At 43.9% G+C, this 60,948-nt stretch overlaps 2 protein-coding genes across 2 annotated transcripts in view; both read right to left on the reverse strand.

Moving 5' to 3' along the window:
- The window catches only part of LOC142574079 (nose resistant to fluoxetine protein 6-like), a 21,048-nt gene extending 858 nt beyond the window's left edge, over nt 1–20,190 (reverse strand). The window contains exons 1-8 of the mRNA XM_075683249.1: nt 20,107–20,190; nt 12,630–12,795; nt 8,469–8,551; nt 5,427–5,549; nt 2,600–2,720; nt 1,212–1,401; nt 939–1,081; nt 1–178 (exon numbers count right to left, since the gene is read on the reverse strand). The exon at nt 1–178 is cut by the window's left edge and continues 858 nt beyond it. Coding sequence (XP_075539364.1) covers nt 1–178; nt 939–1,081; nt 1,212–1,401; nt 2,600–2,720; nt 5,427–5,549; nt 8,469–8,551; nt 12,630–12,767 — 976 coding nt within the window. The 5' untranslated portion in view covers nt 12,768–12,795; nt 20,107–20,190. The remainder of the gene's footprint in view (nt 179–938; nt 1,082–1,211; nt 1,402–2,599; nt 2,721–5,426; nt 5,550–8,468; nt 8,552–12,629; nt 12,796–20,106) is intronic.
- A 2,707-nt stretch (nt 20,191–22,897) lies between these two features.
- Nucleotides 22,898–56,969, reverse strand: LOC142574664 (nose resistant to fluoxetine protein 6-like). The gene is made up of 8 exons (XM_075683701.1): nt 56,718–56,969; nt 48,934–49,145; nt 42,161–42,272; nt 41,107–41,191; nt 33,254–33,345; nt 30,595–30,774; nt 30,152–30,245; nt 22,898–23,000 (listed from the first exon to the last, which is right to left on the reverse strand). The coding sequence occupies exons 1-8, from the start codon at nt 56,911–56,913 to the stop codon at nt 22,898–22,900; spliced, it is 1,074 nt and encodes a 357-aa protein (XP_075539816.1). The 5' UTR covers nt 56,914–56,969.
- Between the last annotated feature and the right edge of the window lie 3,979 nt (nt 56,970–60,948).

The raw sequence follows: 60,948 nt of genomic DNA on the forward strand, positions 1-60,948 counted from the left end.
CTCTGCTATCTGTTTTCATCGTCGACTGCTCTGGTTGCTTCTGTTTGCCAGCATCTCCTCTTCCGATGATTCGGCCGAAGATGAGGCTACTCAGCTTTGCAATCGGCGCTTCGCAAGCGAGGAATGTCAGATAAGACATCAGGAAGCTCCAAATTAGCACCGAGAACCACAGTGTGACCTGAAAAGAAATGAAAGAACCATCATTGCGCATAAATACCGGAAATGCCACTTGCTCGAATATATTGCCCCTTAATACTGCATATAACGTGGTCTTTTTCCCGTCTGACAGAGCTCTAACTTTGTTTTTAAAGTGAATTGCTTAACAGAATCTATTGTAGTTGCGTTCAACGGCCTTCAAATCAACACGAGAACAATGAGCTTCAATGCCTCTAAATAAGGCATATTATGAGCCAGTACTTCCAGAAGACAGAACTACAAGCTGCGATCAACGAGCGTGAAATTGGCCTACTAAAAGTTGACGTAGTCTGGTAAGGTTGAGGTGCACACAAGCTTTCCTCGGCACACGCCGCTTTTATCGCTCATGTAGAGACTGTAACTGACAGGCATTGCTGAGCGTTGGTGAAATGGTTCGAGCTTTATGGGGGCAAAAATGAAGGTTATTGTCTTTACTTTCTCCCCGCGCTAACATTTCGCTAAACATTTGTCCAACCCATGTGCAGAAAAAAACTAGCCATGCAGCTCTTGCAATGTGTGCGGAGTGTCCGTCAGCACGCGCTCGTTAACCTAAGCAATAAATCTTCCACACGCAGCATGAATGTGTGCGCTGAAATATTGCAAGCGCATGTGTGAAATGTTGCAGGAGCACCAAGCTGCCTCCGGCGTGCTCTCACTGTAGGTCTGCCAGTGCTGACGCAGCGACAACGCTCTGCCGCCCTCTGAATTAAATGCAAGACTGAACTTCAAGTGCAAATACTCACCAAGTTAAACTTGGACCACAATATTTTTTCCCTGGACGCATGCAGCATGACCTGGATGAAGGGAAGGTGAATGAGGTACACGCCGAAGGAAAGCTTGCTCAAGGGCACGAAGACATTCCAGGACAGGAACTTGCCGACGATGCCTGTACAATTATTGGATGCGAAGAATGTAATGCTAAAAGCTGGTAGCACCTTAATAAAGGAGGGCAGAAGAGCAAGCAACAAATAATACATATGGAAGTAAAAGAACGTAAAATAGCCCAGAAATCTCACCTCCTCGACCTGAAGCACATGCCAGTGTAATCCAGACAATGAAAACGGACCACAGGATGCGGTCGAAGAAAGCCACAAGGAGCGTGACTGCCTCAGACGTGGGACTCGGGCTTCTATACCACGCTAGCTTCGCGAACACCGAGATTAAGCCGCAGCCCACGGACACGCACCAGGCTGCCACCTGCATACCCTGCACAATGAACTCTGAATGAGCGAAAGATGGCGCGTGCGTTTTAGCTTACACCTGAAGGTTCTCTTAAGCCACGAAGAAAATTATAAATAATTAGTTGCCATAGCTGTTTATTTTCACCACCACCGTCCTCATAATTATCATCCCTACCTGCATCATCATCCGTTGAAGCAATTTCTATTGTACGTCATAGGTGTACCTTATAGTGTACAATCCTTAGAATATACTGATCTCGACGTCGACGTAAATAGGTCAAAAAATCAAAATCAAAATCATGTTTATTTTTCCAAAGAACAGTTGGAAGGGGGCCCGAACCAAAAGTGCAAGCTAGTCCACTTGACGAGAGTTCGGGCGCCCTTTTACAAGGCACAGCGAAGGTGACAAGTCGACACACAAACAACAGAATCAATTATACATAACAAGATAATGACTAGTGTACAATAACACACGCGTACAAATGAGAAGAAAACAATCTTATCAACATATAAGTGAATTTTACATTTTCTTATAACGTTGTTATTCGACATGTACAAAAAATTTGCGGAGCCTTGTTCTACTACTATTTTCTATCATTAGTGTCTGTTTGTGTAGATAATCTATTAGCATAGGAAGAGAACAGTGAAGCATTCGCTCCCCATAGGATGTTCTCGAAAATGGTATTTGCCAAGGTTCCGTGCTCATATTTCTTTCCGTCAAATGTTATGAAATATTCTGGCCAGCATGGTGTCAGCAGTGTGCCTGTCACCTGAAGAAAGGTTTCCTTTAAATTGTTCTAGCCCTCGACTGTACCATGAAGGCGATATATTTTGCATAGGTTTAAAGTATGTGATACATGGTTTTTAGTACTAAATTACACACAAAGGAAGGGCACAGCTCAGTTGTTAGTCGTGTCTTGTGTTTTTTGCTACAAAACGAACCACTTATCTCAGTTTTTTTAATTATCACTGAGCACACCTTTATCACAATGCCAGGGTTTTCATTACCTTGAGCGATTTGGTTCCCGTATCCGCGATATTCCGTGCTTATGGCGACTCGATAGTTTTCTAGGACGCAACTACAGTGGCAAGGAAGAGCCTGTAAGCCCTTTATCAAACAAACGTACACCATTTGGTTACCCTTGGCCAATTACAATACATCCAGCCCATTTATATTTGTGTATTAATAATCGCCAAACTACCTATACGAATTTTCTCCTTACCATAGTAATATTCCTCTTTTTGAAGTCGCCCATCAAAAGAAACGTTACGCAGCCGCTAAAGTAGCACACTGCGTGATAGTATGGCCGGATGTAGAACTCGCTCAGTGTTCTTGTCAGCAAACTGTAAGAGAAATGCAACAGGCATACGCATAGGAGAAGTTATCGTACCGCCACATTATCACGCTTTACTTGGATGTTTTCACTGTCTAACCGTTGCGTAACGCTAAAATCGTGATGGATTGGATTAGTTGATAGTTGCCCATGATACTAGAGTTACGGCACAAAAAGAACATTTAGGATACCAGACAAGGTAACAATCGACTGAGTGAGTGCTGACGATTATCCCTTGTTGTTTATTTTAATATTTATTTACCCACTGCAGCATCAATGATGCTATTGCAGGAGTGCTGATGTACAACAAACATACAATCATTTATAAACAAGCTTGCGTAAATTATTTCAATGGCAGCGTAGAGGTGTTTCCTGGCAATAAATTCCAAGCTTAGTTGTTGGTGGAAGAAAGCTGTAGTTAATGAAATCATTACGGGCGGAAAAGGCTGTAATGTTTAGGGGCGTGGTGAACCCTCGTAGATGAATGTTTGGAAATAGCCAAATAGTTAACTAGAGAAGGGAAACGAGCACAATTAATTAGCGTGTAATGGAATTTTCGTCATTCACCATGACGACGCGCTGTGAAAGGAGTGAGACCCAGCAATGGAAGAAAATTGGGCTTAGAAAAGTCCTTGCCATATCTCCTGCATACACAACGCATTGCCTTTTTTTGGGCAGATTGTAGCTATTCGACGTCACAGTGTCTGTATGGATTCCATACAATGGGGATGGGACCAATGAGGGTTTTATTTGTTAGAGATTTAGTTTCATGAGGAGCAAGACGCAGCGCACGATGCAAGTAACCTAGCCTGTGTAGGGCCGGGTTACAGGTAACGTCAATGTGTTTTGAAAATGACAAATTGTGCGTTTGGAGGCCACCTATGTATTTGAATTCGAGCACTATTTAAAATCATATAATAAAATGCACAGGCAAAGAAGGAAGGGGATTACTGTCGTATAAAAGTCATGGAGACAGTCATGGAAAAGTTATCATTTCCCATGATTTGGACTGGTTACAAATGTCAGTGAAATAACTGTTAGGCAGAAACTGATCAATTGGAGATTTAATTGTGTCATATCAAACTCAATGAGCTGCAAGGGGGCATATTTTAACTGAGGTGTGTGGGGGCAGATCTATAATATAAATCAGGAATAGAAGAAGGCCGAGTACTGAATCTTGGGGAACTCCTGATGAAACAGGCATCAATGGTGAGTTACTAGAGTTGACACGTGCATATCGTGAACGGGGGGAAAGAAAGTCCGGTATACAACCAATCAAGGATGCACGTGTTGGTATAGCGAACAATTTGTGCGTAAGTTTAGGGTGTGAGACAGTATCGAGGGCCTATGCACGGTCCATGAAAATGGCATCAACCGGGTAACCAGTGTTTAAAGAGATGATGTTGTGAACAAATTCTGTCAGTTTTGTTATAGCGATGAGGCCACGTCTAAAACCATTAAGAAAAGGGATTAAAATTTTGTTAGCTTCAAGAAGTTTCATTATACGTTTAACAATAATATGTTCTCGTAATTTACATGATTGTGCGGTTAAGGAAATTTGCCAGTAGTTAGATAATAATTGAACATTATCTGACTTAAATGAGGGGAGAATTGAAGCAAATGTCCCCGCACGAGGAAGGGTGGAGGTTGAGACACATTTTTAAAGGTAATTGTTAGATGTATGCTACACCAAAGAGAGTATCGAATGAGAAAAGCGGTCGGGATACCGTCACGACAATGACTTCTTGCTGTATAACTTTAGAGTTAGGTTAAGTATACCCTCAGGTTGCAGTGACTGATCGTTTATTGGAGGCACTGGTTCAGAATCCAAAGCAGGGATTACCGCATTGTCAGCCGCACAAACAGAGTAGAAGTTGGTGTTAAAAGAAGAAGTTGTTGTCTGTGTATCAGAAACTACAGTATTGTCAACTGTCAGCGTGTCCGAGGATGTTCCAGGTGGTAGGATAGCCTTCGAAAATTGACGCGGATTAGCCTTCATTAATTTCGGCAACGTTACCTTGTAAAAAAGTTTTTCTGCAGCATCCATTTCAGAACAAAGTTCGTTTTTAGCGCTAAGAAATTACATGACTTTTGTTGAGTGACGGCGTTTTGATTGACGTAGTCTAGCCGCACGGTGTGATAAATGCCCCCCCCCCCCCATAAGGTTCCTAGTCATCCAAGAAATTTCAGCCTTTGTTCTCTTTGTGTTTTAAAGGAAGGAATTTTCTGTCTCCCCGAACCACTTTGAAGCCAGGCAGGTTTACTTCAGGATCAAGCGAACCATGATGCAGCCAGGTCTCAGTGACTCCTTGGCTTACCGCGGCTATTTTGTGACATTGCTCTGTGGAGTTGAAGTTGCCGCTGAGACTTTCCGAAGGGGCGTGATTAAATGAGCTGCCAACTTAAGAATGGCTTCAGGGAGAGCAACAGAAATAACTGTGAACAGACGGAAGGATGAAAATACATACATAAATACGTAGATACGTACATACATACATACATACATACATACATACGTACGTACGTACGTACGTACGTACATACATAAATACATACATACATACATACATACATACATACATACATACATACATACATACATACATACATACATACATACATACATACATACATACATACATATACAGGCCGATACACCGGTCCCCACAATGTATTCCAATTATTTCACCCGTCAGTTGTGCCATAGAATACTCACGGCACGTCGGGGCCTGGGAACATCATGAACGGCAGCAGATGCAGGCGCCCCACGACCAACGTTGAGAAAGCACAGCCAATGAGAGACAACACGGCGAATACTGCCACAAGCGTCATCTTGCGACTGAAAAAAATGGACATGGACCACTTTTACACCGTTAACTGTAAAAACCATCGCTGTTCTTACATAAGCAGAAATTGCGCAAGAGAAGTACATACGAAAGTTTTTTCTTTATGCTCTCTGAAAAAGATTGACACGCTTTCACGCACTGTTGTCAGGTTACATGGAGCGCATAACGGCATAGTAGTATTTGAGTGAAGCTATGTTTTGATGTGCCGTTATTCCAAAATTATTATCATGGGGTAAATCAACTTTGTCGCTAGCTACTGCAAAGAGTAATTAAGAACTTGACAACTATTTTATGTGCTTGCAAGTACGTAAAACTGAAGGTGTTCTGAAGACTAACTGAAGGTGTACTAACACAGACTGCTCACTTTTTTCAAGTTCAATTAATCTTTCTGACAAGAAATTGGTGTTTATGTACGGCAATGGCGGGCGCATGCGTAGAGTGTTACTGATGTTTTGTATTTTTGTATCTTACCCTACCTGCTTCGCTGTATATGTGCCTCTGTTTTTCAATAAACATCAGATGAAAGTTGGCGCTGTGTTGTGTCTCTGTCACGTCCTTGTCTTTTTAAACTGCGCTGAAGACTTTGCCATTATGAGTAAACCGTACCAACTAGCCCAAGAATCAGCTTTGTTGGTGTCATTACCTGTTAGTTTCATGTGACGGTCACTAATGAACATCACGCTCGTGGTTTCCTTTCTTCTGGATGATATATGCACTTGCAAAATTGCAAAGGTACTAGGGATTTCTTGCGACCAACCAGAAATAGCATACCATTCTGCTCGTTATAGTCCGAGTTATAACAAAATTTCTGAGCGCCTACACTACTACACCGGGAAAAAAACATAGCGGCTAGAACTATGCGCAGCACCCGGGTAGTCCCTGAAGATGTTTAAGAGGACAAAACATTCACCAACGAATTTAATACTCTCTATTGGGAAATTTGACCGCACCTCTATGTGTAATTAATTGAGGGCAAGAACAACGGAAAGCATTTGTTAGATGTTGGACAGCCGTCGTCTTGTGTCCTTCTATAATGCAAAAAAGAAGTGAGGCGTGCAGACAGGACACAAGAGTATAGAAGTGGACAACACGAACGCCGACTATCAACTGAAGGGAGCACTGAGGCGAAAAAAGAAAGAAGACACAAAACTCATCCGCGCATGCTCAGGAATGGTAACACCACGTGTCAGTCGGGTACACGTGCCGGTCTACGTGAGAGATAACTGTTAAGTCACTTAATCTCTTCCTTATGTAAAGTAATCGAAGGCTGACTCACGCATGCACTTCCACCATTATAGATATGCCATGCCTATACCCTAAGACGCATATCTTCATTCCTATGCCTGTACAATATCGCGGATTCATCTAACTCTGGCGTGCAGTTACAATCTCGGCAATGTAGCGAAAGATTAGAAGGCGATCCACCGGTTAAGGACCTTTTATGTTCCATTAGCCTCTGATTGATACACCGTCCCGTTTGCCCTACGTAGAACTGGCCACAGCTAAGGGGAATTTTATAAACCACACCCATACGATAGTCAGTAAAACTGTTGTTCTTATTGTGCTTCACTGGACAAATATCTGTTCGTTTCTTGCCTTTTACCCGCTCCTTTTTATTCTGTACGGCAGCGCATATCTTACTTAGCTTATTGGGAGCAGTGAAAGCAACATTAACATCACATCTACTTGCAACTTTTTTAAGCCTGTGCAACACTGAATGAATATACGGAATAGCCACTACTCTTTTTTTGCTATTACTACTTTCTGTAATCACGTGTGTCCCTCTTGAAACCGACTTCTTTAGGCGCTCAGCCACAGTGGCCAGTGGTACACTAGGGCAGCCTGCTTCTTATAGGCGCCGGACCTGCGCATTAAAACTGGCGCTCATTTTGTGCATGCAGGATCTGGTGAGGGAAGACTTCAGGCACGACATGGCAATTCCGTTTTTTACTACTTTGGAATGCTTGGACTCGCCCATCTTTCTACCTTACGCTGTATATGGCCCCTTACAATAGTGGGGACAGTGCAAAAGAAGATGCCGGACGGACAAGGACGAAGTCTTCAGTTCGCCTGCCAATATTTTGTATTATGATTACATAGGTTTACATATAGGAAAAGAACGCCACTAACTCTGGCGCCATATCATAGCCGGCACAGCCCGCGTTGCGCTGCACTTCGCACGTTTTCGTTCCACCAACGACGAGAGCGGCCCTTCGCCGCGGTCTAATCGTACCACCAATGTCAGCGGCGACAACACCCAAAGGGAGCGTCACACCGAGCCTTACTCGTAGTCGCTGTCGCCCTCTCCCTTTGCAGCAGCAGTGATAGACGTCACACACGTTGGTACAACGGAAAGACCTCAGCAGCTGACCCCGACGATTAGCGTAACCACCCTCTCCCACAGATTGAGCTTCGCTCGTCAGTTGCCCTTGAGCCCGGTCGCCAAATACGCGACTGCTACGGGAGCCCAACCTAACCTGCCCTCCCCTCTTCTATTCCATCACCACCATTCCCGTGACCGAAGACGGCGCGCTTGCTCTCCGCCTTCCTCCCTTGCGGGCGCCAGATTGGGGCGCGCTCGTCGAATCTCCTCGCATGCTTTGACTCACACATGCAGCATACGGTGCGCGGCAATGCTTTTAGGGCCCTTGGACTTTGTACGGACCATCACGGCGATGCTGTCGGCAACGGCGATGGCAGAAATGTGCCTGAAATGTCCACATAATTGCCGTGACGATACATACTCTTGCTCTAGGAATTTTTAGAACCAAAATAAAGGCTTGGTCATTGAGCTTTAATATATACGGAACACCAGCTCGAGCTTTGGGGCGATACCCGGTAGCTCCTCCTTTTCATCAAGTACTGTTACGTAGAGCTAGGCAATCAGTAAAGGAGGATATTGCAGTACTTACCCTCGCAGTATCGAAAGCGTAAGAAGAGAGACCAGATAGAGCTGGAAATCCGCCGACAGGTACCATGTGTGGAGGAGCATGTCCTGTCATTGAGATAGAATAGAATTACAGCTTGTATCTTCCAGCGTCGAATCACTGGGCTGCATGGGCAGGATGATAACTCAGAATTATTTTTAAAAAACGGAGCCGTCTGTGTCGTTATATAAAGTAATGAAATTACGGCTCGCTAAGACAATCTGCATAAATTGGAGAACGTTGAAAGCGAAACCAACGCCAAGAAAACGTTTGCTAACGATATTGCTCATTGTTTTCGCTTTGCCTATCGAGGGTCAATGCATTCAGTGGAGAGCTCGGTAAATTGCGGAATTATGCTGCTAATAACAACAACAAACAAATGAATGTATCGCAGTAAAATCAGCGCCTTGCATTTCAGGCGATGTTCTTCATTAGTATACTGATGTCGACGGTTGAATTGGCATATACACGTTAAGGAAAGCAAACATAAGGCCACACAGGGGCCCTTGTGTCTTTATTTAAGATAGACAACTGGCTTGCTCGAGCCTTATTCGACAGTTCACTTTCGCCCGTTTAATGACGAATCCTATATAAATGACTGTTTTGAATGCTGTGAACAAAATATTGCGAAATGGTCACGTTCGAGGCGCAATGACACATAAACATACATCACTCACGATTGAGCTGGTGAGCAAGTAGGGTCTCATAATCTGCCGTATTATTTCAGAGGCGGCGTCCTTCACTGTCATGCCGGCTGCGAGCGTGCATGGCTCTATCCAGTGACCACCGACTATCTTTAGTACTTCACGCCACTCTACTCTATCTCGAGTGCAAGTTTTGCTCGAATCACACGAGCAGTGTCACCATTTAGGCGACAGTGTATCGAGGAACACGGGTTCGAACCGTCGGCACATTCTTCCATCGTCTGACGTAGGCAAACAATGGCTTCTGGGCTCCTACGATTAACAGTTGCTTCAGAAAGAGTCCGCCGCATCATTGCCTTGGCAGAAGTTTAGACTGTGTAATGGCTCTATTCGCTGCAAAATTATCCACCGACTCACTAAGAAGGGATAGCTCAGCGCAGCGAAATTCTCACTCACCGGGCTTTCGTGGCTCTCGGCCTACCAAGACTTACAGGCATTCTTTGATATTTTGTCACTCCTATGGATTTGCTTGGTTTCTTTACTCATATATTTCTTATTATTATTTTATATTTTGTTCTACCTTTTGTTTCCGTCCTCTTCCCACTTCTGTAAATTCAAACGTCTTACCAAAGGCAGAGTCCTTCCATGTTTTTCTGGTCACGAAACTCCGCCGTCACGCTATGGGAGAGGTTCATATGCTGCCCAAAGGTGCCGCGACGCGGCGCCACTGTGCCACAGAGGGCATCGTTCGCGTACCGTAATGCGTGCGCAGTGCGAGGCGAGCTGACTTTCGGGTACGTGCTGTGCATGTGCTGTGCTATTTTTCGAGTGTTCGGCTGTTTGGTTGAAGTTGTGGGGTGGGACAACGATGCCGAACACGTGTTGCGTGCCTGGGTGCCGTTCCGGCTACAAAGGCACGACCGAAAAGGTGTCGTTGTTCTGTTTACCTAATAACAAGGAGCAGCGCGAGAAATGGAAGCGGGCCATACCGCGGCAGGAAAGTGGCGGTTTTAATTTCGAATCGAAGTACACACGTGTGTGCGCGAAACACTTTGACGCCTCGGACATCGTCACTGCGTACAATTTCAACATCAACGGCGACGACGTGTCCCTGGAGCGTGAGAAGCCGACGCTGAACACATTTGCTTTATGCTTTGTTGCAACCTCAATTTGTGTTATACCAGGATAGAGTAGTTCACAGCGATAGCGCCCTTACCCCGACCATCTATGAAAGGTATAGCATTAGAATTCCTTTAAATGCAAGTGTTAAAATAGAATAATATGCATTGTTTTATTTTCCATTGTCCTTTAGTCGTGCCTAATGATGGGCTACAATTCTTCAATTGCACGTACTTTTAAGTCTATAAGCTGCTATGAGTAAGAAGGTTATTAGCACACTGTTAGCTACATTTGTATTGTGATTTGCTGAGCAAGTTTTGTCTGCATGTTTAAGTAACAGCTGAAGAAGTAGAAAGGTGGTATCTCTAACAAGCCATTTAAAAAAATTGCTGTATTTGTGATGTGGCTACTTGTGTTCGTTTGAGAGTTCTTTAGCCGTGTGTTATGAAATGCTTATGCTTTACACTTTCTTGTTTATGGAAACAATCGACCATGCATTCTGTACTTATTGCCATTCGTTTGCTGGTGTTTGTTTCCTGCCTCCCAATGCATACCTCTCACGTTTGATCTTATTTCTTTATGCGTATTATATCAGTGTCATGCTTTTAACAAACTTCTTGCATTGTGAATGGTGGACCATTTGTGACCGGACGCCTCCGTGCTATCTGTATTTCGCTCCGCTTATTTTACGTGATAAATAAATGATCGTGCTTGTATTTTGTTTTTGCACCAACACGTTTTATTTATTTTCTTAATCGAATTATAAAGTTTTTTTTTTATTTTTCGACCATGATAAGAATATCAGGACCGGTGATTGCAACATTTTAACATATTGTAAATAGTTGCGAATTAAGAACCAAAATACCTAGTCTCGTCGTTTCTTCGTCGAAACCACGAGCAGTGAAGTGCTGGGCTTACTGACGCTTCTAAACGACTGCTTGCTAAGGCAATTGCCTAATTGCAGCTAGTTTCAACTGTGCAGGTCCTAACACTTCAGGTTCGCCTTAATCCGTTGTTAAAAGCCGCACCGAAGGCATTTAGCAGGATGCGTTGTTGGGCAAGTTGGTTCATTGTAATAGCAAACATTGGTTGCGCTTTCTAGACAATCACATCTAAGAAGACAGGACAGGTCTGTCTGTCTGTCCTGTCTTCTTACATGTGATTGTCTAGGAAGACATTTAGTAGCGAAGTTCGTCTTGCATTAATTCTACCTAAATCTTATTCAGAAATGACATCGCTTTGCAAGAAATCTTAAGCGCATGCAGGAGCTCAGTTCCCTTTTCTTTGTCATTAAGTATTCTACGGTAGCAGCCCTTTGCAATAGCAATGTCATTCTTTTGATCTCGTTATAAGATACTGCCCACAGAGTCCTTCTATGCCACAGTTTAACAGAAACTGAACAGCTGTGCTCGGCGAACAATCTGGCGCTATGCGCAACGGAGAATTGGCGCTTACTCCTCTGGTGATAAGTGGGACCACTGGCGTTTTGTTGCGAATGCGCGGTGTTTAATTTAAGGCAAATATTAAAAAGCGGAGCCCACCGAAGCGTTGAGGCGAACGGCGATGACGAACAAATCCGGACCGGGACCGCCCGGCCGTGTACAGCGGACGCACTTCGACGGGGGCGAAATGCAAAACACCCGTTTATTTAAATTTAGGTGCATTTTAAAGGATCCCAGGTGGTCAAAACTAATCCCGAGTCCCCCACTACGGCGTGCCTCATAATCGTATCGCGGTTCTGGCTCTTAAAATTCCAGATCTTTCTTCTTTTTGGTCTGAGACCGCCGCAAGCTCCATGTTATGAGCGGCTTTTTTTTTCGTCCCGTGCGCTCATATCATCGCAGAAGACACGCTCAGGCAGTAATTTAATTATATTCAATGTTAAAAATAGTTACGTGAAACTAAAGCGATCGTTGAGGAAGTTGAGAAAGCTAGAATACCGAGGCTGCCCCACACACAACCACAGCGGTAGCGGCGTTCGCATGCCCTCTCATGCACGGTTGCGCCTCTAGCGGCGGGCGCTGGCGCTATATGAAACTGAGGCGGCAGTTTCGTGACCAGAAAAAACATGGAAGGACTCTGCCAAAGGTAAGAAAAGCCTGCATAGCCAGGACTGGCATCAAGCTTCCATCAAACTATTGTCTGTCTGTGCCTCACTCTCTCGGAACGGTACTTCCATTCCACAGAGAAGGTCGATGACGATGTGTCCGAGACGCACGCACCAGCACCGTAGTATGTGTTTTATCAACAGTAGGGAATGTGGTCAGAGTAACGCACAACAAATATGCAGACTGCAGATCTGTTTTCTTGGCTAATTAGTGCGGCTAAGCGCCTTTCAGGCTATTCTAACAACACCACGCGTACTAGAGTGTACAAGACTCACCCAAACAGTAGTTTCATAGAAGTTTCTTATTTGTAGAAGTAACTGCCACCAATGATTGGTGACTTCGTCAAACATCTTCTGAAAGCATGCCATGGCGTCTGGTCCGGTGACGATACGTGGAAGCAGGTACAAGGACATGATGACGAAGAACAGCGGAAAGCAAATTCTGCGGAGAGAAGGCGCCGATATAGTTCTGATAGTTGTCGAAGCCACAGTTGAAAGGCAACGGCATCGTTCCTCATATAACAATTTAAACGTCTGTGTACTTCTTGGTGCGACATACACCTGTGCCTTTTGTAATTGTTTCCCTAGACTGCGCACAAAGGGTACCTGTAATAGATAGTCGAAGCGCACTTACGATATTGTCAGGCCTCGCCCACTCTCAAGTTCAACAAATGGTCGCAGAGGGCAAACAAAATCGACCACGCGGCGCAGCAAATAAAATAAGCATACTACATCAATTCAAAAGTTGACCCCATGAGCGCAATATCTCCCGCTAAAGGGGCCGAATTAAGCAGAATTTTAATCTACAAACTTTCTCCCACACTTATCGAAGCGTTTTTATTCCATGACGAAGACTGCAAAATTATTATTCCTAGTAATACATTGTACTCTTGAGTACTTACTCTGGTGTACTTTTCTGGCATTATGAATGCAAAATGATGTTCAGCATCATCGACCACCCACATGACCTCTGTCCTGGATTCAAATTTTTACCAGTATATTCGCGCTTACGGCAGCGACCCATTCATTGTTTCGTGCTTCTTTTGTGGTAAAACGAGTTTATTGCACTTCCTTATCTCGCGTTATTTAATTTAGGGCGAAAGGACACGTTGGTGAGCGGAGATATAAGCCCGACAGCTAGATTTCCGACGTGAACCATGCCAAACATATCTGCATCGAAATGTGAGCCGGATTCCATTAGACTGAGGACGGCAATACCGGTGAGTCGTTCAACATCGCTGCTCGAATCGTTATGTAATATTCGTCTCGATAACCTACAGGCGGAGTCAAATTAACAAACTTGATCCTGCATTACATATGGACCTGTAGTTGCGAGGCCGTCGTTATGCATAGTCACGAAAGAGAGAGCTATCTACGAAAGTGCGTCACATTTTTCATCTCATAGCAAATGGCCATTGAGGGATTGAGAAGGGTTATGAATACACACACACTTTATATATATACATATATATATTTCAAATCCGGCGTCAACTTTCGTTCACAAAACCGAATAACCGTTTGGTAAACTGAAGTGAAAGTACTGAATTTAATGTGTTAAACAGTTGAACGCATGGTAATCCACCTATATCTCGTACTTGGTGGTGCAAAATTTTTGTGCTGTTTAAAACACGTTGGCGGGCTAGTTGGTTGAATCCATGATAGAGTGTGTACGCGGGCAACTGAACGACAACATAGAAAGAAACAGATACACAGAGACAGCGCTGTCTCTGAGTATCTGTTTTTTTCTACGTCCTCGTTCAGTCGCGCTTGCACACTCTATCTTGCTGTTTGGTTTACCTTAAGGAGTTTATTTCTGCATTAGTGAAGCGATGCATCACATCGGTGCAGAAAAGGAATGCATCAGTTCTAATACTTCGAGCATTTCATCCATTATGCACTAGACTAGATCACACTGCTGGTTCCACAAGCATGTGGAACCAGCAGTGCGATCTCTTCTAGTGCATAAATGAGTGCAAAAGTATTCTCATTTGTCATACTCATAATACTTAAGCTTTTGACACGGATTGTAGTTAAGCAGGCAATAACTTTATGGAGAGCAGCAATATTTATTTAATTAACGTGCTGCTTAAGCACCCTAGAACAAACGCTGCACATTTGCGCGTGTTCTGCATTCAGAAACGATCACAATATATATGTCACAGCTTTTTGCATTTGATGTTGCAAAATTGTGCCTCTTTAGTTGCTGATTAAATCAAAATATCTGTCCTAGAGATGCACTAAAGAGGACGGCACCACTGTAAACCAACACACTCCACTCACTAAAGAGAACCTACTGCCTACTACAACAAGGCCATTGTGTACTTTTGCTGCTACTACAAGGTGAACAACACCGGGTTCTGAAATAAATATGCTTGGTATATCCTGTATTAGCTTGCTAGGATTGAGATATATGACATTTGTTTGTAGCAGATACGAATGCTTGTTCCTATCTATGGCTAAGCTTAATTGGTTCAAACATAAAAGAAAACAATAGATCAGTTTGGCTAATTTGTGCTGTATCTCATGTGTCATTGTTCTGCCGCAGCAGTGTCTGCATAAGGCGCATGTTCATCCTCATCACAGGAGCCCCCTTCCACACAAAAGGGGAGGGGCTGGAGCCAAAATCGCAAGGCTTTTATAACACGAATAAAGAAGCGGATTCAGAATAATTTGGATGAGATGTCAAGTCTACGGAGGACTGTGTCAGGACTAAAGAAAGCCTCAGCCATCAGTACACCAGCAGTACACTCGGTAAGTCATCGAGGTACCTCAACAAAACTATTTCTTTCTATTCTGATGCACTTGAAGCCGTTGAACAAACACGGACATTGCTGGCGAAGAGAGTTCCGTAAGTTTTTTCTTCTTTAATCTGCTTCCTCGACTCGTCAAATTCGATTTGTGACAAGTATACATTTTTTATATGAATGAAAGCCTTTTCATTCCCCTTTCCTGTGAGACATCATTCTTTTTCCTGATCCAAACGTAAGGCTCAACTGATTCTTTGCTCATAATACCAGTCACTATCTATTGGCACAACATATCTGTAGCAGTATTAGCTAGTGTGCATTGTCATGTGCCATTCCTCTCCTGAAATAGCTGAGGCGGCATCGTGTTGTATCTCGGCGTGAGCTTTGCCCCCTGTGCTACGTAGCATTTCATTTTTCTTAATGATCTTGGCCTTCATGGCCGGCAGAGAAGAGTGGCTTCTTCCTTGAATGCAAGCTTTCTCATTCCGACACCTAATTCCTAATCTCGTTCAGGATTGCTCTTCTTGCTCTATACAGCCTGGGTTTTTGAGCAAGGTACAATGGAGTAATTGATTGCATAGTCTGGTTTCGCTGCTGTCACAGTTTTTGGCATGTTCTGACCTAGTCCGTTGCATTGGGCAACAGTCTCTTGAGGTAAGCACTAGCTTCTGCAGTCTGCACAGCAATGTAGATACCCTGTTTACACGCACCGTGATTGGTGCTCACTGTTCATCTTTTCCTGCTGCTGCAGCCATGGGCAAAGTGTTCTTGTCGCCTTCCTCGGCCGTGAATTGGTGTGAACGGAAACTAGCCTACGTGGTTAAATGGTTGGGAGTATATGAAGTTGATAGCCACGTGGGTGGAAAGGTCTGCAAAAGGGGCTGCAAAATGGTGATTCCGACAAAACCGACCACCTCCATACTGAGAGAAAGTGGGGCACCAAGTGTGTATGACATATTAGTTGCCCCGAAAGAAAAAAAAAACGTGGAAGTTGGAAAGGAGGTAATGCTAAAATGCCGGCTAGTCCACATGGCTGTGTTGGGTGTGACAGCAGATGCCTGCGTCACCCGATTGCTTTGAAATGCACGTTGCTAATCTTGAACTGCGACTGTTGGTGCAAACAGGTGAGACACTGTCCAATGTGACTGCGCTGCTGGTTGTCGCTTGTTACCAGACCGCAGTGTGCAATAACGAACGCGAGAAAATTACGAGTTCGCGTTAATTGTTTCAGCGTATATCGGCATGCAAACATTATTTTTGGTCCTGTACGACAAGGTGCGCTACTTCTCTTCTGCCAATAAAGTCGTACGTCCTGTTCACTCGTGGCTTGTTTGTATGGGCGTCAGTACAGGCTCCGCAGCTGGCGCGCAGCTGATGCAATTAGAATGCACCAGCTGCACGCTAGCCAAGGCACTGAAGGATGCCGCAATGCCTAAAGGGCGAGCACGGCGCGTATCAGCGTACGCTACCCTTTAAAAGGGGCCATATTGAATATTCCACTAAAAGAAGGTAATTTCCGATCGTTTATTGAGCCTCGCCATCTGTCCATGCGCTGCCGCTTCTTGTTTTCGTACCAATATGGAAGGTACAGTTTCCCTTCTCTAAAGTTGATTCCTTTTTCTATGATGTAGTGTTTGATGCATTATGGATAGGGACAAAGTGCGAAGACTGCGCGAATACTGGAAGGCCTCAAGAGGCTTCAGTAGTATGCGCTATTCAATTTGCATAGTTAAGTATTGTTACTTAATACCAAGCCGCCTTCAACTACCGGGAAAATAATTTTTTACAACTAAGGTGTTTATGGCTAACCTTCCGTAAAATTTGCACATATACGGTGTCAAACACTTCGGTCTCAAAATTGAAGTAACATCACTTCATTCTACCCAAAACCTTACATTTGCAATCGCTTGCTTATGCATATTGAGTAAATTTCTTATCAATAAGCGCCATTTTCAAGATCACTAGACACTCAGGTAGACAAATGTTGGGCAGAGACACTTGATAGTGCTTACGTGTGAGAAAGAATGGTGGGTGTAACGTTAAGGGATAAGAAAAGAGCAGATTGGGTGAGGGAACAAACGCAGGTAAATGACATCTTAGTTAAAATCAAGAAAAAGAAATGGGCATGGACCGGACATGTAATGAGGAGGGAAGATAACCGATGGTCATTAAGGGTTACGGACTGGATTCCAAGGGAAGGGAAGCGTAGCAGGGGGGGCACAAAGCTAGGTGGACGAATGAGATTAAGAAGTTTGCAGGGACGACATGGCCACAATTAGTTCATGACCGGGGTTGTTGGAGAAATATGGGAGAAGCCTTTGCCCTGCAGTGGGCGTAACCAGGCTGATGATGATGATGATGATGATGATGATGATGATGATGATGATAAGTTGGCTATTTTGCTATTTTTCGGCTACATTTTTATGTGGGCAATTTATTACAAAAAGCATGTTTCAAGGTTCGCGGTGCGACCTTTTTCTGTTTGTTTCTACATCTGCATCCATATCCTGGCAAGATGTACTGAGTTTTGCGCCAGGACCTAATTTCTACATCTGCTCGTTACAAAGGGAAGAGCACGAAACCTCCAGAGTGTGATATGAGGCAGACGGTATTGTATAAGTTCAGATACTTTCCTACCTTAGACATTGGGAAACCATAGCGAGTGATTTGTATTTGATATTACAGCGAAGTTAGCCGATTCGTCCGTCCACCTGTCTCCTGTACGCCGAAAACGCCTCCGGCGCAACCCCAAGCGCACTCGCGAACAAAAAGAAAAAGAGAATGAGGGGCGCGCGAATGGCTGCACCGGTAGGGACGTCGTTGCTCTCCGTCGCAGCCGAGCGTGCACGCAGCAGTTTCTATCCGGCTCCGAAATGGTCAGGCCACGCGTCATATGTACTCGCACCCGCGGAGGCCCAGGCCCGATTCCCACGAAGACTGAAATCTACCAAGTTTTCTTTTCAATTCCAGTATTCGACTTTGTTTACAGAAACCTGCTTGACCAATTCGACGCCAACCTTAGAATTTAGACGTGTTCTTACTCGTCGTTGCGTCAGCCATTTTTGGTACCACCCTTCGGTCTCGCCGCCGACGACAACGCCGGATTTTCGCGTAAATAAACATATAATGCTTTCGCATTAAACGTGTTTCTCAAACATTTACCGCTATGGAACACGCGTCGGGCCATGCCTACGCTAACAGCGCCTTCTCTTTTCAATGACTGTAAGCTCACACGCACCTCGTTTCCTTGCGACCTCCGGGAGTGGCGACACCACCATGCGTGCCGTGTCTACTTTGCGGCGGTGCTGGGTTTCGCTACGCGTGTATATAAATCAAACCATAAGGACAAGCTGCGTGCTCCATTTCAATTTCGTTTCTCTTCTCTCGTAGTCATGGCGAGGCCACCTATAATGCGAACTCCCGAGGAGCAGCGCGCCTCCCAAGAGCGACGGTGACAAAAAAGACGGTAATGTGAACGGCTGTGGCGGACGGCAGACACCACCGATGAAGAGCGTGCAAGAGACACCAAGCGCATATGGCAAGACAGGCAAGATGTCCGACGTCGTGAGGCGGAGAACGCATCACAAAGAAGTAGGTACCACGTGGCTACATTGGACAACTTCAAAGAAGCGTACGCTGAATTGAAAAGGTACTTTCTGGACAGAGAATTTCGGTGTGCGACCCTGCAGACTCCCCAAACCACGGCATAACAGTGTCACCGAGTGTGCCGGTGTGTGTGCCATGCGGACAAAAGACGGGTTATTGGTTTAACTGTTTGTATATAGCATTGGGTGCAACGCAATGCTACATCGAGAGATTCATGTCGTCGCAATTTGCCTGGGCCAGAAATGACGACAACTGGGCCATCATCCTCGTCCGCTACCTAAACATTGATATCTCGGGGCCGGAAACGAAGTGGTTTCCACAATTTGTACTCGTCCAGTTTGGCTTGGACTGACACACAAATTCTGCGACTCCAACCGATCACCACCGGTCGTGCATAGATCTCACTCAGGCAAAGAATATTTCAAGGTTGTTCCCGAGCCGATCAGTGTATACCATAGTGACCACTAGGGCATCATCCCCCACCATCACAGCCAAATGATGGGCACCGATTCAGAGCACCAACTCAGTCAACCGACTAAGTCCCTCTGCTAAGTGTACCTACTAAGACCAGCTACTATCACCACCTAAAATCAGTGACAAAAACACAGCCACCAAGAAAAATATTTGTCCGTTCGTATGCTGACGATCTTGAATAGCTGTGTGTGTGTCATTGATTGCCGCCGATCGAAACGGCCGAACAAAATAAAAGTGCGTGTGTATGTCTTCGGGATGACCGCCGCCACTGCTCAACACAAATAAAATTTGCTCATATGTTCACCTAAATTCTGTGTCTCGTCTATGTTGTATGCTAAAAAGCTTCACTGGCGATCCACCTTCACTGCAGTGGAATGGCGCCTGCTTATAAATATATATATATATATATATATATATATATATATATATATATATATATATATATATATATATATATATATATATATATATATATATATATATATATATATATTCTCAAATTTCAGCAGCTTAAGAAAGCCACAAAAGGGCTTGGTGATTGTTATTGTAAGGGCCAGTAAAACTATTAGGAGCGCCACTTTTACATCACACATGCATTTGGAAAAATAAGCAAGAAACTCTGTATTGCGTATGCAGATAGGCACTTAAGGGGTCGATCGCATGAAACGCGCAAAGGTATTGTGAATAATGGGTAATAATTTTCCTAAAGCACTTCCCGTGACGGCAGCACATGTTGGACAGTGGTTTCACGATCGATTTAGAACACGAACATTCCATAATATTTCACTTTTAATGTCTTCCCTTGTTATTCTGCGCTAAGTGTTAAACGTTTATTTGTCTAGATATTGTTGTGTTATGCGCGTGCCTTGTATTCCTGGTACTTTAGCTGCACGTGACAATAAATTAATAAACTGAAGTTCACTTACCTTATTAACCTTTTGACGACATCGACAATGACGACAACGGGACCATTTCGTTTTTGTCTGCTAACCGTGAAGCAGAGAAAAAATCCGCTGTAAAGTCAATAAGGACGTGTTGTTAGGGTGATCAATATTCGCTGGATTGATCAACAGTATTCCATCTGTTCGCCTTTGTTCCCCAACATTTGACCAGTATGCCTGCATTTTATTGTTCACAAAGACAGGAAGGTTGTGATGTGTAACAGAACTACGGTGGGAGGAAATGGGCCAACAAGTGAAGCAACGAGGCTAATAAACGTGAATGAATCTAACATTTTGTCATTCAACATGATTTAATGAGCTGTGGAAGCACATTGTTAATTCGAGTGGCATACAAATAAAAAAGTTCTTTCACCTCATCACTCTACTCCTCTCTATTCCAACACCGAGTGATCAAACACCTACTTTGATAGGTTGCCGCTGAACTTCGCTAGAAAAAGTTTACGATAAATAAAAAATTGTATTTATTACGCTGTAAATACTCCCTTGAATATAACGGCTGTGTTGCAAGCCACATTTACGTTCGTCTTCGCGGGGTGTTTGACGCAAGAACACCATAAATGTAAAAAAAAATTGTCGGGGCTGAAAATTGAGAGAAGTTACTAGTTAGGTTATCTTGAGCTAGTTAACAGACCACTAGGACAAATATTCGAAGCACTATGAATATCTTGACAAAAAATGGACAGCCACAGCCGAGCACCCCTTTCATGGGGGGAGATCGAGAGCCATACAGCATACCGACTGCAGTTATAATGGCTCGACATAATTCTCCTAGAACTTTTTTCGCAAAATGAATCGCAGTTGCACCTTTTCTGTACTGTAGTAGTGTTCGGCAATGTAATAAAGGGAACACCAATGCTTTCCGTTCCAAGTTCATTGAAGCATAACTCGAAACCGGCGCTACTAATTGGACATGTAAGAACGCAAACAGGCCTCACACGCATAAGCGGTAAAGCAATTCCTTGGAGTTTCACCAAAATTTATATAAATCCGCAGTTTCTCATTTATTATTAAATGAGGTAATGATGTCTTCAAGTGCTTTTCGTGATATGGCGCATTGCGAAAGTCGAAATAGAGATCATCATCTGTGCAGCACTGACAACGAGAAAATTGGCTGGTATTATTTCAAACTAGTGGTATAATTCCTTGCTTATGCGGCCGTGACAAAGGGCTGCCATGAAAACAGGGGAACGCTACTCACAACCTTGTGATCTGTGGCAAAAATTCGAAGCTGATAGGTTATATTGGCTGTTGGTGGTCTCCTTCAGCATATCAGATTATCTTCAGGCATTTTGTTACGTGGAAGCACAGTAGCAAAACAATTTACAGGGTGTATTTACAACGGTAGCAAGCACTGGCCAACCTGGAAGCCAGCCAATATCAAGCAAGGCACGCCATCGTCACCAGATCAGCAGTGGCTGCTTATTAGTACGTCCCACTCAATCGCAGGGTCGACATCATCGCTTTCCAATAAATAGCACGAAGCATGACCACCGGCAGCAAAAGCGCCGACCCAACGTCACGTAGCGCCCCCAACAGAGGAAGGCTGGTATTGCTTGAGTCTTGAAACATGAATAACATCGCTGGACGACGTAACGCAAGACCGGCGGGCACAATCTCGTACGGGACGTCAGTCACTAGTCGAAGGACGTGGTATAGACCCGTGTAGCAATGAAGAAGCTTTCTCACAAAGGCACAGACGTTGTGAGGCGGACCAAAGAAGCACAAGGAAACACGGAGCAATGCGGTCATCGCGATGTCGCTGGTCGTAAAGTCGTTTCTGATTGTCATGGTAAAGAGCGAATTTACTAAGGACTATCTTCTATGCGTAATAGGCCCGGACAATGGAGTCGCGTGCATATTTACGTGTTGAAGTGGCAGGGGAAGGAAGAAATGTGTCCAACAGTCAAGTTTGATGAAATCGAATAAAATGCAATCGGGACCGTCTCCAGCAGTGTCGTGAAGGTATGAATTAAATGCAAATGTCACTTGTAAGCATGTCTGTTAAGGTCGGACTCAAACGCACGGTGAGCCCGTTCGTCTGGGGATTCTGTGAAGTGGTGATGTTTTGACGTGGGGATCTGACGTGGTCATGTGTGCAAGTAACACCAAGGTGGTCAGCGTTGGGGCATCACGAAGCTCACGAAGAACTGTGAAGCGCAGGTGTGATGGTATAACGAGAAGCTGAATAACGTCAGAGTAAACGTCACGCCGATATAAGCTACCATTCTTGAGGGTGAACATGCGGACAGAGGCGTTGCTAAAAGTGGATTCCAGCTGCTCGATTATTCTTTTTAAGTAGAAATTGCGGTGCTATTCTACGGCGATGTTAAGCAACTGACTCAAGGAAAAGACGCAATCGGAGGATCCAATGCGCGAAGCGTCACAGTGGGCCACATGGTAGTGGCAAAAACAATCGGCATCTTTATGCAGGCTCCCGAGCGAGTCTGCCTGCAGGACCTTTCGAAGAGGCGCGCCGGCAAAAGCCATGGTGATCGGAAACTAATGTGAAGTGTGGGTCAAATAGATAATGCCGAAATTCTGCAACATAGAAAAATGGGGCACTGACGTTCTTTAATTGAGTAATTTCGCACCGATGTGGACAGCAGTCTGCTTGCATAAGCGATGACGTGCTTCAATCCATGTTGACGTTGGGCCAAGCCGGTGCCTATTCAGTAATGACTCGTGTCAGTGCGGACTTCGGTTTGGGCTGATGGGTCGAAGTGGGCCAAAATGGAAGGCGTTGTGAGGAATGGGGTTAACTCGCAGAAAGCTGCGGCTTGCGCAGAAACCCAGGTAAAAGGGGCTTCTTTTCAAGATCTGTGAACGGTTTCGCAATCACTGCGAAATTCTTCACGAACCTGCGAAAATAAGAGCAGAGCCCCACATAACTGCGAACAACTTTGACAGACGAGTGCACAGAGAAGTCTTTCACGGCTAGAATATTTTCTAGGTAAGGCTGTACGCCGGCAGCGTCTACAACATGGAGGAGGATCGTAATGCAGGAACGACTGAAACGGCGTCTAATAACCACAAGCGTGTATAACGCATTAACACATGAAGAAGAGAGTCCATCATTCGCTCGAATGTGGTCGGGGCCTCACACAGACCGAAAGGCATGATCTTGAACTTATAAAGCCCATCAGGAGTTACAAAAGCCGTTTTCTCTGGGCTCCTGGTATCCACAGCAACCTGCCTAAACCCAGGTCCACGGTCATATACGAGAGGTAAGCGGCACCACACAGACAATCAAAGGCATCATCAATTCGCGTAACGGGTAAGAGTCTTTGTTCATAATGTTCTTGAACTGGTTGGTGATGGTCTACACAAAAGTGCCAAGATCTATCCTTCTTCTGCACTCAAACAACAGGAGAGGGCCACGGACTGGAGGATGGCTCGATAATGTCCTTGAAAACCATCTTGTACACTTCCTGCAAGATAACGCTTCACTCAGACGCAGACACTCGGTAGGGGCGTCGGTGAACAGCTAGGGCTGACATCGCCTATGTGTATGAGATGTGCGACAACGGACGTCTAGCCCAAAGGCCGATTGCCGAAGTCGAAAATGTCTCCATACAACTCGAGAATACGTCTGATGGCTTCAGTGTGCTCAGGCTGAAGGTCACAGGTGACCATGCTGCGAATTTCGCGGCGGCCACAAGTTGTCGGTGTCGAAGTGCCCTTCTGAGGACATGTAGCAACTACTACAAAATCTTCTAGCTGAACGTATCGCAGGCCACAAAGGTGGATAAGGGAAAGCCCATGTGGAAGTACTTGCTTGGTGAAGCCAAAATTCACAATTGGAAGACAGGTTTTCTTTGCCATAATGCTGAGGACCATGTAAGCTGCAGCGAAGCCATGCGTCAACAGGACGTCATTAAGAGGCGTCGCGTAGTAGTCCCTATCTGGAACAGCTGGCGAACATGACCATTCGATATACGTCAGGCTTTAGATAGTAGGTGAACAAATTCGGAGCAATGTAAGCGTGATGGAGGAGGTCAGTCAATGGTTTCTCAGAGGCGAGGCACATCAAGGCGGAGGACACCGGTGGAGCAATCAATCAGATCGGAATTGGTAGAAAGGAAATCAAGACCGAGTATAAGGTCATGGGGAAACTGGGGACGGACCATCATAATAACCACATCGTGACCAGCTAGGTTAACGCAAGCTGTCCACATACCAACAACTGCGACCGTCTCCCCTTCAGCGAGACGCATGATTCGGGTGTTGGGAGGTGCAAGGAACTTCATGCGACGACGAAAACTGCATTCACGACAGAGACGCCGTCGACATGGACTTCAAAAATGTTCCAATGGGCACGTAAGGGCAGCCGAGGATTTAGGGTCAAGGTCGAGAGTGCAGCTTCACCTCCAAAGCTGCGCAGTCTAGTTTTCTTGCGAAAAGTGATGGCTAAAGGACGGCGATGGAGAACGCCGGCGAGTCGGTGAGCGAGATGGACTGTGATGCGGCGGAGGCGACTGGGCATAGCTGATGCCTACCTCAGGGACACTGGCTGCAAAGAAATCGGTGCGGGATGGAGAGCAGCTTGCAGTGCAGCAGGAACTTCAATAAGCGGGAAATGGGCTAGGGGACTGCACAGGGCTACTGGCTGCGGCAGTAGCAAGCAATGTGTCCCGCTCGGCTGCAGCGGAAACTGATAGCTTTAGCATCGGCTGTTCTACATTCGGACAGGTTTCTGGAACGATCAAAGGCTTACGGTCCGTGACGAGGCCTGCCTGCGAAGACTAGGGTGGCGTCAGGAGAGTTCATGCCGCAGTGAGTAGAGTACATGCCAAGGTCCACTAATTCCTGGTGAACAACGGCCTCGATCAATAAAACAGCCGGCGTCGAGGTGTCCGATACCATGGGTTTATAAGAAACCGGATAAGTGCCCTCGAGTTTTCGGCGCACGACGCGCGTTACGCCGTCTGATGCGCATGGTTGACAAAGATGCCTCACAGTTCGCGCTGCAGCGGTATTCGGCAGACGCTTGAACTGAGGCATGATGCGCCGGCATTTCGCTTGCTCTAGACGATGCCACTGTTTGATCGCATTGTCTACGCTGAATACAAATAGAGCTAACGCGTCGTACGTAATACCAGTACAAATGTGAGCGATCTTATCCGCCTCGGACATCTGGCTAGGACGTCCTGTATGTACAAATAAGGTTCAGTTGGCGTCTGGGCAGGTACCGGCAGTTGTTTCTTGGGAGTGAGCTATCGAACAAATTTGCCTGAAAAGGTGGCGGAGCTGCTGCTGGAACATGCCCCAGCCGGTGACATGGTTCTTGTGGATCGGCCACCACATGTGAGGGGTGCGGCCTAGGTAAAATATGGCGCTCACCAGCAGAATGGTTGGACCGAATCCATTCTGTTTGCTGACTCGTTCTTACATGTTGAGCTTCCCATCCACTTCAAATATGTTCGCCCCAGAAAAGGTCCCGGAATGGCGGGACCATACCAGGACGATAAAGTTGGTAGTGGTCGCAGGCGTAGCTGGCGGTGACGCCTCATCACCTTGAGGCATGGAGGCAGAATCGAGGTGGCGGTTGCTAGGAACATTCCGTCGTAAGAAGTACGCTGCACCTCCACCACATAAATGTTACATGAAAGCACACTGCAGAGACTATTTACACGGTGTGTTTACAAGTGTAGCAAGAGCTAGGCGACATAGATTATGATGATGATGATGATTATGCTGATGATGATGATGACCCGGACATGTTTGGTGCATACCAGCTCATAGGGAATGGCCAAGGGACGGGCAGATTGTACATATATGTTAAGGCAATGAATTTTAAAAAATCTATAATTTTGATGCAAAAAATTAAAGCGACGGAAGTTGACACCAATTATGTCACTGAGCCCTATTATATCCCATTTAGTGCCCTCTAATTCCTCGAATAGCACTGCTAGATGCGCCTCACTAGATACCGTTCTAGCGTTAAACGTTGCCAGGTGCAGACTCCAATGGTGGCCTCTCCGGACCAGGGATTCGTAGCCCCCTCTGATGCGTGGCAGGTCTAACCGCCGCCGTGGTCAGCTCCACGGTTGCCCATATATATATATATATATATATATATATATATATATATATATATATATATATATATATATATATATATATAATAAATGCCGCAATGAAGGACGAGTGCACTGAATTATGCGGTCAACAGTGAAATCGGTTTGATTCAATAATGAATTCTTCTATGCCTATGCGTACATTCCTGCATGAGTGCCCAAGCACAGACGCTCCGAAAAACAGCAGCACCGGAGTGTTCAGTGGCAGGACGACTGGTCGCGCTGTAATTTCTAATGTCCTTTTTATCAGGCAGGAAAAAATGACAGCATTCCAGTAAATAGTGTTGCATCGTTTGTAATGAGTTGTAAAAGTGGCACAAGGGGGGAAATTGCCAGACCAGGTTGGTGTATGTATAAATTTAGGGGTGGGAGTCGCAAACGCGGTGTCGTTAACGTCACTTCCGTCTGCCGTGTTGCGCAAAATTTACTGCTTCAAGGGAATTGTAAGTGGTGTAATTCTGAGGATGATGTCTTTCTGAGTTGATGTTGATTTCGATGTTAAAAGGATGTATCTTATAAACATGACAGAAGTGATAAAATCCGTTGTTGGAAGAATGGCTACCACAGGACCACTGATAGAAGCCTTGGCTAATCTGTCTGATGCTTCATTCATAAGTATGCCTTTCTGCCCAGGTACTCATATTAATCGTACACTCCGCAGATGACTTGGAGGCAGGGAGTAGAAAGTTGTTAATATATGCGACTCGCCGGGAGCAGTAAGTGAGGTGCACAGCGAGAAAACCTTTCTGATGATTACCGTGGTTGTGGTGCACACTTGTAGCTTACACAAAGCTAGGACACCAGCTAGGAATTCCGCTATGAATATTGGAGCGAAGTTGGGAAGCCGCGCAGAAAAAGTCATACCCAGTGATGATGAAAAAATTCCAAATGCGGCCTTTTTTTCACTCTGCGAATCATCCATTGCTATAATTACGTTTCTGTGGAGCTGATTCAAGTGATCCTGGAGTAAGCCGTTAAGATTAAGCTAGTGAAGCTGCATTGCATTGTTTGGGTGCATGTCCTTATAAAAGATAAGCAATGAATTTGAGATACTGTTTACCGTGATTACATCATTTATATGTGCTTCTAACGAACTCAATAACTATTGTGTTGCAATCACATTTGGCGTGTTGAACCGAGGCTATCAAACTCCAAAAAATTGATCTGGTTGATTGATTAAGATTGACTGGGACCTTCTTAGCGGGGATTTATAGAGCCTTTTGAATGTTTCAACGGTGAGCATTTTCGATGTCATTTCAAGGGATGTCATTCGTGATTACTTGTAGAGCACCGTATTTGCTACAAATTTTGGTAGCCCCAGACATAAGCGAAACGCTTCCCATTCCAGCAAAACTAGTGGACATACTTTATAAGCAGAAGCGCCGGGGAATAATACAAACCGAACTCTAATATAGGACGGATATACATGCGGTAAATCAATATGAGTGTGTCTCGGTGCATGCTCCATCGATTGCTGCTTATCCTTCTTCGTATCTCCATTGACGGGAAGCTCTTTAAGTTACGTGTTCAATATGATGACGCCTTTTAACATTTCTATCATAAATAATTCCAAAGTACTTGACCTTTTACACTTGTTGAATAGTGGAACGGTGGTATGAAAAGGATATAGTAACTAGGTCTTGCAGAGGAAAGACAAGAACGGCACTCTTATTTACCTTGAAGGACAAGCGGATACTGTCCAGTCATGTTTCTAGCTCGCATAAGTATTGCTGTAAGCACTCGTACAGTGACTGAATATCGCTTGCCGAAGCAGAAATGCTTTATACTCAGCGAAAACGCAAGGGCTTACATTCTGAGGATAAGGAATGGAGATGAGTAAGATGTTAAACAACAGCGGGGATAAAATTGCGCCTTGGGGAACCCCGCAGTTGTCTGAATTTTCGCAAGGAACTTCCGCTTTGTGCAGAAAACAAAACAAAATAGTTTTTCGGGTGATATCCAAGTTTCTTGCAGTAAAACTACATCTGGAGAAATTTACGAAGATAGAACGTATAAGCCAGCCAACATCAAGCAAGGCACGTCGTCGTCTTCAGATCAGCCGCAGCCACTTATGGGCACGTCGCACAAGTTCCAAGGGTCGACATAATCGTCTTCGAGTAGCGCGTAGCCCAATATCACACAACTTTTCATGATTGTTTTATTTTGCAAAGCTGGCTACTTCGTGTACCGAACTAAAAAAATTATCCTTTGATAATGTCACACGAGAAGACTAAGAGAAAAGATTGCATGTTTCGAAGCACTCGTCATAGCAAAAACAGGAAGCCAACTCAGACTAGAAGCGTGTTCAAGCAAGCAAGCAAGCAAGCAAGTCTTTTGTAATTTATTGCATGTGTTAACCCTTAAGGACGAGACATATAAATACCCGAAAAAGATGTTTATTTTCTACCTAAATCTGCAAAACACATCAACACAAAGTACAGGCAACGAAAATTTTAAAAAATACACCGCGGAAACTTTTCTGAGCAGTACGGGGAAAACCACAAGCAGGAAACTGCAAGTGGGTTTCACCCCAAGCCACCTGAGGCTTCATTTGGAATTTGCAAATGCAGCTTATATGTGAAAATAATCATGTGTGAGCCATATGTGTACATTTCATTCGCTTTACATCACGTGTGTGCCACCACTACTGCCGTAGATCTGACATCGGTCTGTCTCCTCTGACATTGGTTTCAACAAGAAGCGAATCTCATGCCAAACTTCTTCTTCATCCTGTGTTTCTGCTCGAAACCAACAAATCACGCTTGCTGGCTGTCATTCAGCGATGGCCAAAGAAATTTAGCCAGAAATTTGGTACTCGATACTGGAACTCCGCAAGATTTCTTTTTCTGGTATGTTCCTTGCAGGCAACACTCCTCAGTAGAGGGTAAACAATGCGCGGGGTTCACCATCACCTGAACACAGCCATGCCTGTTCGGAATATTCATTGCTTTAATAACATTCACTCAGGCTTGCTTAAAACTTCAATGAATAATAATAAATAATGAATAATACACTGCATGAATGTCCCGAAAACATTTTGGCAACCGTCGGTTCTTGTGCAATCAAATATTTGGCACGAGCGCTTAAGCATACTAAGGACGGGGTAGCTGTTATGAAAATCTAGCTCCTGGGCTCTGATGTAAATACCTGGGAACATATAAATCGGTTTCCTCGGAAAGCACTGCACAGCATTTGATTAGATTTGTCGGATTTAAAAGAAAAAGTTAAGCTCCATACACTCTAAGGAGTGCACTTTTATTTGGGTTGTGGATAATTTAATAAGACCTTTTGAATATGTAAATGAGAAAATAATCAAATTTGCCACTTTGTAACCCAGCAATGAGAAATGATATCACAATTTTGTAAACGGCACTTGATATTAAATTTAAACTGGACAAGAATGATATAAATAGACCGTTTTGAAATCGAACAAGATTTCATAAGTAGGATATTTGCAAAATCATTCTAAAAATTGGCACAAATTGAAGCAATATATAAGTTCATATATCGATTTCCTCCTTTTGAGCTGTTCTAATGAAAGTAGTTTATAAAGTGCGATATCGGATTTTGTCCGGAGTTATATTTTCAAACTTCTTTCTTCTTATCTTTAACCAAAGGGATTTTAGGCAATTTTTGAGAAAGCTTCCAAGCCCGCAATCAAAATTCTGCTTCCCATAGTCCCTAAAATTTCACTTTCTTCCGGACAAGCGACAACTCTCATTCAAATCTGCTGAACGGTTGTCACACATGTAGTTACGCGTTTTGGATGTTTTTAAATAGAGAAATCAAAGTTGGCCCTGAGCTAACAATGCTGAGGGCTACAAAAAATGTCATTAATACTGAAATATTGCCGCGGCGGCTTCGCGTTATTGACTACACCGAATTGTTTTATGTCTTTTGTCAAGTCTTCATGCATCATCACGTTGACTTGCCTGAGAAAAAAGAACGTATCCACACTGTTGAACCCTGCAGCGGCGATCATGTGGGTCCACTCGTCAGAAGAGACGAACATGTTCAGTAAACGTGCTAATGAGAAAAAAAAGAAAACGAAAAAGAAACTGAGGTGGATACACATGATTGTTATTCTCAAGTACGGTGTAACGAATATATGTGGAATAATTATCATCGTTGTAAGCTTTTAAGCTGCAGCTCTATGCGTGGGCTTTACTTCAAGCACATGCTCTTCCGAACACATCTTTTAAATGTGTTAGATGAATGATGAAGTTGCATAAGCAACACATTCAAGAACCAACGTGCCGCTCCTATAAGTCGAAGTGGTTACTAGACGACTTTCAATATTTTACAATTCGGGTCTGCGAGCATGTGTGCGTCTTGACACACACATCTGAAGTCAAAGCATGTAGCATTTACTTACACCAAGAGTCTGACAGAGTCGTGTACAAGTGGCCGACCACGATGTGGATGATGCAGAAGAAGCGTATGCCGTGAAGAAACTGCATGCTGTACTGGCTGGCCTGTGCTTTGTCAGCCACTTTGAGTAAATCACGCGTGTTCGAAGTGACGGAGAAAGCCGTCACGAATTCAAGCAGGGTACCTGCGGAAAGTAGGCATTTGTCACTTTATAACCAGAGCAGGCGACACATGCCATTTCTGTGCTCTCGCTCGAGGTGACACGCTTAACATGACAAGTTCAGCAAAGAGACTAGTGCAGAAAATTTAACAAGAAAAGCGTAAGATCATAACATTTGTCGAAAGAAATCTACGAGATTGGTGACAGCGGCCTCAATTCAATAATGGGGTGCTATGCAGGATGCGCGGAGTTTGGCGAAACTCGGTATCTTCACGAGCTCTGGCGACACCCTAAGATGAAAGCACAAATGGTACCGAGACACAGTTTATCTTTCGACAAGCCTCCAGTCTCATTGGTTTATCTCGATTCACTCTGGGTGGCTATCATTCCTTGGGCGTTGCCTTCTGGGCGGTCGAGAAACAGGGGCTCATGTGATCATACCGTCGGTGCATGGTCGTGCCTTCTTTCACTTGTTTGTCCTTCCACCGAGTGCATTACATGCAGAAGCAAGTTATAAAGCAAATGCATTTAGTACAATATTATCAGTTACTTTAACGTGGTTTACAAGCATTTTAAAGCTTACAAGTTGTACACTGGATGCGTATTAGACTAATTTGTAATTTAGTACGCTTCGCATTATACCACGAGGGAACGCTGTGGTGGCGTCATCACATCCATTCACCGGGCGAGCATGGCGGCTAAGCAACGGAGAGGCCCAGTGTAAACAAACTCGTACAACGAGCTCGCAGTGCGCGACGTAGTGATCAGGCTCGACGATGGCCACCATTTCTTGGATAGTTCTGTTCCTCCGTGAGCAATCTTTCCGTGCACCACGAAAGACGGCCAATAGCTTCGGCGATTTTACATATCAAACGCCTTCTCAGGCATTCGCACAAAAAAGACAGCTGAACTGTGGCAACTAGGTTCACTCTTAACTCTTTAGACGGTTCATCAATGTTTTTCCCTACTGAACGATGCATTTCTAACAGTTCGTTTTGTTTTCTTCTGATCTTTTGCCTATATAACCAAAAAGAAACCCACTGGTTCTTTGTTTTAGATCTTATCGGCCATCATGCGCTTTTGCGCTTTCTTCAATTTTGACCGCATGAACACAACGAGCACAAGCTGTGACTGCGCCTACCGCCACAATAACCCAGGACACGATAGGCGAATTAGCGAATTTTTATATAACGCACTCTAGTAAATGTTTTTATGATTCAAATTTTGTACCAGCCATATCGCCACTTTACATTTTTCGCATTTTATTTCTATATCTTTTTTTGCTATAGTAATCCGAAACATACGCCCCCTCCACCCAACTTCTGAGCGTCGGTTTACTTTCTCTCGGCGCAGAGCACGAGGTCACGGGATCGAATCCCGGCCATGTTGGCCGCATTTCAATGGAGGCGAAATGCGAAAACACCCGTGTACATAGATTTAGGCGCGCGTAAAAAATCCCCAGGTGGTCGAAATTTCTGGAGTCCTCCACTACGGCGTGCCTCATAATCAGAAAGTGGTTTCGGCACGTAAAACCCCATAACTTAATTTACTTTCTCTCGGCAAAGGTGGCAATCCTGGGTGGTAATGGAATGACGGTGGCCCATTTACGGCGCGATGACGCATTGGCCCTATATTTGTGCTGTCTACGTATCTCACGAATGCGCAGCCATGGAAAGTCAGAAGACTTCCAGACACGAGCGAGACGTTTATCTGCACGAACGATTCAGCGCAAGTGGCCTTACCTTCACGCCCCGCTCGATCGACCCTGCAGTGAAGGAATGGCAATGCTCTGCATTCCCCTACTGGCACGAGCGCTGTGCGCCCGAACACTATCGTTCCGCCTGAGCTGCCGTCCACACGCTACACTGTGGTGCAATCAGTGGTGTCAGTGGAACGTACAGTAAAGTTCCAGCTACGAAACCCGGTAGTTGTCCAGCGGTTTGATGGAGGTGCAACGCCAGCAGGTCCGCTCGCATCACACCTCATTACACTAAGAGTGCGAGGACGCGGTTTCTTGTGCCCAGCAGCAGTTGCCTTCAGTGATACGTCGTCCTAATCCGACGCCCTCGCTTATTCTTGAAATTTATGCGCAACGCTAACCACTGCTATCAATTTCAAAGCTTCGCCCTTCACACGAAAGTGCATGTTTTTGGAGGGGTTACGGAACGCTGCTGGCTCATTCCTACGGATTTGTGTAAAATGGAGCTTCTCAATTCAGAGCTGATTATTTAGCCTCTAGCACGTATGTCACTTTGAGTAGCCATTTCAAAGCGATCTCGTATTCCTTCGCGCAAACAGGCACTGAAACTTCCCAAGCGATTGGCGACATTTACACCGATATTACCGTATGACGCTAAGATAGGAAAGATGAAAGACTAAATTATAAAATAACACCCACGCACAATGCACGCAAGCGAAATAAAAGCGGAACAGTGAAATACATCTGATGGAGACGACCCCCTATAAGAAAGTGTCAAAATAAGATATAATTTAATTTACGTACTGCGTTTCTCGTTGTTTTCCGGCCTCATTTTCATGATGTAATCCGTTGTAGTAGCAGAAATGATGATGACTAGAAGAACAGCCAGGAAGGACCTGCATATGAAACAGACATTTATTTATTGATACACGGTTTATCTCAACAAAAAGCAATTTAGTTTGGTTATTCACGTTGAAATTACAATGGTGTTAATATCCCTATGATCATCATCATCATCATCATCGCCCTCTTCTATGTCCACTGCTGAACGAAGGTCTCATCCTGCGATTTCCAATTATCACTGTCCTGCACCAACCGATTCCAAATAGCACCCGCGAATTTCCTCATTTCATCGCTCCACCTAGCTTTTTGTAGTCCTCGATTGCGTTTTCCTTCTCTGGGTACCCATTCTGTAACCCTAATGGTCCAACAGTTATGTAACCGGCGCATTACATGACCTGCCCAGCTCCATTTTTTCCCTCTTGATGTCAATTAGAATATTGTCGATACCCGTTTGTTCTCTGATCCAAACCGCTCTTTCTGTCTCTTAAAGTTATGCCTAGCAATCTCTGTACCATCGCTCTTTGCGCGGTCCTTAACTTGTTCTCAAGCTTCTTTGTCAGTCTCCAAGTTTCTGCCCCATATGTCAGCAGTGGTAAAATGCACTGATTGTACACCTTCCTTTTCAATCATAATTGAAAGCTTCCAGTCAGGAGCTGGCATTGTCTGCCGTATGCTATCCAACCTATTTTTATTCTGTGAATTTACTTCTCATGCTTAGGGCTCAATGTGAATAATTGAAGTAGATATACGTACTCCTTCACAGACTCTAGAGACCGACTGGTGACACCGAATTCTTGTTTCTTTGCCCGGCTATTTATCATTATCTTTGTCTTCCGCATATTATATCTTCAACCCCACTCTTACACACTCTCTGTTAAGGTCCTCAATCATTTGTGGTAACTCGTCTCCATTGTTGCTGAATAGAACAATGTCTTCCATGAACAGAAGGTTGCTGAGATATTCGCCATCCATCTTTACTCCTAAGCCTTCCCAGTATAATAGCTTGAATACTTCTAAGCACACAGTGAATTGTGCCTCCCTGTCTGACGCATTTCTTTTTAGGCATCTTCCGGCTTTTCTTGTGTAGAATTAAGGTAGCTGTAGAACCTCTGTTGATATTTTCGAAGGTCTATACGTAATCGTTCTATACTCCTTGATTACGTATTACCTCTATGACTGCTGGTATATCTACCGCGTCAAATGCCTTTTCGTAATCTATAAAAGCCATATATAGAGGCTTATTGTACTCTGCGGATTTCTCGATAACCTGATGGACGACATGGACGTGATCTATTGTAGAGTATCCTTTCCTGAATCCAGCGTCTTCCCTTGGTTGAATAAAGTCCAGTGTTGCCGTTATTCTATTGGAGATTATTTTGGTAAATATTTTATATAATACTGGGAGTAAGCTAATGGGCCTATAATTTTTCATTTCTTTAACGTCTCCCTTTTTGTGGATTTGTATAATGTTTGCATTCTTCCAGTTTTCTTGGACCCTTGCAGTCGATAGACACTTCGTATAAAGAGCCGCCCGTTTTTCAAGCATCATATCTCCTCTATAATTGATTAAATCGACTGTTATTCCATCTTCTCCTGCAACTCTACCTCGTTTCATGCCTTGCAATGCCCTTCTGACCTCATCGCTAGATATAGGAGTTCCTGTATCCTGTTCATTACTGTTTATAATTGAGATATCCTGACTCCCCAGGGCACTGTACAGCTCAGTATAGAATTCTTCCGCTGCTTTTACTATATCTTCTAGATTGTTGATGATTTGACCCTGCTTATCTTTCAATGCGTACATCTAGGTTTGTTCTATGCCAGAATTCTTTCTACCCGCCGTGGTTGCTGAGTGGCTATCGTGTTGGGCTGCTGAGCACGAGGTCGCGCGATCGAATCCCGGCCACGGCGGCCGCATTTCGATGGGGGCGAAATGCGAAAACACCCGTGTGCTTAGATTTAGGTGCATGCAAAGAACCCCAGGTGGTCGAAATTTCCGTAGTCCTCCACTACGGCGTGCCTCATAATCAGAAAGTGATTTTGGAACGTAAAACTCCATAATTTAATTCTTTAAGGATTCTTTCTCACCGATATCAGGCTGCGTCCAATTTTACGGCTTCTTCAGTCTTTCTCACGTTATAATTTCGAATATCCTTTATTATCGCCTTGTGTGTCAGTTTTGACAGTTCCGCGAATTCTAACCTCTCTCTTGAGTTGGAAACTTTTAATTTTTGTCGTTTCTTTATTAAGTCTTTTGTTACTTGGGAGAGCTTGCCTACTTGTCTTGGTGCCTTGCCTCCCACTTCAATTGATGCCTCTGAAGCCAACCTTGTTACGGTTTCATTCATTAGCTCTATGTCATCATCATCTCTGTTCTAAGGCAGCATATTTTTCCGCCAGTACCAGCTTGAACTTGTCTGCTTTTACCCTTACTACCTGGTTAACCTGCTTCTTCTAGACCAATTTAGCTCTTTGTCTCTTCAAATTGAGGTCAATCCTAACGCTTACTAACCTATGATCACTGAACTTTGCCCTACCTATCACTTCTACGTCCTGCACTATGCTGGAGTCAGCAGAAAGTATGAAGTCAACTTCATTTCTTGTTTCACAATTAGGGCTCTTCCAAGTTCACTTTCTGTTGCTACGTTTCCCGAAAAAGGTGTTCATTATTCTAAGCTTATTTCTTTCTGCGAATTCTATCAGCTTCTCTCCTCTAACGTTCCTAGAATCGACGCCGTAGTTGCCAATTGCTGGTGCTCCAGCCTGCTTTTCCCCCATTTCCGCATTGAAGTCGCCCATCACTACAGTATACTGAGTTTGCTCTTTGTCACCGCTAATTTCCTGCTAAGACCTTGTAAAAGATCGCAGTATCTATAAATAAATAAATGATTCAACAACTTCGTAAAACTCATCTATTTCCTCATCATCGGGACTGGATGTTGGAGCGTAGACTTGTACTACCTTTAGTCTGTACCTCTTATTATATTTCATTACGACTACAGCTACCCTCTCCTTAATGCTGTAGAATTCTCCAATATTGCCGGCTACCCGCCGCGGTTGCTCAGCGGCTATGGTGTTGGGCTGCTGAGCACAACGTCCCGTGATCGAATCCCGGCCACGGCGGCCGCATTTCGATGGGGGCGAAATGCGAAAACACCTGTGTAGTTAGATTTAGGTGCACGTTAAAGAACCCCAGGTGGTGGAAATTTCCGGAGTCCTCCACTACGGCGTGCTTCATAATCAGGAAGTGGTTTTGGCACGTAACACACCATAATTTAATTTTTTTCTAATGTTTCCGGCTATGTCCTTATCAATTTGGAATCCTACTACGTATTGATTCTTATCTAGGAGACCGCTATAGCGGAGGACATGTCCATTATCCAGCAATGTATAAGCGTGACCAGTTCTTCTCCCAGTTCTTCTGATCAGGACGATGATATGCCAAACAATGTCTGACAATTCCTCAAAGAGTCCTGCTAAGCTAACCTCACTGGAGAGGGTTTCGGTGTTAAACGTTGCCATTGTCAGTTTCCATTGGCGGCCTGTCCGGATCCAGAGATTCTTAGCAGCCTCTATTGCGTTACTGGTCTGACCGCCGCCTTGGTCAGGTGCGACGCAGCTGCTGAGGACTGAGGGCCATTGGGTAGTTGAGTTGGCCATTTGGGAGGGGGTGGCCGAATACTGCACCAGGGAGGCCAATTCCTGATCTGGTGAGGGATCGTCTTGTTGAACATTTCTGGGCCTTCATTAGTTGGTTGTACCTGGATTAGTATAGCCCCACTCGCTCTCAGCATCTTTTGCCCGTGTCTGGCGTCACTCTAAGCCTGCAGAAGTTGTGCACTGGAGGAGCTGAATTCCAAGCTCACCATCATATATATATATATATATATATATATATATATATATATATATATATATATTCTTATAGCGGGATTCAAACTTCCGTCTATGGCAACCGAACATTCGCCATAGCCCAGTCAGATAATCCGACAGGCGGGCAGGCTACCTTATCGCCGACAACTACAGCCCCGAGGACCCTACATGCCTAAAAACTTCTTTGATTTGTTGGCGAGAGAAGTGTCCGCGATAGAAGGCTGAGACATCGGATGTGACGAGGGTGCACTGACTGAGAATTTCGCTCACAGGCAAATTCTCAGTGGCAAGACGGACAGCCAAAAGATAGTTCTGAGCCGCGCGTAAAATATGCGACCTTGGAAGCTGCCTTCCTATATGTTTGGAAAGCGCTTATGCGACGCCTCCTTTAAGCTACAGCGTAAGCTTATGCCTGAGATCAGTTAGACATGTTTGTAAGCTTCCCACGGGAAACCCATGGACGTCCGGTTTGCCGCCGAACTTGCAATAATTCTAACTTTGCAGTTGCGAATTCGGGCTCTTGATCATTTTGAGTACAAACGAAAACCCGGTAAAACTCATATAAGTGCGAATGTAGAGCAAATAGATGAGTGCGAAATACGACCTCTTTTACACGACGGAGATCTGCAGTGTGAACTTTGCTACTGTTGTCGCTACGTTATTTTTCTTATGATGTGCGTGATGTTGTAAACTGCCTGATCATAATTTCTTTTCCTATCGCACGACAATTTTTTTCTCTGCTGTACAGAGCCCATAATACTATTCGTGTTTTGAATAGTAATAACGCGCACGATGCGCTCGCTTTGATAGGAGCCCTCAATTTCTACATTTCGTAGTTGTTGTACGAAGAATCATGGCAGTGGTAGACATCGCAATAGTTTCTGTCACTTGAAAGTCTTTCAGAGAAGGCATTAGCTTCGGGCCACCTCCAGTTGCGCATACTAAAATACTTGTAAAACACAGGCCTTCTATGAAACAGACACAATACAGATATTAGTGAGAGGGGGTGCATATGAAAGAAATGCTAAAATTCTGGTCGCTGCAAGAAGTTCCAAAATCAGTACTCGCTTGGAATGTTTAAAAAAATTAGTGATCATTAGCTATTGCACAAAAAATTCAAGCACGAAATTTAAACATTTACAACTCTGCACCAAGAACAAATATTAATGTTCTCGAAGCAGCATCGGTTAGAGCACTCAAAGAGCTTCATATAGCAATTTTCAATTTGGGTGAGATTGTTACAATCTTTACGAGGGTTTGAGATTTTTGTAATTGCCCTAGCCGCAAATCGGTGGCATTTTCAAAGAAGTGTGAAATACATCAATTTTGTCTACTTTACATAAAATTTTAGCTTCAGTTGACAAAAGTGGGACACTCTCGTTTCAATGCTGAGTTGCGAGGCTGCACACGTTACCATTGAGGTCTTCAGATTTGTCAGTTTTCAAGAATTTTTCCAAGCAATTGACGGCCTAAATAAAGAAGGGACAGTAGACTTCCGCAACTGCTGTGGCCCTGAACTAATTTACTTCGACAACCGCATTTGCTATCAACTAGGACGAGCATACTATCTTTTGTTTTGCTTGCCTGCTTCTTCCTCAAATAATTGCATTCTCGTACTACGGCGAATTTCAAAATAATCCAGTTGTTATAGGCGGGTTTCCTAAGGGGGAAGGGTTCGGTCGCATTAAAATGGAGTTTTAGAGCGTCAGCTGTTATGGGCCTGTTCGAATAGCCGTTTCGATGTTGTCCGCCCACGCCAGCGTCGCCACCGGTATCCGTTGCAGCATACGCCGGGAATGAGAAAAAAAAACCGTTCCCGCACCATTCCGCTGAGATTGAAGCCGGGCCCCTTGCACGGGAGTATTCTACTCTACCGCAGAGCCATGTCAGTGCTTGCTGGATTGCAGCGGCAGCATGTCCTATAAACGCGTCCTAGCGGGCGAGGATACACGCGATATGGCAAACGCGCCGCGCAGCGTCGATATGTACACACTTTGCATTGCAGTTACATATTCTTCCACCAGGTGGAACGCCATGTAGCAGTCACAGGTTCAGTGGGAGCAGTGGAAAAGTAAACATGTCCGCAATAGGCATTAGTAAGAGGCGATGGGAGGATTGCTGGACGAAAAGTAGGGAAACGACAAAAAACGGAGACGTACAAAAGCACAGTTAGCAATAGGGGATCAGAAAATTTGGGTGTGGGAGTTCATAGTTGTTATTTTTATTTTTTATCGTTTAACTTAGGTAGGACATTAAGCAGTACAATAGCAAGAGCTTGGCGGCGCAACCCACCGCCCCGTTCCAAAGGGGACGCTCATGACATCCATCCCATCCATCCAACATATGTAGTGAGAGGCGGTAGATGGAGAAGTATGGAGGGCAAGAAAAAGAAGAATGATAGGATGCGTAAAAATAGCTATAATTCAAAGCATGCATGGCATACCTGTTTAAATCAAGTACGCTCGGAGATTGCTTATAACCCTCCAGTTTCAAAGCGAATGCCAATACATCATCGTTAGCAACGTATCGCGCCATTGGTCACGCGATGTGACTTGCGTGCCGAGGAGTCTCTATACGTGCAAACTTTGGATTACCGTTGAGCTGTGTTCCATCAGGATACCCGACATGTCTCAATTGCATGTAGCAGTTGCAGGCTGCATGTAGCTGGACTTGTTCATATTTAAAAAAGCGCCAAAAAACACGGGCAAGGGAGGACACAGGACGAGTGCTCGTCAGCGAGAAATCAGCGCTCGTCCTGTGTCCTCCCTTGTCCGTGTTTTTTTGGCGCTGTTTTAAATATGAATGATCCGTACCAACTAGCTCGCACCCAAACCCTTCTGAGCTGGACTTGGTTAACTCAAGCATGCTAGAGGTCTATTAGCCACCGCACCGTTTCACAGTGGATACCAATAAATCATCATTGTCATCACCGTAATCATCAACAGCATCGTATCGTGCCAGGAGTCAAGGGATGTCACATGTGCGCCGCTTAGTATGGATTCCTGTATATACTCTGCGGTGCACAGTATGTCGCTGGCAAGAGAGGTACGAACCGCTGCTGAAGAAGCGAATCGTAGAGGTTCGCGCGTGGTCAGTCGCACAAGGCAAACCGAGCTTAGAGGACTTAAGTGCTCTCGCAGTAAAATATCTCCCTGCAACAGTCGCTAGGTTTCAGCGATCTCTTTTAAACACAGGAAGAACTAATCAAAACCAAAAATCAGTGCTGTGGCTACCGAGCAAAACAATGTCTCCGTTGCCATGTGCGTAGACACAAGCTTCAGAGCTAACGCTTCCACGCAACATGTGCTAGCGTCCAAGAGAGAATTCCCGTGACGCAGTTGAAATCTAATACGGCCGGTCTATAGCGCGCATCTGGCCTATCGATGAGCTCTACAAAGCATCCGTGATTTTCATTAGACTGGGTTCGTGCTAATTCGCCGGGAAAGCTCGGGACGTAATCAAGGTGATTAATTGCGACACAGCGATTGCGTCTCGCGTTGGAAGGAAAAAAGTTATTGCATAGCAATTTGGGTATAGTGATGGCTTTCGAAAACGAAAACGCATACGCTGGAGCATTTATTCCCTTTCTGACTAAAAGAAAGCCTCGGTTTATTCAGTCATTAGTTGTCGGGTATATCGCTGTGGTACGCTTATATGAGTTAGTGCTTGCATTCTGTTCAACTTCTTTTCGGCATGGTGGGTGTTACTGCACTTGTATATTGCATTGCAGCTAAATCAAAACCTAATTTGGATTAACTTTGCGTGAACGAGCAATGTATACAGACGCGTTAAGATCAATCCGCATACATTATCCCGGAGCTTTACAGTCTCAGCTATTTGAAAGCGTTGATGTAATGAGGCTATACAAAAAATCGTACTTCTAATTCATTCTACAATGCCGAAAAACTTCATTGGGAGAGAAAAAAGTGATAACAGCTTACGTGATCGCAATTTGAGCTGTAGTCCAAGGTGCCGGTTCCGCAGTTACACAGTTTGACACTTGAAGGCGAACCAGTGACAGTTTCACTGCAAGTAGAGATTGTTAGAATAACTTCAGAAGCAGAATATACATAAACATATATTGTACATGATTTCTCACGTAAGCAACGAAAATTCGCCAGCGCATTTTTGGCTGATCGACGAAAACCTTAGTTAACGGATGCACTGTATATGTACAGTTCGTGTTTAGAAAAGGCAGAGAAATTGTGTTGACAGTAAAATCTGGCAGGGGCCTATGCTAGAGCTGGTGTAGGGTTTACCAACTTTTGAGTAAATGTCCTGTGTCCGGAATTCACTCAGCCAGGATCAATCTTGCTGGTTGTAGTAACGTTGGTCATGACGGCGAAATGTCCCAATCTTATTTCTTTGTTTGCTGGACAACAAAACATCAAGGAAATTTGTTCTTTATATAGAGTGAAAGCTCGTACCTATATGTATCTTTTTTGTTCTATTGCATTCTCATAAAAACAAAGACATATATTTGTGGCGTGATTTTAGTCTCATGCCATGCGTTAGGCATTCAGGGTACTCCTATCTGTATTGGCGTCCGTGTAAGTCAGGAAGCTGCACTGCACGTTGTGGTAAACCACTACACTTTGGACCGATAAAAATTGGTTCACTTTTGTTACATGTACAGACTAGGGGTTCCTGGCACTGACAAAATCAGTCGTCGCCAGCCATGCTTCTCTCCTTCGCCCTCCTCACCCCCCACCCGAACTTCAACTCGACCTTAGGCAATCCTAAGCTTATGTGGCATATGAGGTACAACGCTGAGGCTCTGGGGAAACAAACGTACTAAATAAGTCTCGGTAGGCCTGATGGCGATTACGGTAGTGAGAACAGCGCCAGCGAAAGTTTTGAAAAATGCTTCACCTAGGCTGCTGAATTATGATGATTAAAGCTTAATTTTTCATGTAGAGAAGGCAAGTGGCTATTCCGTGCCATGACACTCGACATGTCTTGATTCAAATATGAGAGCCATGGTAATGCACGTACATGTGTCTACAAGAACTTGTAAGTCTTCCTGGCCACACAGGTCTATGAAGCAAATTCCAAGGCGAAAAAATGGGACGTCCAGCACGGTGGTGTAGTTCTTGAAGTATTGAAACTGCAACGAAAATGCATCTTACCGCATTAAGTTCACGTATGTTAACAAACCATCGTGATATGAACTTTCTGATGTTTCGAACATTTCTGCCATACGGCCAGTCTTCGCACTTGCTGGAATCCGTCCTGTCATTTAGGGCATAATGAACGGATGCACAGAATGTTTTCTCGTGTGAAAAATTTAGGATGTTGTCTAGTAAAAATTACTGCCGTGTTCATGGTGATCTTCATGTTGCTCGAAAATGACCAACATGTCCAGTGTAAGCAGTAATTTAACATATGAGGGTTATTGATTACTTAACGAGAATCAAAATATAAGCATGTGTCATGTTTCACGATTGCGCTAAAGTTTTACTTCAACTTATTTTTTGGGTGCTACTAGTAGCGGCACCGATAGTGATTTATTGTGTTGTTGTAAACGTCTCACCGCCGTAAAAGTCCCACCATCAATTTACCCGCGTGTGTTCGGCGAGAAGGATTCATTCTGGCAGAGCGGTGCGCCGAATATTTGTTGGAAACACTTCCCAAATCGTCACGATGAATCAAATAGTGAAGATTTCTTGTAATTACGATTGCCGGAACGCAATGATAGTCCTACAGATATCAATATACTAGAAAAACTCACTCCTGTGGGCAGGCTAGAAAATGCACACACACCCAAAAAAGAAGAGAGGCAACGTTGCCTTTGTTGAGGAGTACATCTGTTTCGGCAAGCTTGCCTTGCCCACTACAAGCTAAGTAGTGCAAAAAGTAAAAATGAAAAGCAGTCCTGTGTGCATGCGTGTCTTTGCCTTTTCGCACTGTCTAACTTGCGGCACCTAAGCCATTGTCATTTAGAAAAAGTTGCACCTGACGAATTACGTGTAATTATTTACTTGTAAGCAATTACAATCTTCCATAATATTGTAATATAACGATTAGTTTGTTTACTAATTAACGATTGCTGTAATTACACCTAAATTAACGAATTACGTGTTGCTAATTACTTTAATGACGGCAAAAGCTCTAACAAATGATGGAGCTTTGAGAGTCTGAACTTCGCGAGCATTGCATGCAGTTGAACGCCCTAGACCGTGCCATGTAGCAGCCTGACAAATGCGCTTGTTCAGATAGCCTATCACGGGGGCTCTGTATTTGTTTGCTCGTCATAATGCTCCACCAGATGTTCGCTAGCTGACTATTTAGGAAGATACTGGTATCTCTCGATACCTAATGCCGGTAGGACAGTATAGGCGGGAAATCGCATGTACGGACGATTTTTTCAGCTTTGCACTGGCCCATGCGGCATCGTCTTCTCCAAGTGTCAGCAGCAATGAAGGGCTGCGCATTATAGAGGACGCAGATGCTGAGTAACCATAATCTAGTGCGGAATATCCGTATACGTCACAACGCATTTCGACCCACCAGCGCGCACATCAAGCGAACTGGCTAAGATCCCTGTCTTTCACCCTTTCGCAACCTTCAGCAAGATTTCAGTGTCGCTACTCATGTCCTCATAACGAATAAGATAGAAAATGACCAGCGATAGCTCTTAGAAGCAGTTCTTATTGCTAATAAGCAACATACAGAGCACTGCAGAAGACGCTATGAAAGGCTGGAGCAGTCCAAGCAGCCACCAAGACGAACAGCCCATAACCGAGTACTTCGTGCAGAGAGTCCGCCACCGAGTACACCGGAACTTCGAGCCCCTGCAGGTTACCACATGCCCAGTCACGCAGCGATACGGCGTTACTCCTCGTGCCCCATTGGCAGTGGCTTGTCGGGTTGCCGACTGCGTCTGCGCGTCCTGGGTGCTCACGTCACTAGCCGGCTACTTAAACGGCGCAGCGACTAAAGGTGGCATCACTTCGGAGCACTCCAGGCAGCCACAGAAAGAAAGCTTATAACCAAGTACTTTGTGCAGGTGCGTTTGTTAGCATTCTTACTTAGGTAACTATTGTCTAGGCTGCTGGACTGCTCCGTATAGTGCACGCAAAATGAGTGAGAAGCCTGCTACAACCGTCAAAGAGCTGGCTAAGACTTTGGAAGACTTGACTAGTACTCTTGACGTGAAAGATGACGTCATAAAAAAGCGACCTAAAGCATGTAATAAGAACCGAGCTAGAGCCTGTAAAGTAAGTAATTAAGTTCATTAGTGGACATTTTGAGGCGTTTGACGGGGAAGCGCAAGCAATGAAGAACCAATTAGTTAATGTTAAGGATTGCAGCAGGGAAATAAAAAATGACAAAATGCGCCTTGCGAAGGAGCCCAACGAGATAAATAAAGAGTTCGCTTTCTTGCCACACAGCTGTAAGAGCAACCTGGAAATAAAAGTAATTCCTTTGACCCTATAGGAGACCTGATCTTGACAATGAAACAATTTCTACACGCATTCGTACTGAGCTTGCAGAATCTGACATAGAAGTAATCCATTGGATGCCGTTAAAGGAAAAAGAAAAAGCGAAACAATATAGTAACATTCACCTCTCCTAAGAGAGACAAGTTTTTGAAAGCAGCAAACAGAGACTGAACATGTCGACCTTAGATTTAAGCATAGATCGCCAGTGTTCATCAATGAGCACCTTTGCCCAGCAAATAAGGTACATTTAGGGAATCTCTGAGCGGAAAACACGACAAAAATCGGAAGTTCACATGAATGTCCGACAATAACGTGTTAATGCGCAAGGCACGAAATTCGGGGGTACTACATGTGACATGCGCAGAGGACCTCGAACGAGAACAATAATTGATCAAAATTATTAACAATGCAGAAATTAACAATGTGTGCTGCAAACATGAAAATTTATGACTTTTTCACTGCTATATCCGCAGCATGAAGAAAAATTTTGACCAACGTCTACTCTACCTGCCGTAACTTTCGTTTCAATACGACATCATTGCACTAACGGAAACGTGGCTAAGGAAAAATGATCAAATCAATATATCTGGATATGTAATATTGTCACAGCCACGAGTGCATGCGACACGTGGTGGCGGAGTAGCTCTGTTTATCAAGAATGAGCTGAAGTTTCAATGCCTAACTAATATCTCGAGCACTCAACGATCTGCGTAAACAGTTTGCAACTCTTAATTACGGTGTAATTTTAGTGCGGTTTACGCCCCCTAGACTCGGGCGTTGCTGATTTTATATCCATGATGCACAAAGCGATAGTTCCTTGTGTAGCCTTACATTCTGAATGAGTAGTCTGTGGTGATTTTAATATTGATCTATCAAAATACCAATGTCATAATTATGTGTTCCTGTTGCAGTATTTCAGTCTTAGGGACTTTATATCCGACCACACACGTTTCTCAGAACGTTCTGCGACACTTATTGATCACGTGCTGTGAAGTTTCGATACAAATGCAGAAGCTGGTGTTTACGATTTCGCCATTGCTGATCACTGCCCAACTTTTCATTTCTTGCCACTACTCCACTTGCATGCTGTGCAAAAGTTGAGCACGAGAAATTGCACGTGGTTTAATCACTCGCAAGTACGTACCCTGATGCAATGCACTTTGTTCGAAGCACTCTATTATGACGATGCCTAAGTAGAATGTGAAAACATTATTTGCAACACCACCAGTGCAATTAGACAGTCACCTGATACGTGCACACGACATAAATATGACCGTGCTATATGTCCTTCGATAACTCACATTATTCTTGTACTTCTGATGAAAAAAGATTACTACTACAATAAGCTGAAATTGAACAAAACAAGTGACTAATATAAGGCCCAATTTGAACATTTCAGAGATCAGTCTGTTGGTATTATGCGTAAATCCAAAAAAGCATGTAATACTGCTGTTATTGGTCGTTGCGGTGTAAAACAAACATAGCTAATTGTCAGAGGAGTCACGCGACTCTGTGATAAAAAAAATTCTTCCAGGCAATATAACGTCTACCCTTACTAATAATTTTGATCATTACTTTGCTACTATTGGTGAAAATGTTGCGCAAAAATTTAGTAGTGCATGGCCCACCACTAATGTCGCAAGGAATGAAAACAGGTTTAGTTTTCACATTATAGCAGAAGAAGAGGACGACTGCTATACATAGACTGCAGGTTGAGAAAGCGACAGGAGACGACAGCATACAAGCTAAGGTACTGACAGATAATACTGATATTTTGAGTGATCCACTCTGGCACCTATTTAGTCATTCGTTAAGTGCCATTTCCTATCCAGATATATTAAAATTCGACGAAGTCGGCCCACTATACAAAAGAGACAACCACAACGTTCCCAGTAACTAAAGGCCGATATCCGTTTTAAAAATTATGAACAATATTTTCGGAAATATATTCGCACAGTAACTGAAACACTTCCTTAGCAAAACTGACGGCATTTGCCTTGAGCAGCGTAGCTTTGTCCCAGGAAGGTCCACATCTACCTGTGTCCAGACTTTAACCCAAACTATTAACTCTGCTCTTAACCATCAAACGATTGTTATCGGTATTTTCATTGAAAGAAAGAAGGCATTGGACACCATCTGTCACTCGACACTGTTAGAAAAACTAAAATGCTACGGTATCGCTGCTGGCTCTCATGACTTCTTTAATGGCTATCTTAAATCGCGAACACAAAAAGTAGAAATCGACGGTTTTCTAGCCGCATCAAAAAAACGTCACATCTGGGGTGCCGCAATGGTTTCTTGTGGGTCCCATTTATTTTTCTTTATATGTTAACAATTTCCCGCGAGTATTGCAGCCGTCAACTGTTTTAACGTATGCAAATGATACAGTGATATTACTTATACAAAGTACATTTAAATCTCCGCAACGCACTGTGTCCAACGAACTGCAAGCGGTTTCAAGGTGGTATCGCGACAATCAACTGTTACTAAAAGCTAAGAATAAATACATTATTTTCCATTCATTATTGAAAAACGTTAATTACGCTTCAGTTAATATATCATTAAGGAATCGAACAACGGAACGCGTTCACAGCATTAAGTATATGGGAGCTATATTTGATAGGGACCTTTACTAGAAAGACGAAATCCACGGCGCTTGTAAGAAGGCTGTCCTTCAGCTGTTGCACTTTCATGCCGGCATACAATACTCTGAAGTGACTTTGTTCCGATCTTCGCACTTAGCCAATTTCACTGCCACCTTAGTTATTGTTGCGAATCGTGGGGCCAAACATACGCAACTTACCTAACAAGAGTTCGAAGTAATAGTTCGGCGGGAGCCCGCAAGGTGGAGAGAAGTAATTAACTAAGGAATAATGAGACATCCACCCAATCGTAGCAATTGCTACAACAGAAACCCATACGGGTTCCTCGAAAGAAAAGCCTCCCAGTTAAAAAAAAATCTGATGAGTCGAATTTGTCATGAAAAATTCGACATGCCCCAGCCATGTGCTGGCCATCCGGTTAGCTCCGATGGTAGAGCGCTACTTCCTCTTTAACCAAGAGTTGTCTTGACCTTTTGGGGATGTATTTTTCATTTTGTGCCCTACCCTTAGTTAGCTAATTTTTTATTTATTTTCTCTCTTGTATGCGTGTTTCACCACTGATGCAGATCACTATGTGGTTGTTCATCTTGTAAAATTAGAGTTGATTGCTAATTAGTACCTTTGTATAGCAATTATCTGCATTTATTAGCAGCAATATTGTCCAAATTGCTATCATTTTTGTATTAGACGAGTCAGTAGCCATTTAGGCTATCGGTCAAAGTATTTCTGCATTAAGTTTTCCTAATTATGTATTAAAGTTCCCTTTTTATTTGATTGATTGAATGAAAGTGCCAGGCTAGCTCATTCAGTTTACTGTATCTATGCAATGTTAATAAAGTTTCTAAGGAAAGTATCGTAGACGCAATAAATTACTATTGAGTAATTGTTCAATATTTTTCCTGGAGCAGTAATGGGTAACTTTATCAATTACATTTCTGAATCAAGTAATTGTAATCGGTAACATTTTTCTTTTAACAATGGAAGCCAATACATTGTACACGGTACATTATTTGAGCAGCTGTAAATAATGTTCACGTTTCTTATGCATCGGGTATCTTTTGTATGTTATTGTTCACTTCTTGAATACAATAGCCTACTGTGGCATGAAATCGATTGCGTCCGCTGTAATCCGGAGGAATACAGTCAATAAAATTGACTTATGACAGAACTTTGGTGTTGCAAGAAAATCACTTTTGTCTAAAGTTTCAGATTTCGCCCATTCCTGAGTTTGACGGTCCAGCTAACAGCGTATAAGTAATTTGCAAGATTCTCAAACAACCACTATCTGTTGCCGAACGCCATGTGTCTGAGTGCATTTCGTTCGTGCGTTTTTGGGGGCTCCCGCCTACGCTTTCCGAGGCAGCTGCGCGCGTATGCATGGACGAATATGTATGCTCAGTGCAGGCTAAACGTGCAGAGGAAATCTTATGAAATTTCATTTTCCAACACACCGCAGAAAGAAATTGCCGCTGATGGTTGAGTGTAAACGGCGATGCCAGTCACTTATCTTGATTTTCAGATACACAGGTTTTCTGGTCTCGCCGCAGGTGCATGCGTACTACTTTACACCATCATCTTCGCACCTCTTCTCTGCCACAAAGCTGTGCTTTGACGTGACATTTTTGTACGCCTGAATGGAATGCATGCGCCACAGCGTTGGCTGCTCCAGTTAAGATGGTTACACTGCCTGAACTAATAAGGCACACGAAGTATCTCTTACCTTCGGGTGAAGGACGTTTGACAAACCCTCAATAGTGCCTTTCGCGGCGGTGCTGTTCTTGATGTAGGCAACGAAGTTGCAATACTGGCCTCGAGTGAAGACGTTTCCGCTTTTATCATGCGCCACTGTCTCGAGGCACTCGTCGAAGGCTCCTATGTCAGCACGTGAGGCTTGGAACAGTCCCGTCGGGTACTTTCCAGACGCGTCGAAAACTGCACGTGAAATGAAGTCACTGGATTAGGTGGTAAAAAGTCGATATTCGTGGTCATTTAGCGAGACAAACGAATTCACAAAATGATTATTCTATTCACTGTGTCACACTAACTTACGGAAATAAAATGAGAGTATGTGAACTGTATGCTAATGTGTAAGATAAACTGCGGTGTTGTATATAAGTAGAAATAAATATTTTCATTTCTGTGCTACTCTATTCCATACGCACTAAACAAGCAAAAGCTAGCAGATGAGAATTTATGTAGTTTATCAAAAATATGATGTGTAAAAGCTGCGTCAGAATGGTTAACAAGTTTTCTCTTCACTGGGCTTTATTTGATTTACCTTCTATTTTGAACAGTTGATATTGTGCATATTCTATGCTTACAGTGGTTTATGATTTGTTCTACAGGAATGATTGCTGTATCGTTTTCTTCTGCTGTCATTTTTATTTGTGGCACTGGGGCTTTGTCAAGATACTCGAGTGCAGTTTCTATCCCATTACCCTTCTTCATTTACGCACATTAGCCTCTGTACCAATCTGGTAAAAAATAAATCAAACCAAATTCATTTATGCAACAATTGTTTTTCGTATTTGACAGCATATCTGCTGAGGCCAGAATAAGAAGCCTGGAAAATAACCAATCGGAAATACTTTGACTGGGTGTTTCCGAAAACCCACTGCAACCTTTCCCAAGACAAATTATGCCCTCAAAATAAAGCCAAACAAGTTGCATAAAAAAACTACTCACACTTAAAAAGTAATCTCAGTACCTCAAATACCCAACAAGATGATGTCTTACTCATCCGCTTCAGGCGTTCCACTGTTCTTTAAAGGCTAACTGGAACCATACTTTACGTGAGCTGAATTGACTATAAATACATAGCGTGTAGTACCAATGCAATCATGGCAGAGCCGCAGGTATGGTAATTGTCTAGTTTTCTTATTGTAATAATCTAAATAGCGCCCGAGGAGCGCACGCGTGCACCCAGTGGTGAATGGCTGTTGTAGCTAATATGGAGAAAGTCACAGTCAAGCCAAAACAGTGCTCGATTGTTGATATTTCAGTCATCCCTAGGCTTAATGGTCCATTCTTAGGCGTCTAATGATGTGTCTGCGCTTCCCTACATAATTTTTGTTTACGAAGTCTTTAAAGATACGTCAAGAGAATGCGCAAACATTTATTTAGGCTACGTTAAACGGATCCCTCGATATTTCTTTACGGGAACGTCTGACGTATGCGGTTGCTCTTCTTAAATATCCGGCGGATCCATCAGAAGAAATCTCTTCCGCAAAGCCGCATCTTACGAAGCTTCACAGTGCGCCCACTGTGGTTAGGATACGAACACAATTGTGCATCATCCACGAATACCTTGCCGTAATCACATGTACTAGGTGCCGCTCTACGCGAACATTAGGAAGAATTTACATGCAATAAGCTCCCTTCGATGGCAGAGAGGCATGGAAACGATTCTACCACAATGTTTAAACAGTCTTTATTTCAAATGTTGGAAGCAAGTCTGTGATGGTAGGCCGTTACAAGCCGAGACACAGAGGAAACGAATTTGTTGGCTATAATATAAAACCAGAGTCGGCCAGGTATCTCTTTCTTTAAGGCTATACCACTTCCATGTGCCTTGTTGGAGCAAGTTGATAAAGAATTACATGACCTGGAGAAAACTGACGTTGTACATCGAGTCACACACAGTGAGAGGGCTACACTCACTGTGGCCACAGTCAATTGTACCAAGGAAAGACAATTCTACAATGCTCTCAGGAGTTACAGAATAGCTGCTAATTCAAGATCAGAGGGGGATCATTGCCCATCGCATATGCCAGAAGACATTTTTGCGTCTATAGTAGGAGGCGAAATTATCCCAGGTCGATATATCTGGAAGACCTATCTTCTACTACTTCTTGAATACAAACCCAAGAGCACTAAACAGTCAACAGCCAATTGAGTTTGTTTTGATGAATAAGACAGTCGTACGGATTAACAAGTCTTAAGGACAAGATTTTGCGAGCAGTTTCTTGTACAGTATGGTACAGAGATGATGTACAAATTTCGAGAAAAGACAAGGGAGAACCTAAAAAGGCGCTAGAAATAATCCGTCTGAAGCAATGAATTGACGCAATTAGAGTTAATCCAGAAATATTGACGTTTCTTTTTTGAAGCAAAGTTCGTTATCTCAGACACAAAAGGGACACTAGCGCGTAGAACCTGGTGCCAGAAAAAGTGGAATCCTTCATGCATGCTCCCCAACCAAAGATGTTTCGCGGCTATAAGCATTTCTTAGCCTCATTAACTTATATGTGAAGCTTCTGCCCAACGTGGCTTTGCTATTTAACCATAACACAGCTTGCCACGCAAAGAAAATACACGGTAATGGTTCAATTCATTGGATAAGTGTTCCATAAAAGTCAGATACTCCTGACTGAAAACCAGCTGCTGCAGCTGTATAATGTAAAAAGTGCTTGGTTATGACATGGTTTGAGAGCACTGTTGTCACATGTGGCGGATAGACAGGTGAAGCCTACGACTTTTGCATCCTAATCAACGACTCCGACAAAGCGCAATTAGGCGCGACTCGAGAAAAAAGGACTTGCAGTTACTTTGGAATCAAGACATATATTGAATAATTCTGTGGTTGCAGGTTTCAAATTCTCGCTGCTAACCAGCTGCTGACGAGAGTCTTTAACACGAAGCATCCGGGAAGCTCTGTGGGCGGCCACTTGAGTGCATTGTTAGTTACATGTGCTGTCAAACTACCTTCACCCTTCCCTATATAAAGCCAGACGTTCCAATGGCAACGCTGATGGTTTGTCGAAGCTCCATCTGCCTGAATATGCAGAAGAGCGTCAAAGCATATTTAATTGTTTTCGGCTATACGTAACCTCCAAGTCACAGTTAAAGAGGTTTAGTTGCAGACAACCAATGACAAAGTCATCAGCGTTGTACGTGGCTTGAGGTGTAGCAGTTGGCTCAACAAATTATCTGACGGGCTAGTCATATATGATAAAGAGGTTAGAAATGATTATTCATTTGGGTAGTCTGTGCGGAATGATTCAGTTATGATTGTCGGCGCACTTTAAAGCAGGGTTGTTGAATGGCTGCCCGAACAACACATTCCTGTCCATAAATCGAATTCCGTTATCAGTTCAGTTGTGATTTTGCATTGATCACAGTATAGATGAGATTGTTAGAAAGTGTGATGTTTCCTAATGTTGCTTCTTGGGGTGAGCCCGCTTTACTGCAGCCATGGAGGTGGTGGAAAAATCGTGGGAAAGAGTGCACTTATGTGTTGCAAAGAAAATGGCGTATCATTTTTTTATAGTTGTAGACTCCCACTTGCAGTGGCTTCCAGAAAAGTTAAGAACTCTACTTCAGCGCATAATACAATTGAAACCGGGCGATCTACGAATGCGGTTGCTGCTTATGGATTGCCGCATGATATTGTAACAGATAATGACCTTCAGTTTTGGGCACAAGAATTTCACAAGTTTCTAGTAACAAAGTGAAGCAAACACTGACTCCTCCTCACCATTCACAATCAAATGAGGCGGCTGAAAGTGTGGTACCATCACCGACGAACTTGTAACGCTGACATTGAGTTATAAAAAAAGGAACGAGCTAACATCACTTCAACAGGACGAGAACGTCTTTGAATACTGGACCACTCCACGTACATTGCAGAGCTGATGGCAGGTGAATTCTTTTGCCTTCTACATGTAGAATTGGCACGAAAACTCAAGCAAACGACCACTAACACAAAGGAGAGCGAGCAGAAGAAGTTTGCCGAGATAGTTTGAAAGGGGGCGTCTCTGTTACGGAAGTAAGGATCCTTCGACGAACTACTTTCAGGTGCAAGAATGTGCTAAGCTGGTCTGGTTGGCCCATCATAATTCAGTAGTTTTGGCACGCTATGATTACAGTGCACCACGTATGTATAATTTTTTTTTGCTTTTGATGAAGGCGGTACAGGTATACTGCTTACAGGCAGTTTGTAGGTTGGGTGTACGGGACGCCTGGCTTCCAATAAGCGCGTCGTCCTGCCCAGCTGCAGCATTACAAAAATACTGAAGGTCTTCCCATAACTCGAGTATACGGGATTTATGTGGTTTAAGCAAGTAGCCGGGTGACCTGGCACAGGAAATATTAAATTAGTTGAACGTGTATATACACTCATCACTCTCCCCCTTCCCTCCTTGATATTTTCTTGTGTAGTGCGTGAAATTTCAGTACCTGTTTAAGGCTCCGAGAGCCATGGTTACGAAGCCGAGTTCTTTAGAATAAGATTTGTCCCTGATAATTGTTCCCGCTATTATTTATAATTAACAAGCACAGTATATACAGTGTTTAGTGCATCCCAAACTGCGTATCAAGAAAAAAAAATGACGCGTAATATTTCTTGAAGTTAGTCTAGTACCTCGCATTCAAGATTGGTAGCAATGCGCAGCACCTGTAAATTAACCGACGAGCTCGCGCAGCCTAGTGCTGCTTGTAGATGTTGGCATGAGCAATGACTATGCCATGTGCCATGCAAAGTGCCATGCGAGAGGCTTGAATTGTGCTATCCGAGGAGCTCCTGAACGTTTCCAACATTCGAAAAAGTTGAAGTTTTCACAGCGTAACGACGCCACGCAGAAAAAGCGCAGCTGAACAGTTGAAGAGCTCCACTTTCACGCCCTTATTAGATGACAGTAAGTAGTGTGACTGCTTGAGCCTCACCCCTGCTCAAGCGTGAAGCGAGGGATATTGCGGCTTGATAAAAACCCTTACTTGATGCTCGGCCAGAGCAGAGGCGCCAGCAGTGACGTCACTCAGTGACATCTACCAAGGGCGTGACAGTGGAGCTCTTCGTCTGTTTCGCTGCTCTGTGTGACATCGGCCAGAATTCATTACGATGTACACAGCACACCTACAGACAAAGCTTTGAAAGGAACTCACGGTTCTTTGGCTGTAGTTGCACTATGTACAGTGTCGTGGATTACCAAATAACTTACGCTTCGGAATTCCTTAAACTGCAAAAGTTAGCAGCGTCAAGTTCTTGCGATTCTGGAAATGGCTATGGGCTTCTAAGATGGTACGCTTCAAGTTTCCCATGGAATATAAGCGCAAAGGTCTTTCTGGCTCAAATTATTTTGTACAATCTACGTAATTGCTCGAGAGATCGCACACCGAGTCTTTTTCAAATGTATGCGTCTGTGGTAAAAGTGATCTATAAACAATAATTATTTAAATAATTTTCGCTATATTTAACGAACGTAATTTCTAAAACACCTGGCATATAATATACAGGCTGACTGATGGATAGAATTTCGAGCAACGACGTGACACATCGCTGCTTCTTACGACGGTATAAAAAATATTTTAGCACTCTTATTGGACGCTTCAAGTGAAACGAAATTAAGAGTTCAAAAGGAATGAAAGGCTGACCAGACGCACATTCGGTTTTCTACCAGAAGCAGGGAAAGGGACTTCATCCAAAGACGCACATCGGAAGTACCATTGCTTGCTGAATCCTGCTTAACTCGGGAACTGCAGTAACACGTATAGCTTGCCCGTGCTTGTGACGAATGTCGCTATGGCGCAAGTACTTCTGACACCGCAAATTTTCTTAAATCCAGATAATCCAAGCTGGGGCTTAGGAGATAGCGCTGATCATTGCAGTAATGATACAAGCGGAGGTAAAAGTTCAACAAGACAGCACACACCCGCGACTGTCGCAGAATGTGCCAGTCTTCCCAATAAGGATGCCATAGGTCTTAGCCAATGTGACTGTGAGCTAGAAGCGACTGAATGCTGCTGAGTCGCAGCGGTAGGGGCGTTCTGATAGCCGGCGCACCTGGGAAGGGCCGAGAGTGTTCAGGCAACATTTCGAGGGAAGGAGGGAGTTTCAGTCATGTGGAGTGGCGTTACCAGGCAGTGATGCAAGTTTTCTTGCACTGTTAGTTATAAAGAGTCATATCCAAATAGTTTGGTCAGTCTTGAGTGTTGACCGGGCTGACAAGATGGCACCGTCAGCAAGATCATTCCTAACGATGCTGCAGCGACCCAGCAGGCACTGAATGTCGATGTTGTAGTCTTTTCCAAAAGCGCGAAGGGGACCCTCTGATTGTAGGATGTTATATTCTCTCAGGTTCCGTGACATAGACTTTACAAGAGGCTCTGAATGGCTTACTGGAATAATAATATAGGGCCAATTTTCTCGTTGGTTCTTCGATTACATACCTAATCACGGTAACGATAGCGCCAAGTTTCGTATCCTTTCATATTCCGTCGTGAACAACTAGAGTCCCAACCATTCGCAATTTACCTAGGATGAGAGAGACACCGCAGCAGACCAATGCACATGTCATACGTACAAAAAAGGCTGAGATGTCCGTTTTAGTTTTGAGATTGTATAATACTAACAAAAGAATGTAAGATCGTTTTTCAGCGCTTAGGAATGTTTCTTACTATGTTCTTTTTTATTTCTTCATTAGAGTCGACGCATTGGAAGGAATGTTAAGCGTACCATGATCTCCAGCTTTTTAATCGTTGATCCTTACATTAAAGGTAACATTCCTAAATTGATTACCGTCTAATGAAATCATACTAGTCGTTAAAAAACGTTTCTTGATTGTATAACAGTGTTGATTTCACGAAAACAATCTTTTATTTTTATTTCACGAAATACGGATATGCTGACATTTGGCATTTGACTACAAATTCATTCTACGAATTGTGGCACAACTGACACTAAATTTTAGGTTAGTGTAACAGCGACTATAGGTCGAGCAATATTTTTTTCAAGCTTTCCTCATAGAAAGACAGTTGAGATTATAGGAAAGCAAACGTACGAGATCTATTTTCTGATAGGTAATTGCATCCTGGGTCAGGTGTCGAGAAGCCTTTGTTTGGTGTTAGCTTGTGGTCTAAAAAGAAGGTCTTCTACCTTTAAGACAGGAACAAGCAGCGCTTAAAACGAGATGGTGAGACTATCACAAACAATGCGCAGAGAGAAGGCGTCACCGTCCCTATGATGTATCAACCAGCCCAGTTTAGCAAACTCCCAGCAGTCTTCAACTTATACATACGCCATGACAATAATCAACCCTCTAATGAAACTGCGCTCGATAGAGCAAAAAACAACGCCATAACGCATCGAGAACATTTTTTTCGACTAAAAATACATCAATTTCTCGCGTACTACCATAATTTTCTCTTATAGGCGAATTGATTGGCAGGTCGTCGTAAAGCCTGACACTGATAATAGACCGCACTGCCATGCAGCTGGCCGTAAGGTTTTCACTCCAGGAATATTAATGCATGGGCACGTCTTATGCATAGTGAATATTTGACTTGTAGGAATATTGGTTGTGCGCCCTTCTTGTTTGCAAATAAACAGTTCCATGTTTGAGGTGACGCCCAGAGGACGACCACAGATCTCGAAGTGCCTTCGCAAGTGCTCTCTCCAGATTTCACTCAAGATAATTTGATTTCCAGTGTTGCTTGATGGTCACTGTTTTACAGCTCTGTTTTACAACACAGCGAGCTAAGGCAGAATCATATGTTTCGCGTACTCACGTCTTAGAGCCCACGGCTCGAGCTTGAGAAAGCCACGCAACAATCGCAGCAGGCCCACTTGACACTCCGGGTTCACGTCGGCTTTCAGCAGCTGGAACTTCACGGAAGCCGGAATGCTGGCGAAGCCACGGGCTAAAGCGCCTCGTAGCATCGACATGTAGTCATAGTTATCTTGACTGTTTCCCGTAGTCTCCATGCTTTTTATAGGTGACACTAGTCTATTACCGCTGGAAGTGTTTGTCACGTTCAGCGTCATCACTGATTGTTGGGCAAGCAGCAATATCAGAGCGCCTAGTATCATGTTCTCCATCTTCATGTCTTCTAGCAGGTGGACGGTTTAGGCTATGATGATTGCAGCAGCAGCAGATCTTCGATCGAAGGCTCACCTGCGTCTTGTCGACTGATGAGCTACACTGCAGAAGACGAGAGCCGCGTCGTGAATTTTATCCTTCGACAAACTGGCGCATGCTCGAAATATTTCGTTGCTCAAGACTGTATAATCAATGTCTCGGTCGTGATGCAAAACTTCTCCCGTGGCAAGCTCAACGTTCGTTCGACTGACATAAATAAACGAAAGGCAGATGACATCACCGGATGTTTGCAGCCAGGCCCCTCTCGATTGCAGAGCGTACCTAAGGTAGTGAGATTCGACTGCGGTTAAGTGACTGCGGATAGCTATATGTTACGTAACATTTCAGTATAGGAGAGTTACGTTGCCGACAACGCGGAAGAAATGGTAGTGAAGTGCTCTGGTCCTATTTAACCAACCAGTTCTTTTCTTTCTTTAGCAAATAACTGTGTTCTGCATGAAAAAGTTTCGCTTTAATATATTGTACCTCCTAGAGCCTAATGTACCATACAACTTACATTGATTGCATTTCTTTGACACTTCCGTTCATTGCGATATATTTGGGCGTCTATGTGGCAAGCAAACAAATTTAACGTGTACAAAATCGATATTTTATGCACGCTGGTAGCACGCACGCACACTTGTCATGAGGATATCTTTAAGGTCATGAGGGATACAAGCTTTACAGGTACGCTAGATAGGTTAAGGGCGAACGCGCATGCAATAAAGAAGAATTAAAAGTGATTTAAAAATCAACGCGTTCCCGCCTCTTTCCTCGCGTGTCCTCCGGATCCTATGTTACAGCTTTGTACTCAATGCGGGGAACATTGCTCATCACTGCACCTAGGACTTAAGAGGAAGTCCTAGGTGCAGTGATGAGCCCAGTGATGAGTCCCTCTTAAGTCTTAGGACTTAAGAGGGCGGCATCGCAGTTGGCTCGAGGCCAACTACGATGCCGCCCGTTCAAATACAAACAAAATGTAGAAATGCATTTATCAGCAATCCACTGGACCAATTTGAAATAATTGCAGCATTTGAGAGAGAAGGCTAAATGCTAGTGACTCTAGCAAGCAAAACACCGATTTCGGGCCGTAAATTTTCTGTGAAGATTTCTGCAAATTTTAAATGCAACATATATGGAAGCACGAATTTCACAAATCCGTAACTCTGCATCCTATACAGATATCGAGTCTGTAAACTGAACCTGTTCGACCATCGAAAGTGGACAACTATAAATACGAATTCACATTGCACGCCAATTTTTTAAATATTTTCAAACATTATGCAAAAATCGTTCAAGCCCAAAACAGCGTATATTCCACCAATGTTGTCCGCTTTAGCTTATTTATTAGGAGCGGTGCAGACAATTCGTATTTATTACTGACGTCTTTATTTATTACTGAACTACAAAGTTATAAACCTCGCCGTTTTAAGAAGTCTTTAGAAGGTCTGATGGCAGAAATTGACAAAAGAAAAATACACTTGAGAGGGACCTTTATATCGAGGCCAATTCTGATGCCGCATTTTCAAATGCGTGCACCACACATAATTGCGTTGATGAGGCAACCTCTCCACCAATTGAATAGAAATTTGTTGCAAATAACCGAGAACGTTAAATTCTAGTGCTGGATCAAACAAAACATTGATTCAGGCCCTGAATTGTTTTACTAAAAGTGCTGAAGATCCGTAAGTTTGAAAAGATAGAACCACTAAGTTTGCAAATTAGCAATACTGCACTCAATATAATTATCACAGCTCTGAAAACTTCGACTTTTAGCCAGTTTAAAGCGTACAAGTTTGATCTATCAATGTATGTCTCACATAAATATTTTATAACGTTTAATATAATTTTGCTAAGGCTTGCTGACATATTAGTGACGTGATTGGAAGCCACGTATTTAGTTGTATTGGGACCACGTATTTAGTGATGTTGGAAGCCACGCAGCAGTTTTATTTACAGTGGTGTGTCGCATTGCTCTGATGGTGACTTTAGCGGTCTTCGAGTTTAAATGCCCCGCGAAATGGCTCGCCGTTCCCTTGGCATCGATAGGCCTACTATTGCTTAAAGCAGCCGACTGCTTCAAAGCGACTGTGTTGTCTGAGTAGATTTCATGTGACGGAGTTGAATGGGTTTGAGTTCGCCGTGCGTTAACATAGCATTCATGCTTACCGCTGCAGCATGCGTTCTAGGCACTCTGCCCGCACAAGCGACAGCACTGCGCAAATAGTTAACTACCTCACAGTGTACTGTAACGAGCACTGATACCCGGGCGGCTCCGCCTCGGCAACTGTCTTGCTAAACCTAACACTTTCACGTAAGCACAGTGCATGTAAGTATGAACGCGGAGTGTATTGCATAAGTGTTGAATAGGGGAAACGCAGAATTGGCTTTCTTACTAACCGCACACATTACGTTTACGTGTGTAATGTTCGTGTAACAAATTGTCTAAGCGTAATTACGCCGCGCATAAACGTTTGTGCGAGGGATTCCTGGCTGTGTCTTTCTGCAAAATGAAGGTGGCATAACGAACATCACACACATGGTACTTAAATCAGTGCCTGGTATACACCAGTTTTATTTCAGAAACTGCGGTTCCTTCACGGCGAAATTTCAAACAAAGAAAGCCAAACCTGGTGCATGCATTTTAATGCCGCCTTTGACGGAACTATTGCTTGTGTCATTGAAATTGAATCGCAATAAGACCGGAGTGCACGTCGCCAACTTTCTTGGCAAGTAGAAAGTATCGAAACTGCGAGAGCGCAACCACAGTGCCGTCTGCCGTTAATGCGCCAAAGCATGACGCATGCCTTGTGTCACCCATAGCCTATGGTTTTACATGCATAGTGTCAGACGGCGCCACTACTTCGTTAAAGCATATTCTACACGTTCTGCTGTCTTAAGCGGTCGCGTACAGGAAAGCAATACAGTTGACTGCGGTGTTAAAACGGGTCCGCTACTATACCTGAGTGTGAACGAGCCAGCAGTTCAACCACAAGAAGCATTCATACCACACGTTGAGCCGTAATTGTGATCGAGAAATCGTACCACTAGTACACGAAGTTGCCGCCGAGTTAGGGGGGAGCTGCGTGAAGTTGGAGGCTCCCGGTCTCTGTAGCGTAGGTAAGACATTTAAGCATTCTTGCAAACGTTTAGTACCATCGATAACATCCCAGAAACTTCCGATACTTGCGGGCCCGTCCCGCGCTGAGCGATAACAGTTGTCAGACTGGGAAAAGCGGTCACCCGAAAAAGATAAGAACACATGTCCATGCCCCCCTCTCGAAATACATCGTCCCGATGCTACAAACACGAGGGCTAAAAACAAATAATAAACAAAAGCAACCAATGAAGAAAGAAAAAAATTGGAAGTAGCAACGTCAAAAAAAATTTCAAAAGTTCGGCTATGAAGGCTCCTAAGTTCGTTAGCGCTGGTAGAACGGCTCAAATCACACAACATGGAATATTTCAGGTCGTCAGCGGCATCGCTGTTACGCGAAATGCCGTCTGGCATGACCTCATTGTCGAGTGCCCCAATGCGGCGGATGACCTTGGAGGGCCCAAAATAACGGCGTGAAAGCTACTCAGTAGGTCTTCGTCAGCGTATCGGTATCAATACCCAAACAGGGTCACCAGTCTAGTTTTCCACCTATCGGCGTCGAAGATTGTAATGCCGGCTATTGATCCTCCGCTGATTCTTGATGCGCAGATGAGCGAGTTGTCGGGTTACTTCAGCTCGTTGGAGATAGGTGGCGACATCCACATTTTCTTCATCGGTGACGTGCGGCACCATAGCGTAGAGAGTCGTCGTCTGGGTCCTTCCTTAAACCAGCTTGAACGCCGTTATCTGTGTTGTTTCTTGCACTGCTGTGTTGTAAGCAAAG

This window comes from Dermacentor variabilis, chromosome 3 (assembly GCF_050947875.1).
Source record: "Dermacentor variabilis isolate Ectoservices chromosome 3, ASM5094787v1, whole genome shotgun sequence".
NCBI lineage: Eukaryota > Metazoa > Arthropoda > Arachnida > Ixodida > Ixodidae > Dermacentor > Dermacentor variabilis.

Bases quoted from the DNA above. Each gene is read 5' to 3' on its own strand.
- LOC142574664 (XM_075683701.1), bottom strand. From the start codon at position 56,913: ATGGAGACTACGGGAAACAGTCAAGATAACTATGACTACATGTCGATG. The intron at 49,146-56,717 runs GTGAGTACGCGA...TTTCACGTGCAG, and splicing joins CGAGCCGTGGGCTCTAAGAC to TTTTCGACGCGTCTGGAAAG. The intron at 42,273-48,933 runs GTAAGAGATACT...TTTTCGTTGCAG, and splicing joins CAAACGTCCTTCACCCGAAG to TTTCAATACTTCAAGAACTA.